At 42.8% G+C, this 63,773-nt stretch overlaps 2 protein-coding genes across 2 annotated transcripts; both read right to left on the bottom strand.

Annotated features, from left to right (window-relative positions):
• Positions 1-4,606: 4,606 nt before the first annotated feature.
• Positions 4,607-41,933, bottom strand: GNAI3 (G protein subunit alpha i3). Its single transcript, XM_059375662.1, has 9 exons — positions 41,696-41,933; positions 22,516-22,558; positions 22,262-22,403; positions 18,435-18,592; positions 16,112-16,240; positions 12,837-12,966; positions 12,257-12,410; positions 7,098-7,311; positions 4,607-7,010 (listed from the first exon to the last, which is right to left on the bottom strand). The coding sequence occupies exons 1-8, from the start codon at positions 41,811-41,813 to the stop codon at positions 7,121-7,123; spliced, it is 1,065 nt and encodes a 354-aa protein (XP_059231645.1). The 5' UTR covers positions 41,814-41,933; the 3' UTR covers positions 4,607-7,010; positions 7,098-7,120.
• Positions 41,934-43,335: 1,402 nt separating this feature from the next.
• On the bottom strand, positions 43,336-51,129 carry GPR61 (G protein-coupled receptor 61). The gene is made up of 3 exons (XM_059375659.1): positions 51,007-51,129; positions 45,872-48,118; positions 43,336-45,177 (listed from the first exon to the last, which is right to left on the bottom strand). Exon 2 carries the CDS (start codon positions 47,501-47,503, stop codon positions 46,148-46,150), a length of 1,356 nt encoding a protein of 451 aa, XP_059231642.1. The 5' UTR covers positions 47,504-48,118; positions 51,007-51,129; the 3' UTR covers positions 43,336-45,177; positions 45,872-46,147.
• Between the last annotated feature and the right edge of the window lie 12,644 nt (positions 51,130-63,773).

Raw genomic sequence — 63,773 nt, 5'->3', positions numbered from 1 at the left:
GGGTAAGAAACTGAGGCCCAGAGATGTGGAATGTCTTCATCAAGATCAAACTGCTAGAAGTAGAACTACAATTCCAAAACAGGTCTTCTGAATCCCAAGCCAGTGTTCTCTATATGCAACACGCTACTGAAAGCCCACCATATACTATAACGTCAAAGTCAATTTTCTTATTTCCCTAAGCTCCTCCCACTCCCAACCAAATTCTTGGTTATTTTTAAATTACGCCATCCTAAATCATAGCTATTTAACAGTATCATCTCCAAACTGAATACAAATCAGCCTCAAATCTGAATGTGAATTTAGCATAATACAAAAATATAAATAGCTTTATTTGTTGAAGGTGTAATTAATGATCTGTTCATATCCTTAGAGGGCAGAGATCTGAATGCAGTTCCTTTGCAGTGAGCTGGACACTGATGTCAGTAAGCCAAATGTGAATTAGGTTCCATTTCTTGTGAATCTGATGACAGTTGCTTTTCTTTTTCTACAAAAATACAGTATGATTAACTCAAAAGGACAAATGTATGATTCCACTTATAAGAAGTATCACAGTAGTCAAATTTATAAAGACAAAGTGGAGTGATGGTTACCACGGCTGGGAAGAGGGAATATGGGGAGTTAGTGTTTAATGGATACAGAGCTTTAGTCTGAGACGGTGAAAAAAGTTCTGGAGATGGATGGTGGCGATGGCTGTACCACACAGTGAATGTTCTTCTGAACTATGTACTTGAAAATGATTAAGATGGTACAGTTTATGTTATGTGTGATTTACCACAATAAAAAAATAGTGGAAAAAACACAATATAATTGGTAATGTGCATTTATATGTTCTATGGGCAAAAGCAGCACAAAAATCCAGTCTTAAAAGCAATATAAAAGACACATTTACTTGTAACAATTCCTACTCTGATAAAAAATGGACTTCCATGTACCCCAAACAGTTCCAATCAGGGTAGTCCCATCCCCTGGAGAAGAAATAACAGCATTCAAAACCCGCTCTACAATTGGAGATGTGCCGTAGACCAAAGTGTGCCGGCCATGCTGGGTGGAGAAGGTGGTGAAGGGTGAAGAGCTCTTACCTCCCACTGCCCTCTCTACCCGGCACAGCCCCCGGAGCACAGATTCCAGGAGGACTTCAGTGTTGGCCCAGGGCCCCAGCCTCTGGTGTTCCTGCTAGGTAAAAACATGAAGACATTTCTGTGAGGTCCAACAGACAGTGCAGACAGCAGAAGGGTACGTTTCTGCTTTTCTGGCCATGAAAAGCAAGCACTAGTATGAACAGAAATGAAGAAGTGGATTTAAACACAAAATGAAGTGAAGACCTTTCTTTTCACCCCGCTTAACAAATTTTAGAGCAATTTATAGTTGAAGTTCATTTTAGGCATTCAAAACGAATATGGGAAAAGTAACGCTGAGAAGAAAACCGGCTACACTGAATACATCTGCTGGTATCACCTTAAAAGATTACTTGTTTTGCAGTACAGTACGTCTTGAGTGTCATTAAGAATATTTACAAAGCACTTTTAAATATATTATTTCAACTGTATCACACCCACAGTACATTATGGCTGGAAGGAATAATTTAGTCTACCTTTAGGTAACAAATAAGGATTTAAGACAAAGATTTCATAGCTGGTTGAAGCAGAGAAAAGACCAGAGCCGGGTGTGACAAACAGCTCTCTCTCTAAGATTTCGAGAGGTCTCAGGACCTTTATCCTCCATAAGCAAATATGGAAAGTTAAAAAAAACAGTTAATTTCTTGTGATTTGAATTATGTCTGCTGGGAACCTTACATTTAAACAAGCCTCTAGTTAAAAGTTTGGATAACCAAAAGGAATATGGGGGTGGGGGACAGGGGGTTAGTAGAGGATAGGTGAGAGATAAATCACATTTTACAGAATATTCCACCTGTCAAAGGTCTTACATCTGGATGCTGATATATGAGATGGTGTATCCCAGCAGCATATTTTCTAATACTGAATTATTTCTGCTACCTTATAGATTCCCATTAGATTTCAGGGCAACATTAGCAGCAAGCATACAAAGACTTTTCTATTTGACTCCTCAATCATTCCCCTTCCCTACTCCTTCCCCAGCCTTGTCTCAAACAGATTTCCCAGTCTATAATCTAGAGCTAAGCTTTGCTCTTTATCTACCAACTGTAAATGAATATTCATGTTATTACATATATATAGCTAGACCTCTATCATGGGATTTTATCTTTGATGTTTCTTTCAATTTTCACTGAATAAATGCAGTAACACAAATGAAACAAATGTTTGGAAACTCCAAGTCTCTTGTTTTGTCTTAATTTTGTATAAAAACTAAATACTCTGTAACAAAAGTGTAGGAATATTCTTTGACTAAACAGTTCTCTTACTAATTTTTTTTTGTGACGAGCACTCCAAGTCATGTACAAATGGTACAAAAGCTGCTTATTTATTGGCAAATAAAAAATACCTCAGTTGTTTACTAGTGACTTTTAAGGTTATATGTCTACTATTTATGCTGATCTTTTTTAAAAAATGTATTTATTCATTTTAGAGGGGCAGAAAGGAGGGAGGGAGAATCTCAAGCAGAGTCTGAGCAGGGCTTGATCTCTCAACCCTGAGACCATAACCTGAGCTGAAACCAAGAGTCAGATGCTTAACTGACTGAGCCACCCAAGGACCCCATTTGTGTTGATCTTTAACATAAGGTCCTATTCAGTTATTGGCAAATGTTGCCCCAGTTAGCTCTATCAGAACCACAGAGGAGTTTTTTAAAAATACATGTTCTCAGGACCTGTCTCCAACATCTTAATTTAGTAGAGTTTAGCCAGGGAATCTGTATATGTAAATTTTGTACTTCAGGTATCTATTATAACCTTCTGGATTAGCTTTAATTCCTAAGAAGACTTGAGTCAAGCCAGGTATGTAAGCTTGACATAGTATCAGGAAAAAAACTAGCCTGTCCTGACTTGTTCTAGAGTATGCTCTCCTAGCAGAAGTAATTCATAAAAGTTATGAGAAAATGGGGGGGGGGGGGGGGGGGGGGGGGGAGTAGTTAAAAACTAAACAAAGATAATAAAACAAAGATCCAGACCATCCAGGAAGTTTGTTCCCCGGTGCCTCACCTAAATCTTCTATTTCCTGAGGGTTGAAGCAAGACCAACTTTTAATTTCAGGCCTCAAAGTAGCCTGGTACGCTCTTGTGCTTAGACAGCCATAAAGCTACGTGGAAAGCTGTGGCTGGTCCAGGTCAGAGCTCTACTTGTATGTACTATGAAGCCTGAAGAACACAAAAATGACCTGGCAGTACTGGGAAACTGAAATAACTCTGTTCTTAAATTCAGTGTAAGATATGAAGGAATTCACGAATAATAAGAGTGAAGAAAATCAGTGCTCTTTTAGGTATGTTTAAATGAGTAGAGGACTGTGGTTTTTTCAACATCTGGAAGGGGAAAAAGATCAACCAAAGGGAGGTTTTTAATTAGAGGGAAAGAGTAACTTTACCTTATATGTAACTGCTAATACAGCGACCAGCTCTGCAACAGGATGCTCCAGAACCAGGCTAAACAAATGCATACATACATGAAGTAACTAGTCAGGCTAGGCAAGGATTTCCAAAGAAAGTCACAGCTATGTATAGGAGAACAGTGGCCAGGATATAAGACTATAAGGTGGGCAAATGGATTAGAAGAACCAGCAGTTATTTTTAAATGCTCTAAATAATGTGCATGTAATAAAACACAAACAACACATAAGAGAGTAAGAAACAAGGCAAGAAGATACTTTTTTAAAAATTTGGTTCACCTATTCTTAGAGTACAGCACCTTGTAAAAAAAATAACAATCCATTACTGGAAATAATAATAAAACGATCCACTGAACTAGAGATTTAGAATTCAAACTATCAAGATGAAATGTCATCCCAAGATCCACTTTGAATAACTGTAAAGGTTTTTTTTTTTTTCTTTTTAAGATTTTATTTATTTGACAAAGAGAGAGAGAGTGAAAGAGGGAACACAAGCAGGGGGAGTGAGAGGGGAAGAAGCAGGCTTCTCGCTGGCCAGGGAGCCGGAGGGATGCAGGGTGCCTGAGGCAATGTGGGGCTCAAGGCTCCATCCCAGGACCCTAGGACCATGACCTGAGCAAAAGACAGACACTTAACCGACTGAGCCATCCAGGTGCCCCAAAAGTTTTTGGAATATTCATGTCAGGAGGTGCAATCTGTTCCAAGTGTGAATTTATATGGTTGGGGAGGACTGGCCATTAAGGAGAATACTTCCTCTTTACACAGAGCCTAATGAATGGCATTTTTTTTTACAGCCCAAGGTTTTAATCAGGTGAAGATGTGACTGTCAACAAAATAAAAACTATTGCTTGCAGTCCTTCCTACTAGAGTCTATTTACTGTTCTTTATTCATTAAAATTTAATTTTCTTGTATGTGCTGGTTTCTTAGATGGTCCAAAGCCTGGCCATATGAATACTGAAATGCGGTCCATCACAAACCTCCAGCATTCTCCACAGAAAAGATACAGGGCAACTTTTAGTTTCATTGATTACAAGTATCAATCCTTTTTCTCCAGGCTAGTACACATGATGTTTCACCCCCACACTCTGGCTCTGCTATTAGAAAAGATCTTTATTTCAAAATAACAACAGTGATTTGCAAAGCAATGATCAGAATCACCTTTTAAAAATTATATATCACTAGCCCACCGGCCAAGAGTTAATCACTGAGATGGATCCTGATTCTGACTTAAGGCATATTTGAAAACCACTGACTTGATGAACTGTGTGCCTGTGTCCTCAAGGAATGTGTATTTAAATAAGTTACATGGAATGGTAGGGTAGGAGGTGATCTTTAGAACAAACGTAAATGGTATAAAAGCAGAAAAGTGGAGAACTACCATTTTTCATTAACAGAAAAGCTAAAAAATGAACATATCAGACAGACATATTTGAATGAAAATACAAAGTGCATTTCAAAGTATAATTAAAAAAGTATAATTAACTTAGATTATTTGTTATTTTGGATCATCAACAATATCATCCCATTAACTCTGACTGTAGAAAAACTAGTTAAAACAATTTTCCACCAATTCTCATTTCCAGATGATCCTGTATCACAGAATACAGTGAGGAAAAGATATATTCAAAATGCACATGGACTATCAACTTATGTGGGCATAAGTTAATCATCACCAATTGAAGCTGATCGTTTTCTTTTAGATCCAGTTTTCCCAACTCTAAAAAAAAAACAAACTGTTCAGATAATAACAGTTATACCATCTGCATAGTTATACTTTTCCAAAAAGAGTAAGAAAAAAATTCCAATAAAGGCACTGAACTGCTGTCACTTGCTTTTCTGAACCAGCTTTGATGATCACCAATCTTTTTGTTTTAAACTAGTAAAAGATTACATCAAAAAATGACACAGAATCCAATCCAAAAAGACTGGACCCCAAAAGGCACTGCTCAATCTGTTGATTTGGAATGCTCAAAATGCATTCTCTTTATCTGCCTTCCCCCAAAGGCCCACTCCGTATTTAAGGACATTTGCTGTACATTATACAAAAGGACCTGCAGGCTGAGGTGAATAAAGCTCTCCACAAAACCAAAATGTAAACCTGGAAAATGGATTATGACTGCATGTCACTTACACAGATAGGACATAAGACCCTCAGTCAGACCAAGTTTCAACAATACCACTACACCAGAAGACTAGCCCTTCAGGGAACCCTCTACCTAAACCCATTCTTAGACAAAGGCCAAAGCACATTCAGTGGGGACAAAAAGAAACAGAAGAAAATATTTCCAGAAAGAACTAGTTACAAACAGGAACAAACCTGGACTCTTTACTCACCATTTTAATACTGCTGCCAACTATTACAGATTAAAATCTGTACACACAACATTGTGGAAAAAGTCCCAAAATGCAATCGTTTCGGCAAAAGAAGGTACTGACTAAGGATTACTACAATTAACACTGCTACAATAAAAACAATGGCAAACAGGGATTTGGCACCACATTTACAAAGTAAAAGCATGCATTGTTAATACACTTTAGATGTTTCCCAACAGAAAAGGTCATGGAAGATGGAAAACAAGGGGCATCTTTTTTTACAGAACTCCCTATGACTGAGACAAACAAGCAAGAACCAAAGTGGTCAATTTAGTAAATCTGTAGCAGCAAAGTCACTGTTTCTGTTTGGAATTTAGCAATTCGCATTTCTAATCAACAGCTGCCCTGACTGTGTCTGTATCCAAGAAGCTAACTTTACATACTACATCAACATTTACCTAATGATTTGGTAATCAGCATAAACCAGGTTAACCTTACACCATAAGCTTAAACAAAAGTTAGAGAGCTAGAGTCTTATTACAGAACTCTCCAATGTAATTACCATTTAGAAACCATAATGGTACTTTGAACAGGAGAGTAACGTAAATTTCATCCAAAAAAGCTACAATCATAGCCCCAATAACCGTAAAGAATTAAGTAATTATGGAAATATTATGTTCTGACCATACCAAAAGTTAAAAACAAAGAGTTCCTACTAAGAGGAAAATTTTTAAGATGATCTGGCCACATCGTGTGCATAGTTAAGATTGTGTTTTAATAAAGATTCTTTTGCAAACAAATAAAATTTAGTCACGTTATTCTCTCGATGAAAAAAAAACAAATCTTTAAAAATGAACTACTGGTGGTCTGTTAAGGAAAAAAAGAATAAGCTACATATTAAAGTTCTGGAATGCAGCACCTCAACTTCACATCAGCCCTAAACATTTGAGATTATGAAATCCAAGTGATGTCTTGATGATCAAATCATACTTTACAGCTGTTCCAATTCCAATGTCTGACTTTAGCATCTTGTGTCAATTAAGAGTTCCCTAATACAGAAGATTGTGCTAAAGAGTGCTAAGATTCTGCATGCTGCTGCCATTCCCTGGTCCCGTTCATGCTTGTAGCTGCCCAATGAGACAGCAAAAGAAGTCTGGTCTCAACACTCCACACTGTAATAACTAGAAAAGAAGAACATCCTTAATTAGAAAAGTTTACAGTCAAGAGACATCATTATAGCACTAGAACTAAAATGTCTGAAGTTTTACCTTTTATTAACATCCACCTCTTTTCAGTAAAGTCCACATTCCTTTAAGTTGTTTTTAATGATGACATCTGTAACAGCATCAAAAACAAACTGCACATTCTTGGTGTCTGTGGCACAGGTGAAGTGGGTATAGATCTCCTTGGTATCTTTTCTTCTGTTCAGATCTTCAAACTGGCACTGAATATAAGCAGCTGCTTCTTCATATGTATTGGAACCTGAAGCAGACACCCAATATTCTCAGTTCAAATCATTACAGCTGCCTGAATGTAACTATGTCAGGCCATCACCACTTACTTATATAAAGAGAGGGATTATGACCCAAAGGAATGTAAGACAGATTTACTTCTGTAATCACTAGGTTTTTCTCTAATCATTAGATTTTTCTTGAGAGCAGACACCAAAAAAAAAACAAAATCATCACACAAAAAGATCTAGGGAAACAAAACTTTTTCTTTTTCCCCTTCCATTTAGATATTTCAACTAAAAAACCTAGAATGCATAAAAGGAAATTAGAAAAGCAGGAAGATGAACTGCTAGAACACAACTGTTGAAAAGGTCAGAGAGCCCACGCTCCTTGGAATGATCTTGAAATAAAACAATTCAAAAGAATTAAAATGCTTCTTTTCAAAAGCATATCAATTTTAAAGGGATTAGCTTCTGAGCCTTATGGCAATATGATGAAAAGTACTAGTAAACTAGTATGATGAAAGGTACTAGTAAACTAGTACCTACTAGTACTAGTAAACTAATATGATGAAAGGTACTAGTAAACTAGTACATATAAAAGGGAAAGGGGCCTGAGTTATACACTTTAAAATGTGTTTTTATAAAAATAAGTAAAATGTGTTTTTGTGACATATAAATTACTTCTCAATGGAGCTGTCATTTTTTAAAAGGTGCAGGGTCTCAAAAGTAAACCTTACTTTCAACATTTGTAATTAACACTCTTAACCACAAGCTTCCTACACCATCTCATCTACCTGTGAACCTTGAGAATATCCCTAGAAATTGACTACAGAACCAGGAAACCTTGAAAAATTAAACACATGAGATTTTATTCCTGTGAACTAGAGGCTGTTTTCAACAAATAACATCTATGAAGTTAAGTGACACTAAGCAGGACAACAAATACCAAGCACTAAGTGGTTAAAAAAAAAAAAAAAACTAAACAAAGAAAAGCTTAAGAAAGAAAGGATGTTATTTAAACAGAATACTTAGAATAATAAAGGAAGATAGCTTGGTAGGTGCCTGAAATAGGTTTTTTGAGATCTGAGAAATTCCGTAAATTCAAGGAGAGCTCTGAAAAGAGAATTGTGTCTGGTAGGAAGAGATAACTGATACTTGGGCAATGAGGACTGTGGGAATGAAGTCAATGGAAGGCAGGCTTGGAAGGTGTTCCCCCCAACCTCGTCCCCCAAAAAAGATATGACATGGAGGGCTCTTTGCTATGTGGAAGATTCCCAGTTAGAACACTGTCAATCCTGTTACTTAAGTTTTCTCTCCACTTTAAAACATGGCTACTTTCTATGAACTCACCTAACGCTCACCTCCCTCCCAATCCTGGCCACATTTCCAACTTCCCTGAGAAAACAAAGGCCAGGAGGCTTAAACTACATCTCAACTCTTGAGCCTACCACCTCACTTATAAGTCACCTATATCCCCCACACATTTGTACCTATGGTCTTAGAGTGGTCTTCCTGGAAGTTTCAAAATTTAACTCCTCTTGGGGCGCCTGGGTGGCTCAGTGGGTTAAGCCGCTGCCTTTGGCTCAGGTCATGATCTCAGGGTCCTGGGATCGAGTCCCGCATCGGGCTCTCTGCTCAGCAGGGAGCCTGCTTCCTCCTCTCTCTCTCTGCCTGACTCTCTGCCTACTTGTGATCTCTCTCTGTCAAATAAATAAATAAAATCTTTAAAAAAAAAAAAAAATTTAACTCCTCTAGCAAGATTCTTTTAAGCTGAAGTGAAATTTATGTAACATACATTTTAATGTGTACAATACAGTGACATTTAGTATATTCACAATGTTATGCAACCAGCACCTTTCTCTAGTTTTAAAACTTTTTCATCAACTAGAAAAACACCCCATTACTATTAAGTAATCATTCCTCATTCCCCTCATTCTAACCATCCCCCCATCCTGGTAACCACTAACCAACCTGCTTTCTGTCTCTACGGATTTGCCCATTTGGGGTATATCATATAAAAGTGATCACACAAATGTGACCTTTTGTGTTTGGCTTCTTTCACCTCACATACATTTACGAGGTTCAAACAAGCAGGAACATGCATCAGGACTTCGTTCCTTTTTATAGCTGAGTGATATTCCATTGTATGGAATTCCATCTGCTTACAAATCTTGCTCCACCAATTATATCCACTTTTCACAACTTCTCTTTTGCTATAAAAACTTACCACTAAGCCGATGAACATTCTTCAATCTTTCCTTCCTCTGTAATCCAAGTTGCTTAAGAGCAGGCTACACTGCGTTCATTTCTCTACTTCCCATTCAGTAACTCACAACCCTGGCTCTATGCTCACGGACAACCGCTCTCAGTAACACTCGTGATCTCCTTGACTGCTAATTCCAGAGGCCATTTTCCAATGTGTATCTTACTTTATTTGTCTGCACACAACATTGCTGACAACCCCTCACTTCTAAATTTCTTAGTTTTTGATACTTTGGCTTTCTTGATTTTTCTCTTTGCATCCAGCAAAAACCTTTCTTTCTCTCCTGCCAACGGAGTCTGCTATTTCTCTCTCATTCTGCAACATCAGGCGTCGTCGTCATCTCATCCATTTCCATGTTGTATTTATACAACATCTCAGATGAACACATGTAACCGTCAACATCCCACCAAACGCCAAGGCCACGTATATATCTGCCTATTAGATACTCCACCTGGATGGTCAAAAGATGCATCGAAATCATCAAAAAATGCTTCGAAATTTCTAAATATCAATTGAGATCACAGCACCAGCAGCCAACCAAAGCAGAACTCTGGTAGTACTCTTCCCACTTCCTTACCCTAGCTGTACTCTTTCACTTTATTACAGAAAGCTTTACAGCATCTGCTCAGCTAACAAGAATTCTCCTTCCCAGATTGGGAATACCCAACTCTGACCTAAAAGTTATAGTGGTGCAACACTGGCATTCATATTTGTGTCCCTGACTTTGACTGACTGGGCTAAGGATTTTTGCTGGCCTTAACCTTGGCCAGAATCTCTCTCCTAGGAATTTAAACTTGGGTCCAACCAGTTTCAGCATAGCCTGGTCTTTATTTCTTTTTAAGATTTTACTTCTAAGTAACCTCTACACCCAATGTGGGGCTCAAACTTAACAACAAAGAGATCAAGAGTCACATGCTCTACATGACTACTGACTAAGCCAACCAGGTGCCCCCTACCCTGGGCTTTTTTTTTTTTTTTTTAAAGATTTTATCTATTTATTTGACAGACAGAGATCACAAGTAGGCAGAGACAGGCAGAGAGAGGAGGACGCAGGCTCCCTGCTGAGCAGAGAGCCCGAAGCAGGGTCCTGGGCCTGAAGGCAGAAGCTTAACCCACTGAGCCACCCAGGCGCCCCTACCCTGGACTTTTAAATGCAGCAGAGACACTGTGGGAGGGCCATCTTGTATCACATAAACTGAATAGCATAGAAAGCTGTTAAGCAGAGAGAGAATGAAGAAGATGCACAGAGGGAGGGAGAAAAAAGAGGAGGAGAAAGAAGTGCTTCCAGGGTCTTTGACAGCTTTCTATTTCCTAGTTCTAAACTCATTTCTTTTAAAGATTTTATTTAATTATTTGACAGAGAGAGGCAGTGAGAGAGGGAACAGAAGCAGGGAGAGTGGGAGAGGGAGAAGCAGGGAGCCTGACATGGGGCTCGATCCCAGAGTCCTGGGATTAAGACCCCACCCGTATCTTAAGATATGTTTGCATTCTTGCCCTTCCCTTCTAGGATATATCCCAGTATCTTCACACCCATGCCAAAAAGTTTTTTATGCATCCTAAGAGACTCCTTACTAATTCAACTCCCTTACTATCTATCTTTATTGCCATTTATAGCATATCTTTCTAAAGCACAGTTTCCATTACCTCAGGGACCCCAATCAAAATCCTTCAATAGTTCCGCACTATCTCAGCATCAGATACAAGGCTCTCCATGAGCATCCCCGCCCACCACACTAGACTCCTTCCTACCACGTTAAGCTCTGGTAATATCAAATTCCTTCTAGGTTCCAAACATATCATGTAATTTTTTTTTTAAACAATTTCATTTTTAAAAACAATGAGGAGGGGCGCCTGGGTGGCTCAGTGGGTTAAGCCGCTGCCTTCGGCTCAGGTCATGATTTCAGGGTCCTGGGATCAAGTCCCGCATTGGGCTCTCTGCTCGGCAGGGAGCCTGCGTCCCTCCCTCTCTCTGCCTGCCTCTCTGTCTACTTGTGATCTCTCTCTGTCAAATAAATAAATAAAATCTTTAAAAAAAATTTTTTTTTAAATAAAAATAAAAACAATGAGGGGCCTAAACTCGTGACCCTGAGATCAAGAACTGAGCTGAAATCAAGAGTCAGACACTCAACTAACTGAGCAACCCATGCACCCCTCATGTCATTGTTTTTTTTTTACCTCTGTATTTTCATATATGCTATTCCTTCTTCCTAAAATGCTTTTAATCCTGTTTGCCTGGTGGTTTCTAATTCATACTCTCATTATCTCACTATGAGTGTCATTTCCTCTAGAAAAAAGAGGACACTGAACCCACAGTAGTAACCCCTTCTTCTGCTAGTGAACATTTCCGACTACAATGAAATTCTTTGTTTCCCTCTTTCTACAGCTTGTGTCTTAAGTGCAATGACTGCATCTTATCCTTGCACTTTTTTGAACATACATAGACCAAATTTTTATCTTTATCTTTTTTCTCTTTTCCTCAAAAAATGAGGAGGACAGAAATACAAAATAAACACAATAAACTCAATTATGTATGGAATAGCACTTTGGACTTAAGGGGCCTTAATCACATGCTTAACGTTAATACCACTACCAGTGAACAATTTCCATAAGGATATACATGCACTGTTCAAAATAAAAGGCAGGTGTAGGAATGTCACTAAAGTGTTCCTCTAGGATGTATACCTCCAACAAATTCGTTCACGATCCCTTACCCGTGTATTCTGGATAACAGATAGTTAATGGACTCCTCTTTATTTTTTCCTCAAAAAGGTCTTTCTTGTTGAGGAAGAGGATGATTGAAGTGTCTGTAAACCATTTGTTGTTACAAATGCTGTCAAACAGTTTCATGCTTTCATGCATTCGGTTCTGAGGGGGGAAAAAAAGGGTGTCAATAGCAAAAAGTAAAAGTGAATGAACTTGTTAATGAAAAAAAAAAACAAAAAACAAAACAGACCAACAAGTTTTAGAAGCACTGATTGGCACGGATGGAAATAAGCTAGACAGATACCACAAAAGCTAAGTCGGTCCTCATTTTCCTAATTCTTAGAGGCTGAGAGCTGGGAAGAGACTGGCTAACAAGAGAACCTAACCCTGCCCACATACATAGTCAATACATTGTCCTATCTCTTAAGAATTAGTAGGGCGCGGATCAGTATTTTAAAAATCTAACTCATAGGGGAAAAAAATAAGGAATCAAGATTTGGCTCAATGAAAAAATGGATACACAAATGGATATACAAAATCTTCTCCCGGCTACATGAACCAGGCTTTTTACCAGAAGATCCAACATACCATCTCCTCATCCTCAGCCAGAACAAGGTCATAATCACTGAGGGCCACACAGAAGATAATTGCTGTCACTCCCTCAAAACAGTGAATCCACTTTTTTCGTTCTGATCTTTGGCCACCTACATCAAACATCCTGAGTAAAGGGAAAGAATGCACAAACTCAGCAAGGTCACAAATTAACACCTCTCCCTAAACTGAAATGGTTAGGGAACCTCCCACTATTGCATATTCAAAACCCCATTTACAATATAAAAGACAAACAAGAAGCAGATACAATATAGTCAATCTAATACTCTGTGGTACTCTGTGGTTAAAAGTAAAAGAAAACAACATGTAAAAATAAAATCTAGGAATAATTAAAATTCTCATTTTAAATAACTAGTTGCACCTTCTCTCTATCAAAGCTTGTATCAGGTGTGCCAAAAGTCAGCAGAATAAGCATTGAAATGGATTAAAGGGCGGGGGCGGGGGGAAGACAGGAAAAACCGAAGAGCTGAATAATACAACTTAAGGTAATAAAAAGAATACTAACTAATATTTATTGTTTACCATGATGCCCGACATGATCCTAAACACCAAAAGTACACTAACTCATTTGATCCTCACAACTCTCCTGTAAGTACAATTATTTCCAGGGCACAGATGAAGAAACTGAGGCACAGGTATGTTAAGTACCTAAAGGCACACTACTAACAAAGGGGGACTGGGGCTTTGAAACCAAGCACTCCAGCACCCAGGCTCTTAGCCATAACACCACTCTACCCCTCCAAATGCTTTACCTCTTCAGTTAAAGAGAACTATGAAAAAATACAAATCTCCAACTTGCATTGTGCTTCCAAAAAGTTTGTTTTCCTTAATTTTTAACTTTCTTTCTTTTTTCTTTCCTTTTTTTTTTTTAATTAAGGTATGGCTGAGATATGTTTTCCTTACTTTAGGGAAAAAATATTTTAGAGATTAATTATGGGGGAAAAGTAAATTATATTTCAGGGTAGGGCTCTAAGAACCCAATTATCTAAAAACAAAACATAACCAGTATTTTCCAACTCTACATCTTACTTGAACGTAATTCATAACAACAAAGCCTCAGCTGTTCACAAACTTTATGTTCCAATCCAGATTAGTTTTAGTCCACCACTCCTGTCTGGGGGGCTTCCTGGATATCCTGCCTCAATTGCTGTACTTCTGTCAACAGTCCTCATCTACCGCCTACAGTAAAAGGAACACATGCAGTGCTTTTTTTCTTAGCTGGTACCAGCATCTGAGGAGGCATGCATACAAATGAGTAGATACTCTGAAGACAGACGTGACGAGGACAAAATTTTAAAAGGTAAGCTTTGCCAAACGGTTTAGTATGTCAGATCTAAAGTGACTCGAGGTCTATTTCCAAAGAATTTTTCCCTGGAGACTGAGAGAAATAAGACATAACTGAGTAATTTTTCAATGTATGCTTGAAAGAGAACAGTCATCTCATCTCTTTATGACCCAGCCTTTTCTTTTGGTTGATCTAGCAGGGTTTTTTTCAGTCTTTGGTCATGACACCTGGAATGATGCAGTCACAAGCTGGCTTTAATACACGGTCCTATTATATGTTTTAGGAAAGCAAACATCATATATATCACTACAGAAGTCTTTCAAGGGGAGACAGACACGCTGGTACACCAATAATTTCAGTTCAACCCTCCATTTTCTTTTACAAAGTCCATAAAACTGGTAGAATACTGTGACATCCCCGAGGTGGACTTTTAGCACATTTAACATTTACAATATAATTCACTAACAGATCAACATTTTATAAACATTACCTCATAACCGAGAGGCAAGTAAGCAATTACACAATGCCTTGCATATAGTAGATGCTCAATTAATGTTTGAATGAATGGATAGTGGTTCTGCCTAGAGAGAAGAGGAAAAGGAAGAAGTGATAGTACTTCATAACAAGGTATCTACATACCCACAATAAAGCTGGTGCAGCACTTTAACTACATCTGGCTGTTGATCCTGACATAAGAAGACCAGTAGGATTTACCCAACTAAAGATCAATCCATGAGAACATCAATAAGAATGCTTCCCACACTAAATAAAGCTCACCACATTTAATTATAAATGGATTACAAATCTTACGGTACACAAAAAGACATCTCATTCTTATGGTGCAAGGGTGATAAATCCATATAACCTTTGCTACTCTAATTAAATAAATTCATCAGTGCTAAAGATAAGCAGCTCTTCTATTCTACAAATATTTAGCTGAACTGCTATTTTCCTGCACCATGTTTCTGATCTATTTTGGTTTACTAAGATTTCAAGACCTCGAGTAGTATCTAGAAATACCTAAACTTTGTGTGGATTTCACAAATCCTGTGAAGCAACTATTTTCAGAGAGAAGAACACAGAGAAGCTCTCAGCTAGAAGTTACATCTGCATGCAACAGTGCTGAGTGAAACAGACCACATATGAACATAAGGAGGCAGCTGGAACAAACATCATATATTGAAGAGGAAAGTTTACTCCCAATCTCAAAGGTCACAAAAGCAGAAAGCAGGAAACAAAAAGACAGTTCTAATATTTACAAAAGACCATTAATGCAGAGACAAGCTGAAGTCTATATTAGAATGACCTATGCTAATAAGAAAGTCCTTTGTATTTTGTACTAGAATTTTCTCTCTCTAAAACAACCACTTGTTATATCTCATACTTCCCCAAAATACCTCTATCGCCGTATCAATTTTCCATTCTATACTATAGTAAGAACTTAGCTGTAATTGTGCACAAATCAGTCCAAGAGCCATGACAATATTAGCTCCATTCCATTAAACCTAAATGTGCTTCAGGAAGGATCGACACACTGGTAAGCAAAGCATTTCTATTTTAATATCAAAATGGCAGAACAAAGCAACATCACTAAGTATCTATCCCTAGTATTGTTGTTACCCTTCTAAACAACAAACATTCAATACCTGTTTTGATGATTCCAACAAAAAAGCAGCTGAAAAGAATAAAATTAAAAATAAAATAAATTGATAACTATTGATATTTACAATTTAATTTTGAATTTAAATTCCTCCAAATGGACAAAAGTATTCGATGCTATTTTGGACAAAGAAGAAAGGTGTGGGCCCCCATTCAGTTAAAATATTCAAATACTGACTAATGAATATGATGGTAGGTTTTTAAACCGAAGAATATTGCCTAGAGAAATTTTACCCTGATTAAGAGATACAAACTAAAGGAAAGATATTTGTCTTTCACACATCTAGCAAAAAGGCTAATGACTTACTTGAAGTACAGGTCTTTGAAGGTGAAATGCGTTTCCACAATGCCTGTGGTCTTTACTCTTGTCCGCAGGACATCTTGCTGAGTTGGAATGTAGTTGGTTTGGGATATTCTATCCAAATCATTTAGGTAACTGAATAAAACACGTATTTGTTACTATCTGGGGAAGTCAACCATATATACAGCAAATCAACAGACTAAACTAGTTCCTTGCCAAAAGTGGATTCTGAACCTGTCGTTAAAGTGGCAAAGCAAAAATCAGAGCTTCAGTATCAGAGAAATGATAATGAGAAAAATATGAACCTAACATAGGACAATTAAAGTAGGTTCTATATATGCTACACAAAAGTGGTTTTAATTCTACCAAAATTAAGCTGTCATGGCCAATTAAAAGCAAACAAATATGGAAATGTTATTATTATAAAAAGATTTCTGGGGTGCCTGGCTGGCTTAGTCAGTAGAGCATGTGACTATCTCCAGGTTGTGAGTTTAAGCCCCATGTTGGGTGTAAATATTATTTAAAAATAAAGAATCTTGGGGAAAAAAAAAATCTTGGAGAAAAAAAGAAGATTCCTGAGACTTAATGCTAAATACTGAATCAACAGTGTATTGCACAGCACAAAAACCAAACCAAAAGCCCTCAGACATTTAAAGTTAATGGGTCATTTGTATATTCTGATATTTGATAGGACATTTGACAATGTTGTTTGAATTACTAAAATTAAAATTAAGAACTATGCTCATTAGGAATGACTATTTCCTGTTTTCATTCATAAAACAGAAAAGTTGTGCATTGGTATTTATTTTTAAAAAGATTTTATTTATTTATTTGACAAATAGAGATCATAAGTAGGCAGAGAGGACAACAGAGAGAGAGGGGGAAGCAGGCTCCCTGCTAAGCAGAGAGCCCAATTCGGGGCTTGATCCCAGGACCCTGAGATCATGACCCGAGCCAAAGGCAGATACTTAACCCACTGAGCCATCCAGGCGCCCCAAGTTGTGTTTTTTTTAAATCTAAGTCAAAAACAAATTGTAAACACTTCCAAAGAAATTTAATTTATTCAGTGGAAGAATTAAAAGACTGCTTCAAAGCTAAGTTAATTTTTTTTAAAGCTCAACTAATTTTTGGTAACTTCAGGACTCCTACTAAAGATTTTTTGGTCAGAAAACTGAAGAACAGGTTGCACTATTCTAAGTGCAATCATTAACAAGCTTCTATAAAACTACTTAGTTTTATAACTAAAATGGTGGTACTTACCACCATTAATGTTAAGGAAGGAGTCAAGCCTTGATCAAACATTATGGAAAAACCCTATATAAAATCACATGTTCTCTGGTATAGTTACAGGATTCAGAGCTTAATGAATGTATGAAATAAAGTAACAATACACCTTTCATGATTATTGGGAGAGTAACTGAAACTACCAACATATGCAACTAAAAAATACTTTAAAATGTGGGCAAGAATACTGAAATGTCTCTCAAGTTAATTTTTCATTCAAGAATAACTAAGTTTTTCAAATATAAATTAACTCCTTCCTATTACAACTTAAACAATAATGAAGGGGTAGGATATAGAATATTGTTGAAAATACCTTAACGCCTAAAAGTGTCCCCAATTAGTACAGATATAGATACACGGACTTACCAAGTCCCCAAAGGGCACATTAAAAAGTACATTCTGAATATAGGTCTTTATAAATAAACATGTTGTAAAAGGAGCAAAATAGGATAGCATGTAAAGCTTTGCTCAAGTATTAATTACAAATTCTCTCAAACTATGTTAACACTTAAGAGAATTTCCTTGACAAACAGATGCTTTGACTTCCTTCCAAGACTCAACATTCTCTTTCTGTACAAAGTCTACTTTGTGATCTGGCAAAAGAGATGTTAGTGGTGACTGGTACCAAAGACATCCACAGTGCAGCCCAGCCACAGAGCTGGGTGCATAAAAAAGGATATCACAATTCTAATTTCCCTTACGAGTTGGAAATTAATGCAAAGTTCTTATGTAGAGGGAACAGCACTGGAGGAGATCCAGGATCCAGCTCCAAAAGATTTCTCTCCTCTTTCACTCACTTATTATAAATAATAACCACAGAGCTACTTTTCATGGTGCCAATTCTCCCATTTGCATTCCAAGAGGCAATGTTTTACTCCAAGTCATACAAATTGATCAGGGGCCATATAACCCTAAACTGAAACCATCTTTACAAGGGATGCTATAGAGTCCTAAGAGTATCTGTTACTTACATGTTTTGTTAAGGACAGAGCCTAAACTTTCTTAGGGCCACCCAATTATTTCCTGTTATGGAAAAATTACTTACTATGAAGCAGAATCATTGAGCTGATACTCCCTGGATCTGCTGAAGCAAGCTTGCACCCCACCGTCTCGCCATAACCGTTTAATCACTCCTGCTAGTTCTGGAGTCATGACTCCTTCTTCAGCACTGCCAGCCAAAACAAATAATTGCCGGGCATCATCCTGAAGAAAGGAGTTAAGAAAGAGAGACAAATGATTCTCCACTTCTTAAAGACTTGACTAGAGTCTCTCCAAACACAAGCACATTATATGTTTCATTATTTTAACAGAAGTATTACAGAGACCTTTCCAGGCAGGGCAGTCCGAGAGAAGCACAATGAAGTCGTTCCCCCTACTCACTGCACTGTAGTTAGAAGTGCAGAGCTGAGCTGAGGAATGATTTTGGTCCCCCTACCACATACCACCATCTCTTAAAAAGATCTCTTCTGAATGGCCTACAGATCTCTATCCTGCTTACTCATGATTTTTTTTTAAAGATTTTATTTATCTGACACAGAGGGAAGAGGGGGCAGGCAGAGGAAGAGGGAGGAGCAGGCTCCCCGCAGAGCAGGATGCCTAACATGGGGCAATCCCAGAACCCTGGGATCATGACCTGAGCCAAAGGCAGATGCTTAACTAAGCCACCCATGCGCCCCTACTCATGATTTTTTTTTTAAAGATTTTATTTATTTATTTGACAGAGAGAGAGATCACAAATAGGCAGAAAGACAGACAGAGAGAGAGATGAGGAGAAGCAGGCTCCCTCCCGAGCAGAGAGCCCAACGCGGGACTTGATCCCAGGCCCCTGGGATCATGACCCGAGCCGAAGGCAGAGGCTCAACCCACTGAGCCACCCAGATCTCTATCCTGCTTACTCATGATTTTTTGACAGAAAAACTGATAGGTTTTTCTGATAGGCATATGTAACACATTCCCATTCTGTCAAAGGAAGCCTACAATAAAAAGAGAAATGAAAAAACTAGCCTATAAGAAGTAAAATCTAAACACGTCAGAGGGAGTAAAATATTAATCGAGTTTAAGGAAAAAATACTCTCTTCTCCCCTCTTCAGTTCAGACAGAGGAACAGGAAGAAGAGGAGACTGAGTTATTTAAGAAGCCTGGAAGCCTAGTGAGGGAAATAAATCCCTCAGGAAAAAATTCAGTTTCTAGATTCCCCAAAAAATGAAAGTCCAGGGGCACCTGGGTGGTTCAGAGGGTTAAAGCCTCTGCCTTAGGCTCGGGCCACGATCCCAGGGTCCTGGGATCCAGCCCTGCATCGGGCTCTCTGCTCTCAAGTCTGCTTCCTTCTCTCTGCCTGCCTCTCTGCCTACTTGTGATTTCTGTCTGTCAAATAAATAAGTAAAATCTTAAAAAATAATAATAATAATAAAAGTCCTGTAAATAAGGGGAGGAGGAAGACAGTAAGAGGAAAAGAAAGTTAAAAGAGATTTGATCAAAACTCATGAGTCATAAAGCTCGTAAGTGGCTAGTTTTTAAATCTAAAACATGAGTTATAAAGAGGACAGAAAAGGGCTATGCAAACTCTGATAATTCTGCTTTATTCTACCCACCCTTACTTGTCAGGTAGTTTAAAAATAAACCCAGGTCCCAAAGAATGAAAAGAAAAAGGAAAGATGAAAGGGAAGGGAAGGGGTAGTGCTCTTAAAAAGGGAGTCCTGAGAGCTCCCTTCTCCTTCTGCCACAGTGAGAAGCCTACAAATGATCAGGGCCCTCACCTGACCATGCTAGCATTCTGACCTCAGACTTCCAACCCCAAGAAGTGGACACAATAAACGTCTGTTGTTTATGATCTACTAAGTCTGTGGTATTTTGTTACAGCAGTGCAACTGGACAAGGACAGAAAATGTCAACTGTATTGGTGACAAAGTAGTGTGAGGACCCAAACATTAAATAACAACAAATTTGACAAGGGAAAGAAAAGAAAGGAGGGATGATCAAGAGATATAAAAGAGGACAGACAGTGAGAAATAAAGGAAGAAGAAATGAAAAGGTGGCATAAATAACTGAGATGAAGAAAAAGCCAACAAACGGAAGGGACTAAATGCAGTGGCATGGACCAGTTTCTGGATCAGGTGAACACAAAAGAGACGCAGAGTTAGGTGACAGGGAGGCATGAGGAAAGGGAGGAAAATAACACTGGAGAGAGCTTGGTGGGAGCGGGGTGCAGAGGGAAGAAAGAAAAAGAAGGAAACAAAAGCAGGAGGTAAAGAAATGATGGAAAGATGTAAGACAGAAATGCACTGCTTATTCTTAGATTCCTTATCCTATTTCTCCCTCTCAGAGGCTTAGAAAAATAAAGTCTCTAATTGTGATGCAGCACCTTTTTTTTTTTTTTAACAAAAACATAAAAGTCATGCCTCACACATTTCCTTGTCCCCTCTTCTGCTGCTCTTCTCTCCAATCATTTTATATTTACATTTTACAATTTCACATTTTACGTTTACCCCACCTCCTCTCTTCCCTTATTTCACTTCTAGGATTCTTAGCCGAATACCATCCAATTATAACCACTCTTTTATGATTTCTCCCAACAACAATTTCCCCACTTGTTTACTGAATATTAATCTGCATTAATAGCTTGTTAATTGATAAATTAAAAGCAGCTATGAGTTCCTAAGCTACCTCACAGACACATGGGCTTTGCCTTCCCAGACAGCCTCCCCAAGTCACTTCCTTTTATTGTCCATAGCACCTACGAACAGCATCCTGAACACAGCTGATGACTCCCTTAGTTCTAGGAAATTGTTCTATACATCCCCAGCCTTCTCTTAGGAGTACGCTGGAGATACAATAGATCTCTTGCCTTCATTTTGGCCCTCCCGCTGCTGCATCAAACATCCTAATTTATAAACAAGAACTTCATGGCATACTAAGTATTATAATTAATGAACACAACTTTTAAATATCTGACATGTACAAGAATTATCCTAGGACATGATATAACCCAACTGCGTAGGTTATTGTCCAATGTAGTACAGGGATATGGTATTTTGGAATACCTAAAAACTGTCCTTAAAATTTTGACTTAGGGACGCCTGGGTGACTCAGTGGTTAAAGCCTCTGCCTTCAGCTCAGGTCATGATCCCAGGGTCCTGGGATCGAGCCCCGCATTGGGCTCTCTGCTCAGCTGGGAGCCTGCTTCCTCCTCTCTCTAACTGCCTCTCTGCCTACTTGTAATCTCTGTCAAATAAATAAATAAAATATATTTTTAAAAATTTTTGACTTAGTGTTCATGTCCTTTTCTTTTCTTTTTTTTTTAAAGATTTTGTTTTTTTATTTGACAGACAGAGATCACAAGTAGCCAGAGAGGTAGGCAGAGAGAGAGGAGGAAGCAGGCTCCCTACTGAGTGGAGAGCCCAATGCAGGGCTCGATCCTAGGACCCTGAGATCATGACCTGAGCTGAAGGCAGAGGCTTAACCCACTGAGTCACCCAGGCACCCCAGTGTTCATGTCCTTTTCAAGTATATTTTAGGAGACTGAAATGTGCCTTTTATCTTTACACCACAGAAAGCAGAGCTATCTCTTTTAGATTATTTCAATTTACTAGCATTTACTACTACTAAATAAGACTGTGCTATAATAGAGTGAATAAAAAATGGCTGTCACAGAAACCTACAGGATATCCACACAATCCCATTTCCTTGACTCCTCTTTGTGGTGGTAATCGAGTATCTCCTAAAGCAGATGGCTAATACTTTTCGAATGAGCACACAGTACCTGGCTACATCTTAGCTTGTTATTTAAATTCATTTCCCTAAAAGATGAAACAAATTCTGCTTAACCCACCTACTAAAAGACAGTTAAGTGAAGAAGAAATGAGAAACACTTACTGCTCTGGCAGCTTCCCCAAAATCAATCTTTAGCCGTCCCATAGCTCTTATGATTGCGATGATGGACTGTATAGTATTGCTGTAGACAACTACTTTATATTGTTTACATTCTTCCTCTGAATAGCCATCCTCATGAATGATTCTTTAAAAAGAAAACCACAAATCATTACCATGGACCTAAAAAAAAAAGATACTATGGACTTTCATGCATTATGAGGAAATGTGGTTTTATAAAATGCCATGTTCCAACTTACTTCATCTGTTTCACAATGGTACTTTTACCAGATTCTCCAGCACCTGAAAGAAAAGAAAACCAGACTTTGAACTCACTTGTAATCAAACACAAAGTATGAAATCAACATGAGTGATAATCCTAGATTAATGGAAACCACAGGTCCTAGGGAAAACTTTAAGTGAGGCTTTCTAATAAGAAAAATTACGAAGCTTTCCCTAATAGAGTTTTTTACTTTAACATAATTTAGCAGCCAAATATAATTCACTAAAAGTAGCCCAGAACTTACTTGATTTTGTGTAAAGTAGGTATGCTCAAGGAGATATGGCAACATAAACACCTCTAGGAACTCATCTTCTATGTGAAATATATCATGATACAGAAACTGAACATAGGCAAAAGTGAAATGGCTCATTTTTTGCCTATTCGCTTTAATTAATTACTCTGTCAATATCCATGGATCTGAGGAATGTTCCAAGAGCAATCCTCTCAGTCATGTGACAAGAGTTCAAAATAGAAGCAGAGAAAGCACTGTCCCCACTGCTTTTTCACTGCATATGCTCTCAAGACCACATTTCCTGGTCCTTCAACTGGAATCACTTTAATGATCACCAACTGTCAGGTCAGCCCTTGGAACTCCTTGACATTTCACCTGCATTTCCCCAGTCAATTCACTTTCCATCTTCCAAGATGACTATTTCATACCGCTTCCTCTCCCTCTCTCAAACCTTACAAACTCCTTCTCGCTTCTGACTCTCACCTGATGACCTGTCTCTCTTTTTTAGAAAAATTAAAGCACTCAAAAACCAAATCTACCAATCTATCTGTAGCCCCCCCCCAATAATATTCTCTACCTTCAACAATGGATGAAGAGTCCCTGCCAGTCTCTAAAACTAATAACTCCAGTTGTGCCTTAAACTACCAGATTTTACCTACTCAAGGTCTTGGATACTGTAACTATCCCAAGTCACTCATATGTGAAGCTTTCTCTTCCCACTGGGGAACTCTCATCAGTATAGAAGCTTGCTTGCTGCATTATCTTGCATTTTAAATCAACACACACCCCCCACTCCAACCTTCCCTCGACTCCACATATTCCTCTACCACTCTATTTTTCTCTCCTTCTCTTTGCAGAAAACTCCTCTGAGTTGTCTATACTCATGTTCTCCAATTCTGTACCTCCAATTCTCTCCTTAACCCACTCCAATCAGATATTCTTATCCACCACTCTCACTGAAACCACTTCTCATGGTCACCAACAGATTCCATTTTAACAAACCCACTGATCAATTCCAGGTCCTCATCTTACTCGACCTCTTGAGCAGAATTTGTCCAATGATGACTTCTTCCCTGGAAATGTTTCCTTCAGTAGGCAAGCTTCCAGACCCCACAACTTCCTGGTCAGTACCCCTACCCTACCCCTCAGTCTCCTCCCTCCTGTCTCTGAATCTTAAAGGTTCTACTATTTGAGCACTCCTTCATTGGGCCCTTTTCTCTACCTACATCCATTCCCTAGCTCATCTCATCTAATCTCCTGGTCTCAAACACCATTCATAAACTGATAATAATAGTATCTATTGGGTACTATATGCCAGATGCTGTTCTAAGCACTCTGCTTTTATTAATTCATTTAATCCTCACAATAAGGTGAGGCAAACACTTATTTCCATTTTATAGGTGAGATAAATGAAGCCAAGAGATGACAAAGTTAACTTGTCCACCATTAAAGTCAGTAAGTGACAATGCTGAAATTTGTATTCACACAGTTTGGCTCCAAAGTTGTTGTATACTGCCTCGACACTAATGATTTCCAAATTTATTATCTCTCACCTTGGCACCAGAGTCATATATCTAACCACCTACCTGATAAATCTCATTAGATTTCTAAGAGGCATCTCAAACTTAAAATTCCCCAAATTGAGCTACTGTTTCCCTGTGCTTACCCCCAAACATGAACTGTTCCTCCCTGTTCTCTCACCTCAGTAAATACCAGCACTCACCCAGTTGCTCAAGCCAAAAATGGTAGGTCACATGTAACTAATACACAAATGGAATGTGGCACCAGTACCAATATGTGTATCAAATATTAATGAAGCTTAATTTTTTTCCCTCAATACTGCATATACATTTTATTTATTTATTTTTGGTTAAGAATCCATGTTATAGATTTTTATTTTATTTTTTCAGTGTTCCAAGATTCATTGTTTATGTACCACACCCAGTGCTCCTTGTAATACATGCCCTCCTTAATACCCACCACCAGGCCCTCCCAACTCCCCCAGCTTAATTTAAAAAAGAAAAATAAAAAAAGTATAAATATACTGGTAGCATTTTTTCTTGTACCACATGGACCATCATGAATACACTGGAAACCACAAGCCTAGATCATTGTTAAAGCTTCCTAAATGGTCCACCACTTGAGACCTTGCCTTTCCTACAGCTAGTTTTCTACTCAGTAGCTGCGCTGAACTTTGTTTTTAAAATTTAAAAAAAAAAAAATAAATAAAATCATGTCACAACTCTGCCCCCAGGTTTGGACTACACAGGTCCACTTAACACATGACTTTTCTTTTTCAATAAACACAGTACAGTATTGTAATAGTCTCTTCGTAAGTTTCTTTTCTCTAGCTTACTTTATTGTAAAAATGCAATATATGATGCATATAACAAACAAAATATATCCTGACTATATTATGGCAGGACTTCCAATCAACAGCAGGTTATTAAATTTTGGGGAGTCAAAATGTTTTACAAAACATTTTTCAGTATGTGGGGTGTGGAGGTGTTGGCACCTCTAACTCCATGTTGTATCTCAACTGTACACTCAAAATAAAACCCATAGGCAATAAGGTCAAACATGCTCTGGCCCCTGCGTATCGCTTCACCCTCAATTCCTATCATTCTCAACTTCATTCTCTCTGCTCCTGTCAGACCAGTTTTCTTGCCTTTCTTCCAACATACCAAACTGGTTCTCAGTGAGCTAGATCCTAATTCATGCCCTTTGCCATTTACTATTCCCTCTGCTTGGAGTAACTTTTTTTTATATTTTTTTAAATATTTTTAATTATTTTATTTTTTTATAAACATATAATGTATTATTAGCCCCAGAGGTACAGGTCTGCGAATCGCCAGGTTTACACACTTCACAGCACTCACCATAGCACATACCCTCCCCAATGTCCAAACCACCCCCACCCTCTCCCTACACCCCTTCCCCAGCAACCCTCGTTTGTTTTGTGACATTAAGAGTCTCTTTTGGTTTGTCTCCCTCCCGATACCATCTTGTTTCATTTATTCTTTTCCTACCCCCCTAATCCACCCGGAGTAACTTTTTGTAATACTTTATTCTTCCCTCAAAAGAGCCTTCCCTGACTAATCTAAATAGTCCCCACCCTAGGTTATATTTTTTCAAAGCATTTATCACTTCTTCACATTACAATCTGTTCATTTTCTATCTCACTAAAATATAAACCCCATAATGGTTTATTCTTCCTTGTATTCCCAGGGCCTAGAACTGGGTGTGACATAAATTGGCTAGGCAAGAAAGTATTGTTGAACAGATATATTACTAAAGCTTAATAAGCATGATCCTTTACTAAATATTTCTCAACACTACCAATCCAAACTGTTAGTTAAAATAAAATTCAAATAATTTAAGAATTCCAGGCATCTACATTTTTACAGACTCAAAAAGGAATTGACTTTATCTCTGCTCTTAAAAATAATAATAATAATAATAAATCTAATAATAAATAGGGGTAGCACTAATTATTTATGTTAACTAACAAACAAAGAACTTTTTAATGATACTGCTAGAAAGAAGTGCTTTCTCCAGAGGTGACTGGGGAGCTCAGTCCATTGAGTAGCCAACTCTCGATTTCGGCTCAGGTCATGAGGACTGAGCCCTGTGTCCTGTTGGGCTCTGTGCTCAGTAAAGAATCTTCTTGAGGATTCTCTCTTCCCCACTTCTGCTTTTCTGCCTGCATACCTACTCACTCTCTAATAAATCTTTTTTAAAAAGTGGTTTCTGCCATGTATACCTACAAAAAAAAATAAAAATAGTAATTCAATTCTGAAGAGAATATAAAAGCATACCCGCTATATTTGAAATACTAGTTTAAGACACAAAATTCCCAGATGATCCCATGTTAGCACCAATTAAATTTACTACGAAAAGCAGAGGTCAATGAACTAATGTTCACATTCTTTTACATATTGAAAACAGGGTTTCTACCATTTATGTTGGACTGAATGAAACAATCAATGAGTCTATTACTCTCTGAATCAATTTCTAGGGGTGCCTGGGTGGTTCAGTGGGTTAAAGCCTCTGCCTTCAGCTCAGGTCATGATCCCAGGGTCCTGGGATAGAGCCCCAGAGAATCAGGTTCTCTGCTCAGTGGGGAGCCTGCTTCCCTTCCTCTCTCTCTGCCTACCTCTCTGCCTACTTGTGATCTCTGTCAAATAAATAAATAAAACTTTTAAAAAAATTTTAAAAAGAATCAATTTCTACCCATTTCATTAAGTTAATCCTATAAAGGTGCTGATTTTAAAGAAGTATGTTGCCCTGCCTCTCTCAAGTTTTTTCAAGGTTCCCTGATGTCCCTTTGTCCTTTTCTTTACTATCAAACTACATATATCCACCCAAGTTTTACTAAGCATCCAGTTTCACCTCTTAAAGGCACCTCTTACTGAATACAAAACTAAATATAAGATTTATCTTATTGGGCATTCCAGGACATTTTACAGAAATAAAGAATGAATGGGGGGGGAGAACTGCTTTATACCTAGTCTTTGAACCATGCAGCTTCCAGATCATCAAGAAGTGCTACCATCTTACCTTTCTTCCAAGTACGAAATCTAAGAATCATCTGGAACCCACTCACTCTTCTCGCCTTACATCAAGCTGTAATGAAATCTCTCTTCTTATGCATTTCTCAAATTAATCCTTTCTATTCTTCACATGGCTGAGCCTGACACTGCACCTACTGTATGTTACTGCTCTAATTTTTTGAAACTTCCAGCTCAAAGCCCCTCTTCTTATCATTTCCAAATGGCACTAATAATTCTCTAACATTTTCTATAACCCTTTATTATTAGGTCTGAACGCTTCATTTTTTAAATTTTTTTTTTTTTATTAACTGGAATTCAAAGGAACTGCAAAGATACAACCTACGGCTTGGAGAGGCAGGAACTGATGATGACTTCAGGCAGGAGGGAAGGAAATGGGCAGGGGACAGGATTTACAGAGAATAGGGTCTGAAAGGTCCCAACAACAGGAGGGAATGGAATCAGTTCGACTTAGAAGACTCATCCTTAAAACAATATACATCTAAATGACATCTTACATAAAGAGGAAGAAAGGATAAAGGAGGAAGCTATAGAGATTTTTGAGAGAAAAGGGGAAGAAATAGCCAAGGTAGATGGTCTTCTCAATAAAAGAGGGCAGGTAATCTGCAGAGGATAAAAGGGTAGAATTAATTTAGAAAAAAAAATTTTTTTTGAAGATTTTATTTATTTATTTGACAGAGAGAGACAGCGGAAGAATGAACACGAGCAGGGAGAGTGCGAGAGGGAAAAGCAGGCTTCCCACTGAGCAGGGAGCCTGATGTGGGGCTTAATCCCAGAACCCTGGGATCATGACCTGAGCTGAAGGCAGACACTTTATGACTGAGCCACCTAGGCACCCCTAGAAAAATCTTATTAACAATCAAATAGGGGCAACCTGGGTGGCTCAGCTGGTTAAGTGTCTGCTTCCAGCTCAGGTCATAATCCCAGAACCCTGGGGTGGAGCACCATGTCAGGTTCCTTGCTCAATGGGGAAGCCTGCTTCTTCCTCTCCCTCTGCCATTCCCCATGCTTACACTTGCTTGCTTGCTTGCTCTCTCTCTCCCTCTGTGAAATAAATAAATAAAATCTTAAAAAAAAAAAATCAAATAGAATGAGTAAGAAGTATGTGTGCAGGTAAGTATGATCACCAACAAGGGTCTGATGAAAAATAATTCACTAGTACATAATCTATTGTAAAATCATATTTACCTAAAAACGTCTTAAATTTTATTTTTAAGGAGCTACTGGACAGCAGACACCAACATGTGTTCTCCCTACTTCTTCCTGCAATATATACTACATTACAGGTATGAAAAACAAGAGATGTTTATAATGTCTTTGTAAAATTTTTATAGGTCAGTGAACTGCTAATGTAAGTAAATCATCATGAGTAAACATATTCAACTTACATACATACTGATGTTATTTTTTTAAAGATTTTACTTATCCGTTTTTACAGGAGAGAGAGAGTGAGCGTGTGCATGACCAGGGAGAGGGGCAGAGGGAGAAGCAGACTCCCCACTGAGCTGGGAGCCCGATACAGGACTTGATCTCAGAACTCAGGAATCCTGACTTGAGCCAAAAGCAGAAGCTTACCAACTGAACCACCCAGGGGTCCCGTAACACTAATTTTAAAAACTGATGCCAGGCATGCCTGGGTGGCTCAGTCGGTTAAGCATCTGCCTTCAGCTCAGGTCATGATCCTGCAGTCCCAGGATGGAGCCCAGCGTGGGGCTCCCCGCTCAGTGGGGAGTCTGCTTATCCCTCTCCTGCACCCCGCATTCCAGCTCTTGTTCTCTCCTCTCTCTCTCAAATAAATCTTTAATAAATAAAATACACAGAAATTAACATGAATAGATGGTTGATACGCAGAAACATGGTGTCACCTGGTATCTTCTCTTTTTGCCTCTTTCGCTTCAATTAAAAGAAAACTTAAAGCCAGTCCAAGAAACTACATTATGCTTTTACCCTCCCTGCCTTCCAGGCACAATGAACTTACTTATCTGTAAAACAAGGGTCAACAGGAGATGCTTAGAACAGTACCCGCTGTAGTAAATATTCAATAAATGTTACCTAGCTATTATTCATGAATGCTGATTTCACTGGAATACCACTCAGTAATGTTAAGTCCCCAAAAGTTTAACTTAATAAAACCTCTTTATAGATACTGAGGTTGGTTTGGTTCAAATTCCCAGCGGAAGTGATATAACTACTTATCAGCTAGGTCACAATAATAAACCCTAGATGAAGTCTGGATTCACATGCTAAAACAGCAATTTAGACCGTAAATGCCACAGCAAACTATGTCAAACCATTAACCATTTTCTCTACCCCACCATGAGGAACAAAAACAGTCTCTTCCTTAAATATATTTTAAGCCCTTAGACACTCCTAACTACTTCTACCTCCTCTCCCACATTCTCACCCATCTGTACTCCTTATAGCTTTTCTTTGAATGTTCCTCAAAGTTTTCTGTACCACTATCATGAGTACTTGTGGTTATTCCAGGAGCAACTGAAACATCTTTCCTTTTAAATACTCCTTTGTTTCTATGGAGAAATCCTGAAATTTCTAAAAGCACACATTATAACTAGGACATAGCCCTCTTTCTGGAGGTCTGCATAGCTACGTCCCAATATGGCACTATTTTTAGATAACACTCTAGCCAGTGCTAGACCAAGGCACTCTTCTTGGTCTCTCCAGAGCCCACCCATTAGCAGAATTACAATTGGGAAAAACATCATGGAGCAAATTTTTTAAAAAGGTGTTTTTTTTGTTTGTTTGTTTTAAACAAACACGTCTCTTGTATGTGCCTGGAACTGCAGGACACAAATACAATAAAGTTAAGGAATGTGTGGTCACATGGTGCAGTTAGATCTATCTGTGAAATCAGCAAGTTTCCATAGCCTAAAATATCAAAATAATCGCTTTACCTAGGCCACTGTCCCTCTTAAGTGTGCCAAGCCTCTACTTATGAACATCCCTGAAACTTCATTCAACTCAAACTTCCAACTCCTTGCCAAAACCATCTTCATTCCCTCTTAAGGGAGATATTACTCCTGATGGCTGACACCAAGTCTTACCTTTCTGCAGAAGTCCTAGAGATTAACTTCTAAAACTAAGTCCTAAACTGTCCTTCCCAGCCTCTTTTTATCTCTAGCCAGGTCTGGCTACTCTAAAAAAAATTATTTGACTATCTTTCCAGATCCTAATCTTGCTTTTCATAAGCTAATTGGTTTTCTTGATTTTTACTAAAATGATAACTAAATGATAACTCTTTCTAGTATGACCTGAAAACCCTTCCATATCTGTGTACTTCTTCCTCAAAGGCATGCTGACAAGGCTCAACCTGGCCCTTTAGCTAGTGTCAAACACCACAACACTAATACTTGGTCAAATTACTGTAATTACTTGAGTTTGTACCTGTTTATGACTCCATTAGTCCTAAACTCAAAAAAGCACACTCCTCGAAAGCACAAAACAATGCCTTCTTTCTGTTTCTACTACCCCCCCCATATCTAGGACAGAGTAGGCACATAATAACTGTGGGATGAACAGCTTGAGTTTCTATGAGATTCCGTAGTTGCCTAATCACATTTTGTAAATGCCAGCTGCCATGAATGGAATTTTCAATGTGGGCAGTTAACAGAAACAGAAGATTTCCATTCCTCTGCTATCTTTATTCAGCGCCACACCCCTTCCTGGCAGAGGTCTTCAACTCTCACCCCACAACTACATCTGACAATACAGTCGAACTCACTCACAAGCTCTATTCTCCTTATTCCCCTCTAAACCTCTCAAACCCTACACCCCAGCTCCCTTGCACCCACCATCCAGTTCAGTGAAATAAACTGCTACAAATCTGTCCTGAACATCCTATATCCCAACACCTAAAAGAGTGCATGAAACATACTACTCAAATACTTGTTCAGTGAATGAATAAATGAATAAATATATTAAAGGTAAAAGCAATACATTGAGATTGGGACAGAGATAATGGGTCTCTACTGTGAAAAAGATTTTTTTCCTTCAGAGAGGGAGAGTGGAGGAGCAGGAAAGAGAAGGGAAGCAGGAAGAGAAAATCTCAAGCAGCCTCCTAGCCCAGCATGGAGTCGGATCTAGGACTGGATCTCACAACCCTGATATTAGGACCTGAGCCAAAATCAACAGCTTTACAGGCTGAGCCACCCAGGTGCCCCTGAAAAAGAGTTTTCTGGGAAGCAATCACATACCAACAGCCAAAAAGGCTTAAGCACATATAAGAAGTTTTTGATAAAACTTAACTGATACAGGGGTGCCTGGGTGGTTCAGTCGGTTAAGCGTTTTACTTCAGTTCAGGTCGTGATCTTGGGTTCCTGAGATCAAGCTCTGCCAGGAGTCTGCTGCTCCCTCTGTCCCTCCCCCAGCTAGTGCTCTGGCTCTTTCTCTTTCTCTCTCTTGCTCCCTAATAAACAAAATCTTAAAAAGAAAACAAAAAACACCTTAACTGATATATTAAACATAACTTCAGAATATATGCCTGCCCATAACCCCTGGAGAAACCCCTCCTTAGCCTCCTCAGTAGGCAATCCCCCACATAACTGAGTCACGCCTCTCTCTGTGACTAGATAGGGGTAAACACCTGACACAGAAACCACTCAGTCATAGGCTGACAGAGGACCTACATCCTGTGTGTCCAAGCTCCAAAAGATGAGTAAAACCAATCAGATTATCTGAGGACTCTGCCCTAGAAGATACAGAAAAAGTCATCCTGAACTTCGAGATCACAATATGTGAAATCCTAGACTAAAGCAGCTCACTTCGCCACATAGCTCTCCTCAAAATGTTATCACTTGAGGATATGAAAAAGGTAACTTAAGTGTCACTAAAGATCATGTGGCCAATTAGAGGGAGAGTGGGATTTCTTCTTCACTTTTGTGATATATAAAAAGAATGCTTAAGGGAGCAGTTATTTGTGAGCAAGAAGAGGAATTATCCTCTGGCTGCCTCAATGTTCTAATTTTGGCCTCTGGTGAGTAAGTTTCCTTTTATTTCTTTAAAAGCAGGGCACCAAATAGCCATTTTGGTGCTAATGCTAAATTATATGGTATGTACATTGTACATGACTGAAACTATTTTTGCAAAGGTGTATTTCTTTCCAGCTCTGCCTCAAAATTTTCTTGTGATAGAAATGTAAAATACTCAGTTTTAAACCATACAAATAAATTTTTATATTTAATGGAGTGTCCTCCAAAGTTAATTGTAATGTTACATCCATTCACCAAAACCCATATATCCCTAAATTTTACACTTGAAAATGTTAGAATTATATCCCTACCTAAGTTTCCCAAACAATGATGCAGCATACAGCACTTTTCTACACATCTGTTCAATCGAATGCAAATACCACATTTTAAAAATTCACAAATAACAAACCATTATAATCTGAGTTGCCAGGTCATAAGGATTCCTACAATTTCAATTTCCCTTACCATATAAATGTTCATCAGTGCTGTAAGTCAAAACCCAAAAGTTTGGGATTCACACATGTATTTACTTTTACTAACCTTTCGTTACAGCATAAATTAGCAGTGAAATGAGGGAGGAGAATGCAAAGTCCCTAAATGATTTGCCCCAAATTATATCTATATTTATTTCTAGCTATAAAATAAAATATGGTTTTAAAGACTAAAAGTTCAAAAGAACACTCTCCAAATCCCCTGCATACCTTTCCAGCCTTATCTCCCACACTCCTCCTATACTAACCCTTTATCCCGGGCAAATCTAACTATTTGCTCACTCATACTTCTGAGCCTTTGTACATATTATTCCCTCTGTCTGGATGCACTTCCCTCTTGTCTTTGTCTTAAGAATTCCTATTTGTCCCTTAAGGTCCATGTCAGATATTACCTCCTCTGGGAGTATTTCCCTGACATGTTTCTTCATCCTCCTCCCCAAATCAGCTACTCCTTCTGTAACTACATTCCATACATATTAACCATTGTTTACTCCTGTATCTCCACAACTTTAACTGCTTAAGAGTTGTTGTTTTTTTTTTTTTTAAGATTTTATTTATTTATTTATTTGGCAGAGAGAGAGAGATACAGCGAGAGAGGGAGTACAAGCAGAGAGGAGAAGCTGGCTTTCCGCCCAGCAGAGAGCCCAATGCAGGGCTCGATCCCAGCACCCTGGGATCATGACCTGAGCCAAAGGCAGTTGCCTAACGACTGAGCCAGCCAGGCACCCCTATCTGCTTAAGAGTTTTGTCTATTTCTCAATTATCTCCAGGCTAAGAAAGTACCTGTGCACATAAAAGAGGATCAGAGATACCAAATCATAAATAAGTTAATAAATGAGCCTCCCTGGAGATACTGCCAACACTGAAAACCAAAAAGCTCAATAAAAAGGAGCCCTGACTAAATGCAATGCAGCATCCCCCATTGGGTCCTGAAGCAGAAAAAGAACATTAGTGGAAAAACTGCTGAAACCCAATAAAGTATGTAGTTTGGTTAACATTAATGCACCAATATTGTGCAATGTTGAGAAATGTACCATAGCTATGTGAGATGTCAACATTAAGGGAAACCAGGTGAAGAGTATACAGGTACTCTATGTACTTACATCTCTGCAACTTTTCTATAAATGTGTAATTATTCCATAATAAAAAGTTAATTAAAAAACTTGTAAGGGTGCTTAGCTGGCTCAGTTGGTTAAGAGTCTGCCTTTGGCTCAGGTCATTATCCGAGGGGGCCTGGGATCAAGCCCCATGCGGAGCAGGGAGCCTGGTTCTCCCTCTCCCTCTGCTGCTCCTCCTGCTTGTGCTCTCCATTAAATAAATAAATAAAATCTTTGAAAACAAAACACACACGCACACAAACTTGTAAGGAGTCTAGAAAAACTCAAAAAACTATAAATACTGATGAAGATGTGAATGTGGATTTTAGTTATTTTAGTTATTACCATAGTAACAAAAATGAAAGGGTAAGAAATATATTTATTATAAGATGAAAATATAAGATATATTTATAATATAGAAGATATAGAAAATAAAAATAAATATTATACATTTATATAGATATAACATAGATAATACAATAAATATATTGTATAAAAATATCTTTATATAAGATAAAAAATTAAAACAACAATAAAAACCCAAAACAAACAAACAAAAAAAAGCAGAGAAGAGGGGGTGGCTGGGTGACCTAGTCGGTTAAGCGTCTGCTGGCTCAGGTCAAGGTCCTGGGATACAGCCCTGAGTGGTGAGCTTCCCTGTTCAGCTGGGGAGTCTGCTTTTCCCTCTGGACCCCCTACCCTGTGCTCTCGCACATGCTCTCCCACAAATAAATAAATAAAATTTAAAAAAAAAAAAAAAAGAAGCAGAGGAAGAAAGGAAGGAAATTAGTTTTTAACCACCTGAAATTAACTAAAGTATGTGAGGATTTATTAATGCTAAGAAACGGTGAAAGAGATTTGTATCACTAACCTGAAGTCATTCAATGTTTATTTTCAAAAATAACTAACTCAACATTGAAATAACTGCCATGGAAAGTTTAGGACTGCATTATCCTAACACATACATCAGAACCACTTTACCTATATAAATCATGGTAGTGATTATATCATTACATCAAACAGAACCCTGTTTTGAAGTTATCAGTTCTGATGTTCTAACTTCATGAAACAGAGGGGGAAATCTTCCATCAAAAGCATGTCACTCTAAAACAATCCTATAATTTACATCTGTAAAATATAATTTCCAAGATCCTGGGAAAAATCCATTTCCATACAACATTCTCCATTTAATAAAAAAGTATAAAAACTAGGGATATCAATACATGACTAAAACAGAAATCCAAATCCATTATACAATCTCCATAATAACCTCTTAAAGTTCAAGTGATTACTATTTTGATTTTAAAATTCAACTACTAGGGTGCCTGGGTGGCTCAGTGGTTTAAGCCGCTGCCTTCGGCTCAGGTCATGATCCCAGAGTCCTGGGATCGAGTCCCACATCGGGTTCTCTGCTCAGCAGGGAGCCTGCTTCCTCCTCTCTCTCTCTGCCTGCCTCTCTGCCTACATGTAATCTCTCTGTCAAATAAATAAATAAATAATCTTTAAAAAAAAAAATAAAATAAAATAAAATTCAACTACCAAAGGAAATTACAAGATGACAAGAAGCAAGCTACCTTTCTAATTAGCTTTAAAGAAGTCTGATTTAGGGGCGCCTGGGTGGCTCAGTGGGTTAAAGCCTCTGCCTTCGGCTCAGGTCATGATCCCAGGGTCCTGGGATCGAGCCCCGCATCGGGCTGTCCGCTCCGCGGAGAGCCTGCTTCCTCCTCTCTCTCTCTCTGCCTGCCTCTCTGCCTACTTGTGATCTCTGTCTGTCAAATAAATAAATAAAATCTTTTAAAAAAAAAAAAAAAAAGAAGTCTGATTTATATGGTCCCCATGTCACCAGAGTAGTAACTATTAATATCAGACCACATAAATAAAAGCAGGAGAGGGGCACCTGGGTGGCTCAGTTGGCTAAGGGTCTGCCTTAGGCTGGGGTCATGATCCTGGGAGTGAGCCCTGCCTCTGACTGACTCCCTGTTCAGTGGGGAGTCTGCTTCTCCTTCTCCCTTTGCCCACTACCAAATAAATAAATAAATAAAGTCTAAAAAAAAAATAAGGGCAGGAGATACAAGCACAATTTCAATACAAGAGGGTAGGGACACCTCCGTGGCTCAGCTGGTTAAGCCTCTGCCTATGGCTTAGTCATGATCCTGGGATAGAGACCCACATAGAGCTCCTTGCTCAGCAGGGAGCCTGCTTCTCCCTCTGCCTGCCACTCCCTCTGCTTGTTCTCTCACACAAATAAATGAATAAAATCTTTATAAATAAATAAATAAGTGTATGTTTTAATCATGGTGAGACTTCCCTGACTATAGAGCAGTAGATTTACATGAGCAACTAGAAAAACTTTAGAATACTATCTATTTCAAAATTAAGCAACAAAATTTTTCTAGGTATAAAACACTAACAATGATCCCAAAAACTCAGTCTTTTTGTATGAATATTAGAAACATTTACCCATTTGTGAATTACACTTGGTAACAAAAAAAAGTCCCTAACAGCAAAATAGTAATGGAACAATGAACACACTAATATCTCCACTAGCCCTTAACAAATCTCTTAAACTTTTTTTTTTTTAAGATTTTATTTATTTATCAGAGTGAGAGACAGCAAAGCAGGGGGAACAGCAGGCAGAGCAGGCAGAGGGAGAAGCAGGCTCCCTGCCAAGTGAGGAGCCCAATGCAGAACTTGATCCCAGAACCCTAGGATCATGACCTGAGCTGAAGGCAGCCACTTAACCGTCTGAGCCACCCAGGCATCCCACAAATCTCTTAAACTTTTAAGTATCTTCCAAGTCCAACTTGAAAATCAAAGGAAATCCACTAAAGACTATACCCTCCTGAAATTTGTTTCTAAGATTACCAGGCCATTATTCAGGTACAAGTCAAACAAATTTGGTTTTCTGGTTCTTCTTTGTTTGGTTTGTATCTGATATATTCATTTCTGTTACAACTTACTAATACCAAGACATGAAAAATAGGTTACTTCATCTACATAGAGAACTGTATCAAAACTGGGGCAATTAAACAGTGCTCCAAAGACAATGTTACTCAGCTCAAGCAGCTTCAATTACATGTATGATACAGATGACTGCTAAGCAGGTAACAGATAGCCTGGAGAGATAAAGGCTTAAAGGTAACTTTAACTTTCTAAACACTGAAAAAAGAATTTTACCAAAATGAAGACAGTTAAAACTGGAGGGAAAATCAAACACTACAACAGTTTCTTCTCTTTATATTCTCTTAAACATTTACATTATGTGCACTTTACAAATTTGTGTCTTTAAGGTTTTCCTAAACAGCATTATTACATTAAACTAATTTCAGTCAAATTCAAAAACAAGAGAAATACCACCACAAAAATTACTTAAGGTTTAAGTGAATTAGAGGATCCTAATTCTTTGAACACAACTTAATTTCTGACATACTACCACCAAAAATATCATAGAGAACAAAGCATTAATCTCATTTTGCATAATAATGTTTTCTCAAGATCTGCTAAGGGGAATTATCAAGAAATAAAATCTGAAGATAGCACAGGAGTAAACCATTCAATAACTTACAAAACTAAATTATAGTACTTAATTCTTTTTAATATCACAAGAGTGATATTTATTAAAACTCCTTGAAAACCTTTGAAAAGAATATATTATTTGAAAAAAATCATTTGTCTGAAACACCCTTGAAAAAAGTAGCTAAAATGAAAAGCTTTCACAGACATTATCATAATAACAGAAGTTACCTATACTCAATACTTATTGCTAAACATTTTACATATATTATCCTATCGCATATTACAAAACAGACATCACCCCCACCTTATATATGTGAAAATAAGATTCACTGGCTAAGTTATATGCTCTGGGTCTCACACCTAGTAAGTGAAGGTGAGAACTGAATTCATTTCTATGTGACTCTGAAAGCAAGTACTCTTATCCATTCATTATACCAGTGCTTCCCAACTTTTGTCACATGATGGCACACACTGAAAATGATAGTATTTCTAAGGCTTACTAAAGTAAGCTGGAAGGGCTTGGAAAAAATAATATGTATTTTCTTCATATCATAAAATTATGACATGAAAAAATACAAAGTATTACAGATGATAATAAATACTAATTGGCATAAACCTTCCTAGTATTTGCAACTGCCATGTTTCCAAAGTTTAAAGAAGAAATCATACTAAAAAATGTTCAAATATCATTTCAACTGTTGCAAAATTTCAAAAAGTTATGAAAATTATATAAAATTTCAAAACTATAGGGGCGCCTGGGTGGCTCAGTCGATTAATCAGCCGATTAAGTGTCTGCCTTCAGCTCAGGTCATGATTCCAGGGTCCTCAGATTGAGCCCTGCATCCCCTGGGGAGCCTGCTTCTCCCTCTCCTTTTGCAGCTCCCCCTGTTTGTGTGTTCTCAAGCTCTCTGTCAAATAAATAAATAAAAACCTTAAAAATTTTAAAATAAAAAAATGAAATTTCAAAACTATAAAAAATGTACAAACAGCACACTTGTATACCATCCTATATACTGCACTCCAGTTGGGAAGCTTTGCATAATATAATTTTGTCTTCCTACATAATATTGTTATTAAACATTAATTTGACATTATCAAGAACACACCAAGAAACTTCCCAAGAACACACCTAAAGGAAATTCAAATCAAAGGTAATCAAAAAACTGTAACACTTAGGTATTCCTTAACTAATAGAGCCCACCCTGGCTTCTTAATTTGAATTTCTATAGTACCTATAATCTGTAACATTATTTTTGATTTAATAATAACAATAATAGCGAGGTGCCTGGGTGGCTCAGAGGGTTAAGCCTCTGCCTTCAGCTCAGGTCATGGTCTCAGGGTCCTGGGATTGAGCCCCGCATCACATCGGGCTCTCTGCTCAGCGGGGAGCCTACTGACCCCTCTCTCTCTGCCTACTTGTGATCTCTGTCAAATACATAAAATCTTTTTTAAAAAATAAATAAATAATAGCAATAATAGCTAATATTCACTGAGCTAATTCTATGTGCCAGGCTGTATTCCACTTTAAATTATTATCATATCAATCCTCATAGCATTCCTATAGTGCCTCTATTTTCTCTATTTTAAAGATGAGAAAATGGAGCAGAGCAAAACTGACTAAGTAACTTTCCCAAGGATACAGCTGGTAAATGGGAATTGGAATTTAAAATAGTCTGACTTTATAGCTCTTGTTGTTATCACTATACTAAATTACATCCCTCCAAAAAAAAAATTAAAAACCCCAGTAGTATCTAATGAACACCTGTTAGGTGAGAGGAAAAACACAGGTAACTGAATATACCTCCACTTAGACTAAGTTTGACAGTTTCAAAGTGATGAAGTAAAAATGACTTTTATGTGCATCAAAGGAGGTATTCTACAGCAAAAAAAAAAAAAGTTATCCATATACTTGATGAGTGTGTTCTGCTTAAAGAAAATAAGGGATGACTTTAACTTCTGTGCATTATGATATGATTCAAGCAAAAACATCTGTGTCTGCAACTATTTATATCTGTTAACTTGCTCAAGAATATTAAAAAATCTTACTTAAAACAATGAAATTGGTAAAAATTAAAAGCAAATGTTTTAGTACTTTGATTTTTACTTACTGCTTTTGCAGTTTGCTAAGTCATCATGTGTTTTATTTTGTTTTTAATTAAATACACTATTTATAAAATCCCAAATAAAGATTTTTCCAGACATTTGCCTGCCTAAATTCTGCCTGCCAAATCCTGCCATTTGGAAGAAAGCCTCAGTTTATAACTGTATTACAATAGGCTAATGTCCTGAGGGGATCTCTGATGGGCTAAGGTAAAACAAGGCAAGATGAAAATACACCTGGGGCGCCTGGGTGGCTCAGTGGGTTAAGCCGCTGCCTTCGGCTCAGGTCATGATCTCAGGGTCCTGGGATCTGATCTCAGGGTCCTGGGATCGGGTCCCGCATCGGGCTCTCTGCTCGGCAGGGAGCCTGCTTCCCTCTCTCTCTCTCTCTCTGCCTGCCTCTCTGCTTACTTGTGATCTCTCTCTGTCAAATAAATAAATAAAATCTTTAAAAAAAGAAAATACACCTTTAATTTCATAACCAATCAATCAATACAGACAACATTAATGCCTTGAGTATTATGGCTTATGTTAAACATCTGAAAGAGCCCAAGGAGCAATCTCCAACATTAAGTGGTTTACACTAGTAAATATTTAAGAAGCATCTACTATGTGCCACGGACCATGTTCATCCACAAATGATACCTGTTAAACAGAGAGTGGCAGTCTAGAATTACAATTTGAATCCATTGTTATGAAAGGTCAGATAGTCAAACCAAAAGCTCAAGCTCCAATGCATAACTTTTCCCCTATATCTGAAGAGCTGTTCCTAGGGCTTCTGCAATCTACAAACCACTAAATATGTCAATATGAAGATACTGGCATGGGGACCCAGCACAACCTGGAATACAAAATAACCCTTGTTTTATGGTGGCGCATTCTGTTCTCCAGAGCTTTATACCATGAAATTGTGGCACTTCTCCTAAAGCAACTTCTTTTTCTCAAAAATTGTTTTTAAAAGTTCTATTAAAAAAAAAAAAAGAGGTTCTATTGCTTACAGAAACCATTACTCCTACTTATTCTTCTCTAACAGAACTGTAGAAAATACTCATAGTAAAGAAACTGTGACTTAACTAATTGGTATGCTGATGCCAGGGTACTTTATATGATTTACTGAGGCTCTAGAAACCAGTTTCAAAAATGTTTAAACTAATCGTGCTGAGTAAAATGCATCTGACTGTACCTAAAAGCTGCTCAAAACGAATGTCAGGTGAAATAAACAGTAATTTTCTGAAGCCAATGTTTTTAGTTTGGAGAGACAGCTCACCAGAAGTCTGTCACAGCTTTTTTAATGTACCAAATTTCATAATTTATTCTAAGGTAACTCCATTCCCACTGTCCATCATACTTAGCAACTATTCAGCAACTCTCAGTATGTAATCTATTGTCCACTACATCTTTTGCTACAAACCTCAAACCATCCAGTCCTTAAATTTCCTCAGCTCACACCACCTCCCCTTTTATAAAAACAAGGGAAGTTGTTATAAAACCTCAAGAGAGCAAAAATGATAGAAGGTGGAAAAGGATAAACAGCCTCTGCACCCAAGCTCTTTTCCTTTATACCTGAGACTTGTAAATTATCTCAACCACACACCTTCATGTTCCTGGTTAATCCAAGGTTCCTCCACTTATACAAACAGTTCAAAATGCCCACTTGCTAATAGACGACAGGGTCCTTACGTGACCACTCTGTACCTGCCCCTCCATTTACATTAATCATTCAAGCATCCCAACTTCATCCAAGAGTATCACCATGTTCTAAACTCGTAATCCATTATACAAGCCCCACACACTCTAACCCCTTGCAAAACCTTCCCTAATATCGGCTCTTCCTTTACCAGCGTTTCGCGTACTCCTAATACAGTCTCACTGTCCTCCTGCCCCGTACTCCCAAGCTCTCTACACTAAAGGCCAAATCCAGCTCGGAGTCACACCCTCCCTCCAGCCCAATTCCTACAATCCTAAACCCCACCCCCTCATCACGCCCTCCCAGGCCTAAACCACCAACCCAACACCCCGCCCCGCGGCCGTCACGCCCTCCCGATCCCTTCGGGGTCCTTTCAGCCGGCCGGGACTGACTCCCTCCACCCCCCGCTCCCGCAAGGGCTCCCAAGTGCCTAGGCCCTCCGGTTCACCCCGCCAGCTGCCCCCCCTCAGCCCCTCACCGAGTAGCAGCAGCTTCACTTCTTTGGCCGCTTTCTCTCCGTCCTCCCGCAAGTTGCGGTCGATCATCTTGCTCCGCTCCACCGCCGCCTTGTCCTCGGCGCTCAACGTGCAGCCCATGGCGGCGGCCGGGAGAGGGGACCGAGCCCGGGCTCACTCAACACCGCGAAGTCTGCGGCTCTGCCGACTGAGACAGCGTCTACTGCTGGGCGGCGGCCCTCTCCGTCAGCTACTTGAGCGCCCGAAGGAACCGGATATCCGGCGTTTACGACACTTCCGGCAACGCCCCAAGGCGGTTGCTGCTCAAAACTCTTCGCTGGGGTAGAGGAGGAGTGACGGAAGGCGGAAGTACGAGGAGAGTACCGGTGAGTCCGAGCGGAGTAGCGGTGTCTCGTGGAGTACCTGGTACGCGCGGCTCGACTTTAGTGCCTCTTTTCGTTTTCGGCTGCCTTATTTGAGTTAATGTAGAAAAAGCAGGGACTGGCTTCCCCAGTTGGTGGCGCCTTCCTGAGGTCACACAGCAAGCTTTGGAAGAGGGGTGGGGATTCCCAGATACGAGTCCACAGCGCGCACAGGAATTTATGCTGGGAATTTCTCACTGGCCAGAAAAGCCCCCTTGATTTCTGGCTGTGGAGACCCGAAGCCCCTTCCCAAGTGTACAACACTCTGTCGGGGTTGTCTTAACCCGATCTACAGGATGAAAACAAACAGCAGAGCCTAGGGCCGGCCACGCCTCACATCTTCAGATCTGTAAGGCTGACCACGCCTAGGACCTTAGCATCCCCTTCTCCCCTCCCCTTTGTCCTCCCGTTTCTTGCTCTCAGAATGTATCCAGGTCCTTGTGCCGTTATCTACGAATTGCCTAGCGACTGTGTTGACAGAGGGCCACCTGAAATCGCTAAATATTCTATTACCTGAAAGGTAAGCGTGTAGTTCTCCACAAGATGTCCGTGATACCTTTCTCCAATATAAGCCACTTTAGCGCGGATAAATGACTGATTCCGCGTTAGGTGCTTCGGACTTCTACCAAGATCAGTTAACCTCGGGCCCACACCCCAAAACAAACCAGTGCCACCTGTGAATCTCCCTACTGAAATTTCCTGTTGTGGTACTACCCGAAAAGGGAGGGTCTAGTAAATTTGTCTGTCAGCTCTAGCATCACCTGAAAATAAACCTCCATGAAAAAGCCCCAGTCTCCGAGCCTTTTCATTCATAATCCTGGGTACTACCCATGTCAGTGGCCGTGAATTACCTTTACTGCCAAATAGCTGCACAAATACTATCACCATACATTCCAGAGAGAACTCTTGTTGTCCCCCAAACCGTTCCCCGAGATTACAAACTATTTCCCTAATAGAATCTAAACCTTAGCATATAAGGTCCAAACAGAAAGGTCTATATTATGACAATTCATTAATTAGGGATTTCTTGAGAGCCACCGTAAACAACTTCATCCACTATAACTTCATAATGCCAGTTCTTGAAAGTTTGAAAATCCTCCTACTCATTCCCAAATAACTGTTAGAATAAAAAGGATGGCTTTGCCATAATCAATACTTGTGGGGGAATAGGGCAAGAGGAAAGGGTAGAATCAATTATTTATTGAGTACCTATTTGCCAGGTATGGCTAGGTGCTTCCACATGGTCATCTCTTTTAATCCTCACAACAACCCTGTGAGGTAGGTAATGTTACCCCTGTTTTTACAGATGAAGAAATAGGCTCAGAGAAATTAAGCATCTTTCCCAAGTTCACACAGTGAAAAGTAGATGTCTGCCTCCAAATTCAGCCCTTTTCTACCATGCCACTGGGGAGACCTGACAACAGAAAGTTTTCATCTAGGCTTGGAAGTTACCCCAACACCACCCAGGTGCAGGAAAAGTAACTGACGGGTCAGATGTCTCAACCTGTTGATTCTTGAGCCCACTAGAGAGGTCAGATTTTGTCCAGCAAGAGCTTTCACAGCCAAGAACTACACAGCAAACTTTACCAAGTGGTCCTGGTGATTGGAAAACAACTGGAAGATGGTCATGGCAGAAACTGTTGGGAGAATTGTCAACATAATAGAAATTTTTATTTCCTTCATGATCCACTCAGGGAAAAATAAGTGGCAAATGAACCAGCCTATGTCAAATTCTGTAATAAACACCAGTGATTTCAGTGTCAGGAAATACAAGCCTGAGTTAGAGATATCCTTGCACTTAAAATTTTCTTTTTTGATGGATGTGAAGGAAGGGCTGGAGGGCAAGGCAAAGGAGAAGACAAAATAAATTAACAAAATGGCTGCCAGACAATGTTTCCTGTTCTCCCCTCTCCTCACTCCCTCTCCCCACCCCCAACTCCCCCATGCAAGCTCCTTTCCTGTTTCCACTGGACTCACACTGCCACCTGCTGGCGATGCTTAAGGCCTACTAGCTGAACCCTGATGTTTGAAGAGAACCCCTTATCTACAAGTGAGATGTCTCCCTTCTGAGTTTATCTTAAAAGGGAGGAGAGTGAGAAGAGCATGTTTTTCAATCACGAAGGATTCTCCTTGATAGATGTACTATCTAAGGGATTTCTTCAGTGTAATAGGTTCTAGACTAAAGTAACTTTGGTGGTAGGAAGACAGAAACCTATAAATTCTCCTACATCTAAAGGGGGAAAGCTGTTTGCCCAGTTTCTTAATAAATTCTTTTCTGCAGCTAGAATTTCATTTACAACCCTCACACGTTCCACAATCCACAGGAAGCTTCCATGTAGGTATCTTGCTGCAGTGGACTGAGCTCCAATGTATTCTCCAATATATTTCTCAAACATTCTTTAATGCTTTACCGGATATAAGTGCTCTGTAAAAATACAAGGTACCTGATAAAAGTAGACTATGAACTCCTCAAAGGCAGTGACTGTGTGGGTCCCAGAGAATACTAGGTATTCAACTATTATGCACTGAATTGAACTGAAATAGTAAATGTTGATATCAGAATAACTTTTTATAATAAAAAGTATTTATTGGCCATTCAAAGGGGAAACTATCCCACTCCCACCAGCCCGTCTTCCCTTTAATGTTCAGTGAGCCAGGAATTTGTTCAAATACAGATCAAAGCACCCTCTTGTCCTGCCTCAACCCTTGAATGTTACTTGATCCAACTGAGGGAAGTGGATAGACAAGTAGTCCCAGATGGGTGTCCTGTCCAGTTTGCAACTATTCCCCCTCCCTTGCAAATACCACCACTGATACCAACCAACAAGTTCCTACAGTCTCAATTAGTGAACATCTGAACCCAACTCTCGGGCCCTCTCTCCAACCCAGGGCTGCAGATAGGAGAGAGACTTAAGTCTTTGTCACTGAAGCTAATTTTGAGAGCGATGGATGGGAGTAGGAGGCATTTAATGGACCATGGAAACCCCACCCTTCCCATTCCCAACCTTAGTCTCTTGTACCCGATAGTCCAGGGGGCTGGAGGTGGGTCACTGCCTTGAGGAGAGAGATCAAGGAGGCCAATCCTAGGAAGAAAAAAAATTTACAGTATTATTGGTCAAGATGATTTTCTGGCTTCTCTGTATGCATCCACCTTAGCAATTCAAACACTAACCCCCACCTTCAGCCACCCAAACCCCAATCTCTCCACTTCTTCATTCTAAAAAATAAGGATAAAGAGCCATCTTGTTGTATCCTTGCCTTTGCTGAGATCAAGCTTCCAGCTTGATCAAGCTGGAAGCTTGATCTCCCATGTGCAGGAGAGAGACAGCAAAATAGAACAGAAGGGCTGTTCCCAGAGGGTGGGACAGAGCTGCAGTCAGCTTTTCTGCCTTCTCCTCTTTGTACCCTGCCTGCTATTTCCCCTTGCTTCTGGCCAAACTTAGGAAAGGAATATACCCAGCTGGCCCTCTCTGGTTAAGGAAACCTCAGTTCTAAAACTAGAAAAAGATCCATTAGCTCAAATGGAAACACTTAGCTGTACTTCGTTTAGTTCTTTTTAAACCTAGCAAGGAAAGGAGAAGACACAGGTCATTTTCTTACCTTGCTTGAATACAATTACTGCCCTGTACAATTACACTGAAAAATGAAATACCCTAAGGGATTCCCAGGATAACTCCAAACCCGGCCTGCTGCTCTATATCCTCCAACTCCTACCCTTGGAGAGTTTCCCTGCTTCTGAGGCATGGAAAATTCACTGGTTGAAAGGCATCATCTCACCTTCGTGACCCTTTATTCTCATTACCATCTCACCAGGTTCCCTCCCCCAGTAGTCAAGGATCATAGCCATGTCCAAGGCTTTTGCCACACGTTCATCCTCTCTGTTGGCATTGTTCCTGACCCAGAAAACACTAAGCAAAAGCTGTGTGTAGAGACCCCAGCCCCAGCCCCTGCTAGCTGGGAATAGGTAATCCCACAAGGTGGGATTCACTTCATTGAATAACTTCAGTTATAAGTGGCCCCAGCCCCATCTCCCTCCAAGTGGCTAGAAGCCCATCATGATTCCAGTCGAGGTGAGGGGGCGGGACGGAGGTAGCTGTCCGACATGATGATGTCGCTGGTGAGTTGTTGCTCCAGGAACTCAGAGGTCTCTTCAGCTATCTGGCCTGGAATTCGAAAGTCCACAGCAGGTGTCTCCTGCTTGGGGCTGGGGAGGGGTCGGGAAACCCAGGACTCCGTGGGACAGCCTGTACCCTGAAGGAACTGCAGAAAGTTCTCTTCAATGGAGCCCTCCCGGCTTGGTAGCCTCAGCTCCTCCTCTGGAGCCGGCTTGAAGAAGCAGACAAACTGCTTGCTGAGCTCCCCTCGGATCTGCCGGTTGAGACATCCATAAAAGAACGGGTTGGAAGTGAAGCAGAAGTAGCCTATCCAGGTCACGACATTCTCCACCTGCCCAGTCGAAATGGGCTGAGCACTCAGGGCAATGTAGAGGTGGAAAGAAAAGTAGGGCAACCAACAGAGCAGGAACTGTCCCCCCACAGCCAGGAGGACCACTGCAGCCTTCCCTCCCCCGAACGTCCGGTGTGGGGTGGTCTGGGGGGCCCCCGAGCTGGTGACCATAGTGGAGCGGCTGCTGAGAGACTCAGAGCGTTGCCGGGGTGTCTCCATCCACGTGGGCAGCGGTCCGTGCTGCATGGCTGCCACTCGGGCTACTCGGAACATGCTGCAGTAGACCACAAGGATGAGGAGCAGAGGCAACAGGAAGTAAAGGACAGCAAAGACCACCACGAAAAGCTGGCAGTAGGCACTGCGGCTCCATTGGAGTGAGCAGCCTGGGGGGACGCTGAGAGCTCCCTCCTCCCGGGAGGCCCTTCCCAACACTGGCACAGAAGCCATGGCCAAGGCTTTCACCCACACGCCCACCAATACAGAGGCCACCAGCCCCAGCGTCATGCGCACCTCATAGCGCATGGGATGGACAACATAATAGTAGCGTTCCACATTGATGGCCGACACCGAGAGAATGGCCAGGCTGACGAAGCATATGCTCAGGAACAAATAGAGGCGGCAGGCGACCTCCCCGAAGAGGTCATGGTCAAAGAGGGCAGAACTGGAGAGCATGGCCAGGGGCATGAGGGTCAGGGCGGCCAGCAGGTCCACCAGGCAGAGGTGGAAGACGAAGACAAATTTTCGGAGGGCGGGTGTCTTGGCGATAACAGCCATCACAGCAGCATTGCCAGCCACAGCGATCAAGTCCAGCAGGAGCATGAAGAAAAGGGCTACAGATTCCGAGGCCACGTCCCGCAGCCCCACCTCTGGGACCCCACTGGCAGTAGAGGGACCTGGGGTTTGAGGGACCTTCCCCAGAGTGGAAGAGTTCCCTGATGACTGGGGGATGGGAGAGGACTCCATGGGGCCGAAAGAGGACACCCAGGGCACCTCCTGTCACAGGCCCATCCCCCATCCTAGTCCAGTGACCCTGGGATGGCCAGCCCAGGCCCAGGCTTAACAGGCTTGCCAATTTTGTGTGGGGGGATGGGGGGAGAGGGCGCCTCCTGCTGGAGCCTCCTGGACAGGCTCTAATCGCCAGCCTTCCAGGCCTGGCTGTGCATGTAATAGAATGGAGGGCTCAGAAGCTCATCTCTGCTTCCTGGCTCTGGTCTGCCTTTGGTGACCTGGAAGAAGCAGGAGACATGATTGATGCCGGAGCCTCACTCACTCAGCACTCCACCTTCTGACTGGTCGCCGGTTCCTTTTTCTTTTCCTTGCCTCTATTCTCCATGCCCTTTTCCTCTCTCAGGGACTATTATCCAGAGATTCTAAATCCTCTGTCTCCCTCTCCTAGGGTCCCGCTGAGTTTCAGGATAGTGCCCCAGTTTTCAAGTTGCTTATGTAAATTTCCTGATTTCTTGTCTCTCAGAATGGCAGGAGCTGTTGGGGCATAGAAGGGACATGAGATCCGGTTTCCAGTCCCAGGTCTGGGAATTACTGTGACTCTTTAGGATTTCAGTTTCCTCATGAAGGCATCTGTAAAAGGAAGGGAATAACGGCCACTTCATGACTGTTTGGAGGATCCTGTGAGACTTCATAACAATACCACCCATAAGCGCTAACATTTATAAAGGTGGTTTCCAAATGCCCAACCCTGTTCTAAGCACTGTATGTAAATAAGCTCATTCAAATCCTCACACAATCTCTGAGGCAGGTATTACTCTCATCCCCATTTTGCAGTTGGTGAAACTGAGGCCCAGAGAGGTCAAGTAACTTCCAAAGGCGGCAAGGTCTGGGTATGTACCCAAGAGCTCCGGCTTCAGGATCAGTACTCCAGCCCACCTGACCATGCCCTCCACAGCAGCTGGAATGCAGTAGGCATTCAGTAAATAGTTGTTGGATCTGAACCGTCTCTAAAAATGTCTGTCAGTGCTCTGGGACTACCACTGGGAAGAGATCACCTGAAAGGGGGGAGGACTGTACTTTAGTCTCCTGTGATATCACCAGCCCCAAGACAAAGAGCTGCCATCTGGGGAAGGAGACTGGGGTGTCAGCCGTCCAGGCTCCACTGCCCCCAAAAGCCGGAAGGGCATAGGTCACTTGAAAGCTGCCCTTCTTCACCCACTCATCAGCCTCGCAAGGCCACTGTGCTCCTGCAGGTGGGAGAGGAAATGCTCCTAACCTCCTACTCCCTGGGTCTGGATATCTCTGCTCATTGGAGCAGATCCCTGGCCCAGAGTCCTCTTGGCCCTGGACTGTTAGCACACTCCAAAGCAAGGATGAAGAAGTAGGTATCTGGGGGGGCAGGGATAAGAGTGGGGAGGAAATGGGTGACCATAAAGCAGAGAAGACAACTGGAAGGAATAGGGAGGGGAAGAAGTCTGGGGTTTCAGCATCTCTCATTTCTCCTGACCAAATGACAGATCAAATGTTCTATGTGTCTCATTATCCATATTAAGTTTGCATATAATTGAAATAATAATGAAATTAAAAATTATTTTCATTTCCATATCCGATTCTTGCAGTCCAGTTTCTCCCAGTATGATGTGTGACAGTATGCAAATTTGAGGCAAACTGTGGGCATGCCAAGTCTGATGGGCTGTCTGTAGACAAGTCACAAGTTTCCTGGATCATGGTATCCTCGTCTGTAAAAATGGGAAGGTTGAACTGGATGACCTCCAAGATTCCCATATCAGACAACATTTGATGACTCTTGAGTTCCTGGGCCACCAAGGGCCTGGTGGTTACTCGGTTTAAAAACCCACACCTCTCTGACTACAATAAAGTGAACCACGTGCGGCAGACCATCCCTGTTCCCTCCCCATTGTGACAGCCTTAAAATCACCCTTGGGTTTGGGCATTATCACTAGCTATGCACTAATTTAACTTCAAGCCTGCCATGAGTGCAGTAGGTGTTCAATATAGCTTTGTGAGTTGTATCAAATTCAAACTGGTCTGTTGAGTCCCTGCCCCTTCGTACCAGCTTCAAACATACTCAGTAGGTCAGCTGTGTGCCAGCCAGGGGACTCTGCTCTGGAAAGGGTAACCTGGTCTCCAGGTGCCACCCTAACTTTGGACAATTGCCTAGGGATGTGCCTCTCCCTGGGGATAACAAGAAGCTTGTTTCACAGTTAAAATGGCCACATAGACTCGGGATCTACAGAGAAGGTGAAGAGAGGGCTCAAAAGTGGAGACATCAGCTGCTCATAAGACAGTCTGCCAGGAAAAAGCCAGAAAGCTACGGGAGGGGAGGCATCTTTGCCCCTTACTCTTCATGCTGTGGCTTCCTCGTCCCTTCCAGCTGGGAATGGGGCCCAGAAGACGTGGCTCTGAGGCCCTGGGAGCTAAAGGAGTAAAGGCCCTCTGTGTCTGCATGGACATCAAGAGTCTGCCAGCTAGGCCCTCCCAGGGTCCCAGACTGAGGGAAGCAGACATGGTTTCCTCGTGGAGATGGAGAGGCTACTGTGCAACCATGATAAAGCCCTAGACAAGAAAGCACTGGACATTTCTCGTTTCCAGAGCCCCCTTGGCCTGGCCAGGATCTCTACCCTGACTCCTAAATTCCAGGATTCCCATTTCCGTCATAACAGATGGACCAACATTCCTCCTCCCCAGCACTCCCTCACTGACGGATGGGGGTTAAGGAGGGGAGGACTGTACATCATGGTGTCAGGGGGGAAGCCCAGAGAGCCTCACTCCACTCCTAGCTCACATCATCATGCCTTCTCAAACGCTCTTGTCTTTCACACTGCTTCCTGCCAGCAAGCCCTCCCTTACCTCCAGGACCTCCCAGTACCTAGCAGGCATTGCCCCCACAGGGGCTCAGGTCTGGCCCCCTAACCAGGGCATGGTCAAGTTACAAATATCCTTGTGTCAGGATGCAAGATGTGCATAAGTGCCCAGCCCAAGGCCAAAGAGGTGTCATTGGGATTCGCATGCACCTGTTCCCCAAATACGGAGAGCTTCCATCCCAGGAACCTGAGCACGGCCTTCCTTCAGACAAGAGCATGGCCCTTCTCAGCCAGGGGAGATCTCCAGGGGGCAACCACACCTCTCCCCAGTAGAGTTGCCCACACCCAGGATGCAGAGCTGCCCATCAGCCTACATACCAAGGGACCTGTTCCTAGGATGCGGGGGACCCATTTCTATGACATGGAGTAAGACAGATGGGGAACCCTGCCTGTCTGTAGGATGTGGGTACTCCGTCTGGCAGGAGATCAACCCCCATCTCTAGGCTTCAGAGGTGCCCACACCCCAGTACTGCCTTTGAGATACCTGGGAGCCCATCCCTCAACGAAATTGCCCACCATAAGGTAGGGTGGGCTGGTCCTTGGGACACAGAGCTACCCTCCTGCAGAGTACCTCAGCGCAACCCAGCAGGCCCTGGGACTGGTCCCATTCCTGGCCTAGTCGGCAACTCCTACCTTTGCTGAGCAGCTCCCCGGCTCCCATGTGATAGCTCCTCTCAGCTGATGCTTCTCCAGGGCTGCTGAAGCCTGAACCACTGCAGTGAGCAGTGAGAGGCAGCCGGCAGAGCGGCTTGCTCAGGGAGCTTCTGGGTCCTAATGGCCTCCTGCTTCCCACCCAGCCCCTTGGAGCCACTGAAACAAGGAGTCAGGCACCAGTGCCCCTGCGGCTGACGCTCAGGGGTGGTTCCAACCACTCTCAACGTCTCTGGGGGTGCTGGAGTGGCATGTCAAAACCCTCATGGGGCCAGGTGACTGTGGTCAGGAGAGAACTTCCTGGCCCTCCTAATGAAGTATAAAAGGTACTTAGGATCAGAAAATCTAGGTTTAAGTCCTGGCTCTGGCACTTACTAGCTGTATGAACCTGGGCAAGTCACTTCCCATTTCTGACTTTGGTTTCTTATCTGTCCAAAGAAAATATAGGCTAGACAATCCTAAGGCTCCTGACAGCCCTGCCATTGTATGCTTTTGTGTGACGTCAGAACAAAGATGCTCTTGCAGCAGGCCAGTCAGTGGAGACACAGAGTACTAGGGTTAGGCCTGGCTCGGGCTAAGGTCCCAGGGGCTGACTCCTTGGACAGTTGCCAAATGTGTACAGTGGACAAGTTCAAGAGCAGCATTCAGGCTTGGAGGGGAGCTAAAGGACTCATCCTAACCCTGCCTTTGTCCCCCAGAAATCACATTACTATTGTTTTCTTAGATTGTATGATTATTTGGTGTGGACTGTGAGAACTGATGGAGATGGGGGCGGGGAATCTAACATCCCCACGAGCCTCCACAGGTGCTGCCACCACAGACTGTTCCCTGAAGACAGACCAGGCACCAGGAACTCAGGAAGGCTCAGATCACTCTGGATCTGTAGGACAGGACTGAGCTGCGGAACACTATCTGTAGAGGGCCCAAGGCCACATGACAAGGCTTTGGGGGTGAGGTGGAGGGGCATGGCTTCCCACCATGAAACCCTCAGTTCCCCCAGCTATGTGACTGACACCCAAGGACGGGAGCCTAACATTGCAGAGCTGTAAGATACCCTACAGGCCAGAGCATCTGAGTCTCTCTGAGACTCAGAGAGGTGAAGCCATGCATAGCAGAACCATGAGCCTCAGCCAGGAATTCAGGTATGATACCTACTCCAGAGCCCTCTGCCCTGAGACTTGTCCATCCACAAACTCTTTCTGCCTCCAAAAGGGAAGGAAGACCAGACCCAACCCAAAGAACCATGAGAACAATGACTTACCCAGAAAACCCAGAAAGGGCAAGGTGGCTGCCCCGGCCGTAAGTCAACCGCGGGGAGGCTACTGACCAGCCCAGAGGCAAAGCAGTGATCACCAGTATCCCCCAAAAGACTTTCCCCAGATCACACAGATAGAAAGTGCCAGAGCCAATATTTAGACCCAGGCCTGTTTGAAGCCAAAGTATTTACACCTTCCTTCATGCCCCCAGGACCTCTTTGGAGACCTGTCATGAGCCTCTGGGCTGAAACCCTAAAGCCTATTCCATAGAAGTAGCCATTGGCCTTCCAGGAAATAGCCAAAACCAAAACATACACCTTAGTATGGGGAAATCAAATGAAAATACCAAATGTAAACCTGTAGACAGTAAAATGTTTTTATTAACCCCTGTGCTGACATGTTGGCAAGATTATCTTGAGATCGGTCAAACCCTCTTGAGTCAGATAAAGCCTGATTAGAACCCATATGCTTCCTGCAGGGGCCCGGCCAATGGTCCCCTTCCAAGGACCGAGAAAGAGCTAGAGCAGACATAGACTCACCAGCACTATAGAAAGAGAGAGAGCACTATAGAGGAGCACTGGATTGGGAAGAAAACCTTGATTCTAGTTGGGCTCTACTCCATTGGTTGGTGGTAAGGCCTTGGCTGGTGAGTTGGCCATCTGTCCCTTAGTTTTTCTATCTACCTTAGTTTTACTCTCTCTAAAATGGGCAACACTTCCTTCACACACACACACACACACAGCTTATTAATAGGGATATGAAGCCTGCAATATAAACATAGCCTTCTTTTCAGGCCTGGGGAAGCTAGTACAGTTTACCCTGGCTGGCCAGGCAATGGGCATGGTAGCTGGAGAGCCAAGCCTCCAGGTCCTGAGGCTCCTCCCAGAGAGCTGTTAGGAAAGGTGGTTCATCGAGGCCACAGATCCTGGAGCATCCTCTCAGTTGCTGGAAGCCATTTTGGCTTGGGAGTGTGGAGAGAGGGGAAACTGTCTGTCCTGGCCCAGGGGTAAGTGGCTCAGTCAGGTAAGCATCCAACTCTTGCTTTTGGCTCAGGTCATGATCTCACAATCCTGGGATAGAGCCCCGTGGGGCTCTGTGCTCAGTGGGGAGTCTGCTTGAGGATTTTTCTCTCTTCCTCTCCCTCTACCCCTCCCTATGCTTGTTTTCTCTCGCTCTCGCTCTCAAATAAATAAATCTTTTAAGGAAATAATAATAACAGTGATGATGATGATGATGGTGATGATACTAGTTTTGGGGCACCCCGTCTGGGGAGGCATTGCTGACGCCGTATCTCATCAAATGATCTCAGTCAGGGTTTGGGGCCGCTGTTGACACTCCATCCCCAGTCCACCCAGGTGATCCCTCCCTTCAGAGTTTAACGTGAAGGAGGATGTGGGAAGACGGAGGTGGAGAAACTGGGGTGGCCCCACAACCCACATTAGAGATCCATCACCCCGCAAGCAGCACGCATGCCCTGGAGTGACTCCTGTCCCATGGGGGCAATGGCACCACCTCTCATCAGTATCATGATGCGTCCCTTGGGGCTGAGTTCTGATTTCTCCATTCCAGACTTGCTCCTCGGGGCAGCACTGTCCTGCCCTTGCCAATCCACACCTCTTGACCTGGTCACGTCCACCCCCAGCCACTATTTCCTACACCCTCAAGAGGAGATCAGGAAGCTAACCAAGTTTCTCTCATCCATCCATCCACTTACTAAGTAACTATCTATCGAATGCCTTTTACACACCCACAGCATCCTCCTGGGAGCCCCTCACCTGCTTAGTGGCACCCACTCCCCTATTCTGTTGTCTCTGACTCCATCAAAACCTGCTCTCAGGGGGCGCCTGGGTGGCTCAGTGGGTTAAGGCCTCTGCCTTCGGCTCAGGTCATGATCCCAGGGTCCTGGGATTGAGCCCCGCATCGGGCTCTCTGCTCAGCAGGGAGCCTGTTTCCTCCTCTCTCTCTCTCTGCCTGCCTCTCTGCCTACTTGTGATCTCTGCCTGTCAAATAAATAAATAAAATCTTTAAAAAAAAAAAACCTGTTTCAGGAAGGAGGCAGATAAATCCGCTCACACTGATAGCAGCTAATGTGTTCTCTTTCCCAGGGATATTAACAATGTAACAGGGAACAAAGGGAAGAAGCTGAATGCTGGGATTCCAGCATCCACCAGGGGTGTCCCTGAGATCCCACAACACAGATTGTCCATTCAACCGCCTGCTCCCCCAGCCTGGGCTTGCCCCCCAGGATGCCAGCATCACATCCTCTCTGCACCCCCACATAACCACATGGACATCCAGCTTTCCCCACGCGACAGCAGGCTCACAGCTGGGACCTCCCCACTGCAGCTTCCGGCTGCCCAGAGAGCCTGTGCCAACACCAGCCATGTCTGCTCCCCAGGCCCCCACCCCTGCACCCAACATGTGGGGACTGGGCTGAGGGGGCTGTTGAGGAAAACAGAGGTGAGAGCCTTTCCATTCCCTTTATTCCCCCACAGTCTGGCCTACACCCCCTGCCAGGAGCCAAGATCCAACGGTATATTCAGCCTGCAGCTGCCACTGGTCATGTGAGCCCATTGCTAGGTTACGGGGACCCAAAAATAAATCCTTCCCAACCAGATTAGAAACTGGGGGCCTTGGATGAACCAGGCTCAAAAGAGTGGCAGGAACACCCACAGTGCATGTGCAGGCTAGGCCTGTTATGAGACTGGGGAACCTTCCGCATACAGCACCCCCTTCATCCATCAGCTGGAGCTCAATGCTGGACCCCCAAAGAAAAATTATAGAGAGTTCCAGGGTCCTTGTTGATTACACAGTGAATCAGTCTATGGTGGGGGGGAGTTCTTCCTCACTAACAGTCAGGGACTCCTTGGGCAAGACCCTTCTCCCTCTTCTTCCCAGCCAACTTCCCCACCATCTGACTACCCCTCGCCACACCGCACTCCACCGCCAGGGCCCTTGCAAGGCACCATGAACCATTGGCCCTGTGGCTTGTGAAACCGTCTGTATCAGTTGTCCTTCTCCAGACTTAGAAGGGGAGATCCGCCAGGACACACAGTCCTGGGCACTTTCACAGAATTTTATGACAATCTGCTGAGTTCATTTTAGTCACTCCATTCAAAAATGTGGAAAGCGAGGCTCAGAGAGGTTAAGTAACTTTCTCAGAGCCACCCAGTCCAGCCGCTGGGCTTCAAATCCCAGATCTATATTTACTGAGTCTGGGGAGGTGGCAAGGTCGAGGACAGGGAAGCCCCCAACAAAGGAAGGAAACTCCCTGAAAACCTTGCCCTGCGCTCTGATTACTGGATGCTTTACTCGCTCTGAATTGGGCACACAGTCTTCTGCTGCCCCATCCTCTGCATCGTCTGAGTCAGGCCACAGCTTTGGGCTGTGTCACCTTCTCTGGGGCTGCCCAGGACCTAGTCAGGGCCATTTCCAGTGCTTGGGCCTGGAAGGGAGGCATATGCAACTCCCCATCGATCAGCACCCCTCTACTTCAGAACCTTGACTGGAGTCAGGCTTGCAGAACTCAAAGGGTCATAGGAGGTCAGGTACCTATTTTACGATGAGGAGGCCTGGAGAGGAGAAGCAACTTGCCCAAGGTCACCCAGCTGACCAGCGAAGGAGACCAGAATTCAAGCCTCTGGATTCCTGCTCCCTTTTTTGCCTGTCATTAGGGCAGACAGCTGGGGTCCACCAGACCTGAGGTTGGGGTCAACCTGTCGTCCCCTTTTACTTGGTGCTCTTCTTTAACCCACTGCATCTCCAAGGCCCGCCTAGCCCCCTCTTCTCTTCAGCAAAGTGCTCCTCTTCAGCAATGTTCTGAGGGTGCCCAGAACCCCCAATCACTTCCCTATACAGGTCCTTGCCTTCCCATTTCACCCACTCCGATAGTCTCCTAAAGCTCAGGAGCACCCCATTCCCACCTCTTTGAGCTCCCAGCAGCCCAGACGGCAAACTCCATTTCACCCAATATAAGAAGTGTTTATTGAGCATCTACTGTGCACGAAGCTCCGTGTAGGGGATGCGAGGAAGGGGTACAAAAATGAAGGGGATACAATCCCTGCCCTTTTGGTGCTTACAATGTAGGATGGGGATAAATCAGGTTATAGGCTTCCAGGGAGACTCCAAGTGCTGGTGGAGATTTAAAGGGAAAAAAGTGAACCCACTCCCACAGGAAATCTGGGCAGCCTTCATGAAGGAAGCGCATGGGTCTAAAAGGAGGGGTAGGATTTTAACTGGTGGTAAATGAAGGGCATTGAGGAAGAGGAGAATCAAGGAGGAAGGAGCTGATCTGGAAAAAAACATGGAGACAAGCAAGTTTAGGGAGTATCAGGGCACTGTTACTTGCCCAGTTTGACTGAAAAAATACCCCACATGTTGGGAAGAAGGGAGAACAGACAGGTAGGTTGGCCAGGCTGCGGGTAAGCCAGTCTGAAAAGCCAACACAGCAAAACTGTTTTAAGCAGGGAACCGAAGGGCCTCAGACGTGCTATCCTTCTGTCTTTTTGTTGAGTCAGTCAATAAGTATTTACTGAATTCATAAGTTCCAGAGTGAGGGGTTGAACTCCAGGCTGGGAATTTTCCTTATCCTTCGGGCCTGGAGGGAGGAGGGAAAACAAACAAGTCACCAAGGACATTGTGTCGGTGAGCATACAACCCAGTCATCTCAGAGGAGAGGGGAGGTCCCGAGGTGGGGCTCTCAGAACAATCTGTGTGTCCACTCTATGGGGAGGAGGTGGAGGGTGGAGAGGGAAGGTAATCTGAGTGCTTGGAATGTCTCCCCTCTGGATTCATGATGTCATAAAGCTGCCCAGCCTGATCTGCAGAGACACCCCGGACCACCCAGCTGCTCATCCCTGTACAGGAATGAGGTCCTCTGCTCTGGCCTAAGAACAAAGAGCGGGGCTGGGTTCCCCAACTTGGGCTCCACAGAGCACAGCAACAGTGCCTGGTCTCGTCTCTGACTTGGAGGTGGCGGTGGGGCGGTGCCCTTGATCTACATTTCTGGGACAGTCCCATCTAAGCGAGGGGTCCTCACTTAGGACCACTCCATGGAACCCTCAGGCAGCCCGATCCTTCCTTCTGCAGGCTGGACACTGCTGGGCACAGAGATACTGTGGCCTCTTTCCCAGACATTCTTTTTTTCTACAGGGCCCTCCCCATGGATTCCTGATCCACCTAAATGCAGGACCCTCCCCCACAGTCGACTCTTTTGCCCCTCAGTCTAATGAAGGGCCAGGGCTGCTCAGGGATTCAGAGAGATGGCTTCGAAGTGGCCCTGGGGCACAGGGGTGCTCATGGTCAGCCTGAGGACCCTATTAGAGAACGGTGTGTGAAAGCTCAGTCTCTCAATGGCCTGGCCTGAAAGGGTAACTCTGTAGGGTCTAAATCCTCCCATCACTGCTTTGGGGAAAGAAACCATCCCCCAGGCTGCCCTGACAGCCAGAAGCCACAAGAGGGCAGTGTTGGCTACAGAGACTGAAATTCTCCAGGGAACAGGCTGCTTCTTGGAAGCCCCTACCCTTTTTGTCTCTCCTGGGGGACTTGCTGTCCTGGCGGCCCCGACCTTTTCACCTCTTTGACTTCCCATAGTGTCTGCTGGGAGGTCCAAACAAGAAGGCCAAGTCCCCAGGAGAAAATCCATCCTACTCTTAGAAGGGGCTTAGGAAGAGATGGACAGCCTGGCATCTGGGAAGGAGCCCTGAACTTGAAGTCCAGAGACAGCCTCTGCATAAGTGAGCAGTGCACTTGGGGTTGCTGGTCTCCTAATTTCTCAGAGCCTCAGTTTCAATTGAGGGCTCGGGATAGGCTTATAGATTCCCTAAGGTCCTTTGCAGCTCTAGATTTTGAGTCTGAGTCAGCGGCTGTCCTTGAGAGGCATCTCTAGCCAGGGCCCTGACAGCTTGAATGATTCAGGGCCCCAGGGGCAGGGGCCAGGTGCAGGAAATAGCAGTGGGCACTTCTACTTTCCACAAACCAGGTCATTCCACTGGGAATCACAGTCAGGAAGAAATGCACTGCTGGGACTGGGAAGGAGCCCCAGAAAGAGCTCCCCTCTAAGCACTCCAGCGGACTGATTTGTATATGACTGTCAATAGGAGAAAGGCTGGAGGTGGCCTGAAGGATGTCACCTGCTAGGCTCCGGCTACCCAAAAAGCCTGGGGCCACGTTGGGCTGCCTAAAGTGGAGATGGGAGAAAGCCTAGATCCCTTCCTCCCAGGCCTTTGTGCCCTGGACTCCCCAGCAGTCATCTCCCCACCACCCATTGCTCTGACCCCTGCTTCCAGCTCCCTGCCCATACCCTCATCCCCAGGAAGCAGCACCCAGAGCCTGGATTCCAGGGGAAGGTCCTCACGCAGGCCCAGACAAGTCTCTTTGACCCCAGCCATTCTCATGAGACCTGTAATTTCACACCAGGCCCCTGGACACATGGGCCAGCACCTACCCTGATGGGGCATCTGATCTGGCTCCTGGGGCCCAGCTCTACCCAGCACAGGGTGTGTCCTGCTTCTTGGATCGCAGCCCCTTTCTTCCCCATGGCCCCATTTCTCCCTTTCCTGTCTCTTCTTTGGCTTCCCTCTTCCGATCTCCCTCAAGAATTTGCTCTCTCCAAGTCCTGGGCCGTCTTCACCATGGGCCTCTGCTGCCCACCTCTCTGTTTCTTTGCCTCAGTGAACACCTTTCCCTTTCCAGCTCTCTCCACCCTCACGTCCTCCTCTGCAGTGCGCACATTGAGAATCCGATCCATCCTTCTCTGGACTGCGGGTATAAATAGCAGAAGGAGGCCGGGCCGGGAGCCAAACTTGCTCGCAGCCTCTTCCTTACAGTCCCAGTGTTGGGCATCCAGGATCAGGGCTGGGGAGGGACCCAGGCAGGGGCAAGGGGTCGGAGGGTTGGGTTTGAAGGCCACTGTACAGAGTGACAGACACAGATGGAGGGGTGTGATGGCACCCTGGGAATCCAGGGCTTCCCCTGCAGCCCAGGCTCTCCCCACTAGCCTCTCCACCACTGGCATGGTGACTGAGTCCCTGCTTCTACTGCTAGAGAAGGAGCTCTGGTCAGGAGACTCCCTGGGGCCACTGGAGGGCCCTGCCCCCTCCTCCAGGGCGCAGATGCATGGGCCCAGGTGGCTTCCAGCAGCCAGCAGCTGGGGACCAGAGTGGAAGTGGTCCCCTCAGGAAACAGACTGCACTCTCACCCCAACCAGCTCCCCGGCCTAATTAGACACCGGAACGGGCATTGATCGTCCCTGAGCTCATTATGTCACAGCTGGGGAACAGCTGGCCAGTTTTTTCCAGGCCATTAGCTGCACCATGATGTGAAGAGAGGGAGGGGGGCGCACAGGCATGATCAATACCCCGTCTGTCTGGGGGGGAGGGGGACGCGGCCCGTAGCAGTCTCCTTCGGCACTCGCTGGCATGTGTGTCTCTCCAGGCCTGGGCTGCCAGGAGCTGAGCTCCTTGGAATGCTTCTACAGAAGCCCAGCTCCTTCCAGCTTGGGGTAACCAACCCGTGCCTCCCGAGCTGACCCTGACCAGGCCCACTGGTACCCTCGAAGTCTCCTCCTCAGGGCATTAATGAGGTAGGAGAGAGGTTCGGGTTACCCATGTCAGTCTCAGAGGAGACCTTCAAAGTCCAGCTTCTCTCCACCCCCACAGCAAGATGACACCACCTGCAGCTGCTTCTGCTGGCCCCAGGCCCACCTCTCCATGCCTCTGGGCTCAGCGGGGTCTGGTTTCCTGTGGGGTAGGGAGATGGCAGGGGAGACTCTGATCCTTAGGGGATGGGGGTGGGGTGGGGGGAGGAGGGAGCAAAGGGGTGATAGTTCTCCTTCTCTTTCCCTCTCCTCTTGGACCGGGGAAGCAGGTCAGCTAGGCGGCACCCAAGCAGGAGGAAAACTATCCCCACGGCCTGACCCCAGGAGGCCCATTGTCAGAGGCGAGTTCAGGGTGAAGGGAACTGGTTTTTTATTTATGGAGTCATAAAGTGTCAAGGCTGGAGGAGACCTCCAAAATATCCTGAGATACCCTCCAGAGGGAGGAAGCAAAGAGAACTAGCAGTCCTTGACCATAGTCAGCCAGGCAGAGGAGAGCTTAATGCATATTAGAGCTTGCTTCCTCCCTGAGGTCTCTCGGGCACATGTCCTCAGAGAACACATGGAAGCTTCACTCACCAGCAGAGTCCTGAAGACTGTCGGACTCCAGACTCTCCTCCCCCCAGCCTCCATCCCTGCCCCCAGCCCCACCACGGGGGTAGGGGGTTGGGGGGTGGGGAGCCCCAATTGTGGGAAATCCTGTTGGGTCCAGATAACAGAGTTCCTGGGCAGTTTCCCTGCCCTGCTGAACAGAGGCCCCGACATGCTCTCTGCACCCCAGATGTAACATGGTAGCCTTGGTTTCCAGAATCAGCAGTTGATAGAGCATAAGAGTGAGAAGTTCTGATTTCCAGACTTCCTGCTGGCCGCGCTCCAGCCCTGAAGAGCTTGCAGACTGATAATAATAAAAAGTACAGAAAAGGCAAAAGGGCCCTTAAAATGTACTCCTCGTGTTACAGATGGAAAAACTGTGCCCCAGTGAGGAGAAGTGAAGCTTCACTGGTTAAGGCAAATCCAAGACAGGTTTGCCAATGACCAGATGGTTGGCTGATCCCATCTCACCCCAGGACCTCAGCTCTAGGTTCCAAAAGCCACTGATCAAAGTCTAGTGGGTCACCCTTAACCCATCCGGCATGTCCCAACAAACCCAACAAATCTGTCTCTAACACACCCAGAGTGCATCCTCTTTCTCAGGGCTCTCAGAACACAGAGGTGACCTGGGGCCCATCAGAATGCTCCTTGATCACCCGTTGCTACCAGAAGTAGCCCCTTCTCCGCCGAGCCTCCATCAGGTCAGGAGCTGCTGCTCCAGGGATCAAGCCAAAACTAGCCAGGCTTTGCTGTGTCTGATGTTCATCTGTCTGTCTGTCCATCTGTCTGGGTCCAAACAGCGCTTAGGGCAGAGGGAGGCTAGTGATAACAGGGGTCCCCTGGAACTTCCTCCAGCCTGATTCACTGGGATGGAGTGAATTAGAAGAAATTAAGCATTGCTCCTTCTGCTGACATTGTGAGGAAGGAAAGGGACTATAGGAACTAGAAGATGATGCAGCAGCTGGCCTGGGTATTAGAAAGGATGCTAGATGAGCTCTTGGGGACAGCTTCCCCAAGCCACTAGCAGGATAGCCCCATCCTCACTCTCTTCTCTCGTGGCTCCAGACAGGGAGTGACATCCGTAAGCAGCAGGTGCAAAGACCCCCAAAACCCTGTGTTTTTCCCAAGACTATGTGGGTGAAGGGGGTGGCCGGATGGGCTGGAGAGGAACTCCAGCAAAGGAGACTTTGCAGTGGACCACTGTGGAAGCAAGTTTGCTGCGAGCAGAGCAAGAGAAAAGCAGTGCACCAAGGTCGGCGAAGGGTCATGGAAAGGTAGTGAGAGAGGAGCCAGGGACAGACCATCTGTAGTCAGAGTGTCACAGGAAGGAGGGCCATCGTTAAAGTCCTGGCTTGAGGTCCCACTGGTGTCGTTTATTAGCTCTGTGGACTGGGGCCAGTCCTGGCCTCTTGGACCGTCAGCTTTCCCTGATCTGTGAAAAGGTACAGGGATCAATGAGAAGCGTGGGTTGCTGCTCTAAGGCCCTCACGAGGAAGGTCAGTGGTATTGCCATCAATGGTCCTCTTTCCTAGGTGCCTCTGTTCTCAGTCCATTAGAAGAGCAATCTTTTTGAGAATAATAATGTCATGATGGTAACCAAGTGAATAAGATGAAGTGAAAGAGATGTCAGGCCCCAAGGGGGAGTTTTGCAAGCCTCAATCATAGTTTGCTGAGAGAAAGCAGATACCACTAATGATTATATTTGTATAACATGTTTTATAACTTTCGAAGGATGGTTCCATGTACTATTATTTAAGCCACATGGCATTTTTGGGAGGCACATACAATCATCTGAGGCTTGGAGAGGTGGAGCGCCCCGTTTTTCCAGATCACTCAACTACTAGGTGACAAGCTCAGTCATTTATCCCAAATCCTGTGTGCTTTCAATAACACTATTGCTTCTCTCCTCCCGTGAACTTCCACCCCCACCCAGGGTCTCTCCTGCCTCAGAACAAAGGCACACATGTTCTTCCTGCTATACTCCTGCCCTATACCACATACTACTACAGCCTATGATGTTTTTAACTTTTGATTTTGAAATAATTTCAAACTTATAGAAAAGCAGCAAGAAGGGTACCAAGAACTCCTCCATGCCTTTCGTTGAGTTCCTTGATTTATGTTTCCTTTTTACGCTTCCTTCATTGCTAGTACGACTCACACCTACCCTCCTGCTGTCTCTGCCCCTCCTTTCACATACATACGTATGTAATTTCTGAACCACTTGAGGGTGAGTTGCAGGTATGGTGCCCCATTAGCTCTTTTTTTTTTTTTTTTTTTTAAGAAAAGATTTTACTTATTTATTTGACAGAGAGAGAGAGAGAGAGAAAGATCACAAGTAGGCAGAGAGGCAGGCAGAGAGGGGGGAAGCAGACTCGATCCCAGGACCCTGAGATAATGACCTGAGTCAAAGGCAGAGGCTTAATCCACCGAGCCACCCAGGTGCCCCACCCCATTAGCTCTTAACTCCTCAGTATATATTTCTTAAAAACAAAGACATTCTCCCACATAACCACAGTACAACAATTACAATCAGGAAACTAACACCAAGACAAAACTCCCATCTATTCCAGAGAACCCCATCCAAACTATCACTTGGCATTCTAATGTAAGATAGTGCCTTCCCTTCTGCCCATTTATTTACTTGTATCTATATTAATTCATCTGTTTCCATGCATTGAGTTACAACCTAATGATAAAATTATTTATTTTGACACTTCGGTTGTCCCAGTCTTGGCCAGTAGGTAACCCTTCTATATATTTTTGACAGGTTCCCATCATTCTGTGAGCACATCCTTACTTTGTAGCACAAACAGATGTTCCAGGCTCATCTAGTACTTTCCAGGCTGATCAGTCCTGGTTCTTTGTAGTGGAAAATGATATTTAGAAGCCAAGATCTGGGTGCTTGGTGTCCTCACTGCTTTTGGGTTATCACTGTCTCTAGGACCTCATAGCAGACGAGACATTTATTTCTAGCGGAGCTAGAAATAAGGAAAGAGGACAGGAAAGGCACACTTATAGTTTTTTTTTAAAGGATTAGATTTATTGAAGAGCTTGTCTTCATCACACATTGAAATCAACTCCACATTCATTCATATAACCTAAAGATAGCTATTTCAATAACAGACCACTTTTAATGTGTTCAATCAAGTTATGGGCCAGTATTTATGAAGTTCTTTCTGGATGAATCTGAAAAACAGATTATCACATGTGTGCATTCATTCTGCATCTCTAAAGCTCTCTCACAATCTGTTTTATATCCATGTTAACTTAGGGAGATGATAATACAGAAGCCCCTTGCCCTTACTGAT

Source organism: Mustela nigripes, chromosome 14 (assembly GCF_022355385.1).
Source record: "Mustela nigripes isolate SB6536 chromosome 14, MUSNIG.SB6536, whole genome shotgun sequence".
NCBI lineage: Eukaryota > Metazoa > Chordata > Mammalia > Carnivora > Mustelidae > Mustela > Mustela nigripes.
Note: the sequence above shows the minus strand (reverse complement) of the source record. Positions and strands in the feature narration are given on the sequence as shown.

What these genes read in the sequence shown, in the direction of transcription:
- GNAI3 (XM_059375662.1), bottom strand. Translation starts at nt 41,813, where the DNA reads ATGGGCTGCACGTTGAGCGCCGAGGACAAGGCGGCGGTGGAGCGGAGC. An exon ending in TTCAAAGACCTGTACTTCAA is followed by an intron (nt 12,967 to 16,111) that starts GTAAGTCATTAG and finishes CCCTTTACTCAG; the next exon opens with GATGTTTGATGTAGGTGGCC. An exon ending in CTGTTATCCAGAATACACGG is followed by an intron (nt 7,312 to 12,256) that starts GTAAGGGATCGT and finishes TGTCTGCTTCAG; the next exon opens with GTTCCAATACATATGAAGAA.
- GPR61 (XM_059375659.1), bottom strand. Translation starts at nt 47,503, where the DNA reads ATGGAGTCCTCTCCCATCCCCCAGTCATCAGGGAACTCTTCCACTCTG.